The sequence below is a fragment of the Desmodus rotundus genome, chromosome 4 (assembly GCF_022682495.2).
Source record: "Desmodus rotundus isolate HL8 chromosome 4, HLdesRot8A.1, whole genome shotgun sequence".
NCBI classification, from domain to species: domain Eukaryota; kingdom Metazoa; phylum Chordata; class Mammalia; order Chiroptera; family Phyllostomidae; genus Desmodus; species Desmodus rotundus.
In genome coordinates, this window is record NC_071390.1 from 130,219,948 (window position 1) to 130,286,381 (window position 66,434).

A 66,434-nucleotide genomic window follows, 5' to 3' on the forward strand; every position below is an offset into this window, starting at 1 on the left:
TCCTCTGTCTCTGAAAATAAATAAATAAAATCTTTAAAAAATAAAAATTAAAAATTAAACAAAAAAGATTTTTGTAGAAAAAGCTGTATGCACAAAGTTATTAACCACAGTGTTATTTATAATAAAGAGAAACTGGAAACAAAACACATGTTGAACAATTGACAAATGGCTGAATAGATTATAGAGCATCCATTTGAAAAAAACTTATGTATCCTTTAAATGAATAATCTTGAAGACTATGTAAAACATAAGAAAGTATTTATAATTACATGTGGATTTATTTTATAAAGCAGAACAATTAAATTATACAATATTATAGTTATAGTTAGAAAAAGTAAATAGTAAAGAGAATCCATATGTTCGGGTCATGGAATTACATAAATGATTTTCCATAGCTTTCCTTTATCAGTATGACATTTTAAAAACAATAAATAAAAGGCATAAAATGGAAACAATGAGGGGGTTGAATGATCAGTGATTCATCATGGGGTAGACTTCAGAATTAAAACTACTTATACCTGGGTCCCACCTTGTGAAAATTCTGAGATGGGGTTGCACCTATGTATTTAAAAATACACCACACACACACGCACACACACACCTGGCACCCACAAATACACAGGGGATTGTGATGCATATTAGTCAGCAAATCCTCAGCATAAAGTTCCATAAAGCTATGGAGAATAAGGGAGCTGTTGCAGTGAGAAGCTTGGCACCGCTTATGAGGCAATGTGGCTAACAGGAACGAAACTCTTTAGAGTGCTCCTGGCCAGCCGTGCCGCTGTCATCAGTGTTTGGGAACAGCGGGCAGTCTGAGTCACTGCCCTCTAAGCAGGATTGCTCCACAAGGCGGAAGGCCTCCAGGAACTCATTGATGTCGATGTGGCCATCCTTGTTGAAGTCGATGCTCCGGGCAAGGTCACAGATACAGTCATCTGTGATGTCAATCTTCATATGAGAGCTGAACAGCTTCCAAGTCTGCCTGAACTCGTCCAGTGAGATGAACCCTTACCAGAGAGGGGAAGTCGCTTCAGTTAGTCAGTCTACGTTTCAATGGTCATCTCCTCTCACATTCTTACAAGAACACCTGCTCCCTACTATTAAACAGACAAAGACAGCCAAAGCCTAGTATCTCATTTAAACCTCAGGGAAATGGCACAAACTATTAAATCAACAGCGGTTCTCAACTGGGAGCCATTCTGCTCTCCTCCCCCTAGGGACATTTTTGATTGCCATGACTGAGGTGAGAGTGGGTGTCACTGGTATCTAGTAGGTACAGGCTAAGGGTGCTACTAAGCATCCTATAATACATAGGATGCACCCCAAAACAAAGAATTATTCAGACAAAAATGTCAATAGTGCCACTGCTGAGAAACCCTGCATTAAATCACCCCAAATATATATTAATTTATTCTGCTTATAAAAGCCTTTGGCCCATGGTCAGTTGATTTTTTACAAGTGTTCCAAGACTATTCAATGATCCAGCAACTGTATGCCTAGGAATATATCCTAAGAGAATTGAAAACGTGTTCACACAAAAAGTTGAACACGAATGTTCATAGCAACATCATTCATAATAGCTATAGTGGAAACAGTTCAAATGTCTGTCAACCAATGAATGGACAAACAAAATGTGGTATATTTATATAATGGACTATTATCTACTATACAAGTAATAAAGAACTGGTACATACTAAAACATGGATGAACCTTGGAACATTATGATAAGTGAAAGAAAGAAGCCAGGTACCAAAGGCCATATATCATATGGATCCATTTATATAAAATGTTCAAATAGGCAAATCCATAGAAATGGAAATGTGGCCAGAGGCTGGTGGAGAAGGAACGGGGAGTGGGAGTGACCGCTAGTGGGTGTGAGTTTCTTTTTAGGTGATGAAATGTTCTAAAATTAGATAGTGGTGATAGTCACACATACTTGTGAATATACTAAAAACCACTGACCTGAACATTTTTTTAATAAAGACTTTATTTATTTATTTTTAGAGAGAGGGGAAGGGAAGGAGAAACTGAGGGAGAGAAACATCAGTGGGGGGTTGCCTCTCATGCGCCCCCTACTGGAGACCTGGCCGGCAACCCAGGCACGTGCCCTGAATGGGAATTGAGCTGGCAACTCTCTGGTTCTCAGGCCAGCATCAGTCCACTGAGCCACACCAACCAGGGCTGACCTGAACAGTTTAAATGGGTAAATTATATAGTATGTGAATTATACCTTTAAAAAAATACAGGAGAAATAACATTGAAAAGGGCCTTCGGGCCTTTGGAGAAACAGGGTGATAGTATAAGGGACCTCCCTGTACATTTTTTGGTACCTTCCTGTGAACGTATAAGTATTTCAAAGTGAAAAGGTTTTTAGAAATACTTTGGGAGTGAGATTGCGAAGGCCTTTCTGTTCCAGGTGCTCTCCATCACTGTGTGGCTATGTTTGTTAGAACTATAAGGGCTATCACAGCTATTAAGAATCATTCTTGCTAGAAGAAGTCCTTACTCAGTTTGTCTGCACTCTTCTCTGCCCAAACCCTCTTCTACATAAACTGCTGGCATTGTTGAAGTACTTTTCTAGTTTCTGCCATTTATAAGCATTGCCATTCCTCACTTGGCTCCCAAATGCTTGAGCAGAGAGCTAAATAATGAGGGAGGAGGCCGGAGGGTGGGAGGTCAAATACTTGCTATGTGTCAGGACTGATAGGACAATGGGTGCCTTTACCTGAGTGATCGCTGTCTATGATCCTAAAAATGGTCTCCAGGTTGGATCGGTTTCGATACAGTGTTTCCAGCAAACTTGACTGGATGTTCTGCAAGAAAAAACTCATTTTCCTTCTGTACCTTCTTTAGCTTGTCCTAATATATAATCAACACACAATCAGTCCTGACAATAAAACACTCTTGGAAAAACCTGAAGATGTTTTACCATCTCTTCACCCTTGACCCCCTTCAGCCTACCAAATAACCTAATGCTGTAAGCGTATGTAGCCCATGATAAAAATGTTCTAAACCCGACCATGGTGATGGCTGCACATATCTGCAAATATACTTTAAACTGTATACTTTGAACTGTATACTTCAAACAGAAGAACTGTACAGAATGTGAATTATATTGCAATAAAGCTATTTAAAAAAAATACCTGGCCCAAGGCTTCACATACATTACACATTCAATAAGTATTTATTGAATAAATACTTTTTTAATGGAGAAAGCGGCATGAAGCCACAGAAGTCAGACCTGGCTTTGAGTCTCAGTTCTATAACTTAGAAACTCTGTGGCCTGAGGCAGGTGACTCAGCCTCTGGGATCAGTGTCCTCTTGGGTACAATGGGGCTGACAACACTATCTCTTGGGGTGATTTTAAGGATACACTGAAGCAACACATGTAAATCCCTTAACATAAAGTCTGACACATGGAAACTCAACAAAGAGTTGTTTCCCTTTTCTCACCCATTCCTTTTGGGGTTCTCGTTATTTGGTTGTCTCGGATTCAGCGTTCCCCATAAGAGGCTTTGTGGTCCACAATATGCCCTCATCCATCATTGTCTCACCATTACCTTGAAACTTGGTTGTTCTTTGGCCAAGTCTTCCAGCCAGGACTTGTACTCCAGCATGTTGCCTGCTGAGCTGTTCACCAGCTGTGGCCTCAGCACCCGCCATGGCAGTCCCAGGCGCAGCACCGACTCCACGGCTGCTGCCCACTCGCCCAGGGGGATTAAACCTACAGGAAGGAGCACACTTGCTGACTTGTCCCCTAAGTCCAGTCTCCTGCCCAACACTGCATACCTTTTATCCTGACATTCTTCTTACTACCTGGAGGTAATAGAAATAGTGGTCGCTGTCACTATTTTTGTTGGGCATGGCAGATAAAGTACAGTTGGGAAGTAGAGTTGCCAGATAAAATATAGGATGTTCAGATAAATCTGAATTTCAGACAGACTATGAGGTATAAGTATATCCCAAATATTGCATGGGACATGCTTATATTTAAAAATTATTTGTTATTTGTCTATCATTCAACTTTAATTAGGCATCCCCTTTGCTAAATGTGGCAATACTACTGGAAGTCACACAAGACTTACAAATAACAGTATGAACCATTATGCAGATACAGCATTGGTTGTCTATTTGTGCAGGAAAAGATATTGCTACGACTATGTGATGGTTATTGCTGTCTTGTAATATGGGTACATGTAGCCAGTGTTCATTACACATGCCACTGAGATGAGAAAAGACGAAATTTCTAGCTTGATTAATAGAACATGGAACAGATAAATATTGGATTGGCCAAAAGGTCCATTCGCTTTTTTCCATAAGATGGCTCTAGTAGCACTTAGTTGTCTTTAACTTCATTCAAAACAATTTTGTTAGATTGCATTGTGACAGCTGTCATATCAGTGTGCATTTTTAAAAATACATCAAATTGGTGAATTTTTGTGTAGCTATTTAATATTTAAAATGGAAGAAAATGTGCAACATTTTTGGCATATTATGGTTTATTATTTCAAGAAAGGTTAAAAATGCAACTGAAATGCAAAAGAAGATTTGTGCAGTGTATAGAGAAGGTGCTGTGGCTGATCAAATATGTCAGAAGTGGCTTGCGAAGTTTCATGCTGAAGATTTCTCGCTGGATGATGTTCCCCAGTCAGGCAGACCAGTTGAAGTTGATAGGATCAAACCGAGACATTAATTGAGAACAGTCAGTGTTCTACTGCACGGGAGACAGCCGACATACTCAAAATATCATCCAGATCAATAACGTTATTAGTGAAAATGAAAAACGTGTCTTATATTTTATGGAAAAACTAACCAGACTGTTTGGCCAACAAAATACACACTTAACAACAAGAAGCCAAATTATCGATATTTTGCTTGGATACACTCTTATAACCTGCTCCACCTGTTTGTTGGGAACCGCCCTGCCTGGTTTCAGAGGCTGTAACCCCTCATGGTTAAGGCTGAGTCAGAGTTGGGACCATAAGCCACTAAGGAGACAAAGCTTGTCTCCCTGGCAGAAGTGCCACTTCTGCCCACTTCACCCTGCTTGGCCCTGAGCTTGGCCAGTTAGCCAATGACGGGTAAGAATCCTCAAGGGAGGATCAACCTAAGACAGGTTCTGGTCACGAAAGAGGCCTGCAGGGAAGGACTCGGGGGGCTGTGGAAAAAGGGGGTGATGGACCCTCGCCCCTCGGCTTTGAAATAGCCTGAGTCCTCATTCTGTCTGCAAGAAGTCTCCTAATCTCTTGGCTGCCTTACTTCCCTTGCCTGACTTAAGCCTGAAGCAATAACAGAGGGCAGTGCAGTCCTGTGCTGGGAGGGGCGGATTCCCTGGGGAATCAGGCCTAACAAAAATACATACATTCCTGTGAAACCTACTTAATTTGTACCCTCAGTTTAAAAGATAAGGGTCCAGACCTGAGATGAGTCTGGCGCCTAAAGTTTTATGGCCCTCTAACTAATTGGCTGTAACTCAGAATAAGCCCTCAAAGTTCTCTGTAAATCATGTATTGTTTAACCCTTACTGACTGACAATGATTGATGAGCTTTATCCGTATTCCTATGCGAATGAACCTAATAAAAGCCCCTGGAGAGAGAGGCTCTGGGCCCTTCTCCCCTTGAGAGAAGCGGCCACCTTTCCTCCCCAAGCAGATCATGTCTTGGTAGTCTTTTTCTTCGGCCCTGGCGGAACCTGGGGGGCTGCGTTAAAGCCCCCCAGACACCTGTTGGTTTTTTTTTTAAATCCTTACCCAAAGATATGTTTTTATTGATTTAAGAGAAAAAGGGAGGGAGAGAGAGGGCAGGGGGAGGAGAGAGAGAGAAACATCAATGTAAGAGATACATCTACTGGTTTCCTCCTGTATGTGCCCTGACTGGGGATCGAACCCCCACCCTAGGTATGTGCCCTGTCCAGGAACCGAACCTGTAAACATTTTAGTGGGTGACACTCCAGCCAACTCAGCCACCTGGCCTGGGCCACCTGTTGCCTTTGCTTAGTTCCGGCCTTGTCGCCCTTCCCTGGAGTCCATTTCTTTTCACCATCTCCAAGTTCACATTCTGCTAAGAGCGTAGAATTTTAAAATTTAGAAAAGATAAGTGGGACACTAAGTTGAATAAAATGGAGGAAGTCGTCAAAGAGGTCTTTGGGTCATCTGTTCGCTCAACAAATATTTATTTGCTAACTACTATGAAACAAAGATTTTTTTTGGCCAGCTGCCTTCCCTTATTAATATTTTACTTGGTTAGTCTTACCAGTTTTATCTTTATCATGCTTCTTAAATTCATCAAGAAGATCTGAGGAATGACCAAATAACTTGTTTCGCAGAGCTCTTAGAGCTGACTCCTCTACTCGGCTAATCCTGGGACAGAAGAAAAAAAAAACATTAAAAAAAATTACCGTATAAGAAATAATCCTGGTTTTTTTACTCACTTCACCTCTCTCTTAATGTCTCAAATGACCAAGGGCTCAGTTTTTGAGGGAAGAGCTCTACTTCTCATTTCTCCCCACTGCTCCCTGACGTGTCCCTGCTGGGCACAAATAGGATCAGTCTGTGGAATGCTGTCCTTCCCAGGATAGAATAGTGGTTAGAGTGGATGTTCTGGAGAAAGGCCGCCCTTGTGGTAACGTTATGTAACTCTGCTCTACCTCTGTTTGCCCGTCTGCAAAACAGGGACAAAAAATGGTATCTACCTCTTCTTTGGTACCACTAAAAGTGTATGTTAGAGCTTTATATTCTGGGGACATCTCGATGGGAGGCAGTGCTGCATGGTTGTTAGTGTGTAAGTTCTGAAACACAACTGCCTGGGTCAAGGACCACTTTCATTGCTTATTAGCTGTGTGACCATGGGCCAGCTGATTTAACCTCTGCTCCTTAATGATCTCGTCCATACAATTGAACGTTATTAACACGATGTATTTCATAAGTTCATTATGAGACATAAATTCTTTATAATAACATTTAATGTGTGGTATGTTCCAACAAAGATTACAATACAGAATCATTGCAACGGAAGCCATTTAAGTAACATTATATATTGCCTTCCCAGAAGGGAGGGCCATCATTAACAAATGTGCACTCTGAGACCCATCTGCCAAATCCAGACAGTGAAAGAACCTTTGTCGGGGTCTATGGGGTGGCACAAATTCTTCAAGGATGAGAAGGAACAGAAAAGTGACCCTGGAAAGAGTTGGTGGCCTGGTCTATGGACTTTACTCAAGATGCACCCACTGAGAATAATTTTAATAAAGGCAAATTTTCAGGAAGCACATTTGCTCCTTCCATTAATGAGGGGCAGGCAGAGATTTTGGAGTGTATGGAGAAGGAAGAGACCCCTGTCTAAAATGTCTATTATAGGTCGACCTTACTGCTGACAGAGCTAAACTCTGAATTCTCACTTAGAATTTAGCTAAATGTAAGAACATTTGACACTTCAAAGAGTCTCTACACACTATAATTCTGTTTTTCAGAAAATCATTCATTGGAAAGTCTCGCCTTTGCCTCACGGTCAGCCTGTGGGTCGCCTCGTTAGCTTGATACTGCACGATGTGCGGGGTCAGGGCTGGCCCCAGCTTGACGTAGGCCCCTCTGTTACTGCCAACCTCATAGTAGTTGGAGGCAGAAAAGATGGTTAGCACCTAAAACAAGAGAGAAGAGAGACAGACATTCAGGTTCACAGAAGAACTCCTTGCCCTCAGTCCTAGAGGGCCCAACCCAATTTGAGGGATCGCCATTCCTCCTTCCCCTTGCCTACGGGTCTTTTTTTTTTTTTAAGTCATTAAAGCTAGGAGGGCAGGAGTTGTGAGTCAGGTAATAAAAACTTGAATTCTGATAGAACATCCACAACATATTTTCTTCACATTTTTGTCCCAAGTAAAAATAGCAGGGGTCATAGAAAAACTTCGCTGATTCAACTCAGAGGCAAGCCAGGTCCAACAAATGAGGATGGCCATTACAACTAGCAGGCAGATCAGGTATTAGCTGGTGTGAGGCCTCAAAGCAGGTTCCTATAGCACTGTGCCCGCTGAGATGCTCAGTGAGAAAAGTTTCCATTGTCAATACATTAGGAAATGCTAGTCACTGAATCTTTTCTTGGAGATTCACTATGAATATAGGAAATTAAATGTTCTCAGAAGTCCTGCAATAAAGAAACTTATGTAAGCATTTAACCAAACATTTCTTACCCTACTAGATCTCAAACTTTTTTTTTTTTTTCATGGAAGCCTGTTATTTTCCTTTAGAGTTAGTGTTCCTGGGAATATGCTCACTTTAGTAGCATTAGGCTCAGCAAACATTGTAGGATTTAGAGATGTACAAAGATTAGTCAGGACATTAATTAGGCTCCTGAAGGGACAAACTATCCAGAATCCCCACCTGGGGCACAGTGCTGATATCCTGTTACCCTGGAGTGTTTTTTGAGACAAGTGACAGTGAGCAGTGTTACCTAAACAATAGAGATACAGCTGGGAAAACACCAGCCCACATGTCCACCCATGAAATGGGAGCATACTTCCCCTTACTCTCCTCTCAGAGTGTTGGTGAGCAGTGGCCTCGATCAAATTGTGAGTTTTAAAGAGGCTAGCAATTCCACTGCTGGGATTATATCCTAAGAATCCTGAAACATCACTTCAAAAGAATCTATGCCCCCCTGTGTTCATAGAAGTGCTATTTACAATAGCCAAGTGCTGGAAACAGCCTAAGTGCCCATCAGAGATGAGTGGATTAAAAAACTATGGTACATTTACACAATGGAATACTACACAGCAGAAGGAAGGAACTCCTACCTTTTGCAACAGCATGGATGGAACTGGAGAGCATTATGCTAAGTGAAATAAGCCAGACAGTGAAAGACAAATACCATATACCTCTCACTTGTAAGAGGAATCTAATGAACAAAATAAACTAATGAGTAAAACAGAACCAGAGACATGGAAACATGAAATAGACTGACAGCTGCCAGAAGGGAAGGGGTGGGGAATATTGGTGGAAAGAAGGGGAAGGGACTAGTCAAAGAACATATATGAATGACCCATGGACATGGACAACAGTGTGGGGATTGACCGTGGGGGTGGGGTGTGGGCTGGGCACCGGTGGGCAAAGGGGGAAAAATTGGGACAACTGTAATAGAATAAATAATAATAAAAAATAAAAAGGCTATTCCATTCAAGTATAAATGACTGTAAAGGACCTAGTTACTTTGAGTAAATGGATACCAAATACAAGGCACAGTTGATTGGTGGAAAGAAGGAGGACCCATCCAGGCCTGGGAGGAGTGATGGGGAGCACTCTTGTGACACTGCACAAGGTCCACCCACCTTGCGGCCGTGGCAGAACTCATAGCCTTCGGGTTTGCACTCGTGTGAGCGGATCAGGAATTGTAGGTTGTATTTCTGCAGCAACTGTTTTGTCACGTTTGGTCCAAAATAACAGCCGCCTCCTCGAACGGTGTTGGCCTTGCAGCCATCCTGAGCCATGGGATCACTCCACAGTACATCCACGACCTGGAGAGAACAAGACATGGTGTCTTTACTGAAAACTAGACCCGTATTCATTGAGAGTCATTCCTATGGAAGGAGGAAGAAGAAGAGGAGGAAGAGCAGGAGGAGAAGAAGAAAAAATATTTGACTAGAAATAAGTGAATAAATTTTCATGCAATCAATATCTGACACATAGTTTTTGGACCTCTGCGGTTCCCAAATTTTTTACTACAAAATGAGCACATGAGTGTGCATATTGTTTGACAACATATAGCTTCTTTCTTGAAAATAAATCTTATTTGGAAGCTCAATGCACAGATTAAAGCAGGAGCTGCTCTGACAGAAGCTTCAACCTTGGCCAGTAACCCCGTCAGTCAGCACCAGTACTCCAGGCTCCTGGACATTTGCCCCAAAGAGAAGGCAGGCATCCTGGGACCGACAAGGGCATCTCTCATGCAGCATTTGCAGGGCCCGGATGTGGTCCTGGGAAAGTGCAATTGGACATTTTATTTCTTAAAGTAATTTCAGAATTTTTAAAGGAATTTGCAGAGGAACTGAGCAATTTTTCTAGCAATTCAGATTCTTATCTGGTCTATTGTTACTGCTCAGGAAAACACTGACTGCCAGTCTTACCCAACTCCTATGAAATAATTGGGTACATTTTGGTTGATGACACCTAATACTTTCTTAAATGTATTTTAAAGGGGAAAATGATTCGATGTGTAAATATTAGTACATTATTATCGAGTCATGTTTTGCAAAACAAGAGACTAGTGTTTTAAAAAGTCGGTTCTGAGCTGATATTGAAGGCCATGTCGATAACTCAGGGAGAATATAACTTAAATTCACCATCTCTTTCTCTGAGGAGTTACCTGCAGCTCCACATCTTTCTCAACACCCTCCATTCAATCACCCAGCAGTTCTAGTAATGTTAGCCCCTAAATAATTCTGAATTCTTTCCTTTTTGTTATTGGATGAACCACTAAAAACTGACATTTTTATAGGTCAAAACGATTGAATACCAGCATGTTCACATAATTCTGTGAGCACTCCTACACAAGACCACCATCTTCCTCCCCTTTGCATTACAATAGCAGTTGGGTTTTTTTTTAAATTTATTTATTTTTAGAGAGAAGAGAAGGAAGGGAGAAAGAGGGGGAATGAAACATTGACGTGTGAGAGATACATCAATCAGTTGCCTCTTGCACACCCCCAACTAGGGACTCAGCCTGCAACCCAGACACGTGCCCTGACCAGGAATCGAACCAGCAACCTTTCAGTTTGCAGGCCAGCACTCAATCCACTGAGCCACACCAGCCAGGGATGGATTACAATAACAGTTTTTTAAGGGGTCTCCCTGCTACAGTCTTCCCCTAGTGACATGTGCCTTCGTTTGGCTGCCAGAGTCAGCTGCAGGTCCACCTTAGAGATATTGCATGTTAGTTCTAGACCACTGCAATGAAACGAGTTGTAGTCTTTTTCCTCATGAAGGGTTTTGCCTTTGATTGGTTAAAAAAAAAAAAAAAAAGCAACATCCTGGGACACAATAAAGTGCAGTGCAATAAAACGAACTGTGCCTCTGTTTCGGCAGCCACCTTCAATAGCTCCTCAGTATCTCTTCATTTTCCATGCTAACAAAACCCTTGGTGTCTGGGTGGCAATGTGTCAAGCTAAAGACTTGATTTTCCAGTCTTCCTTGCAGCTAGGAGTAGCCATGTGACACAGTTCTGGAGATTTTGGAAAAGCTTTTGATTGCCTGAAACAGAGGACAGAAGCTACTGACACAGCCCTTTCTCCTTTGAGCTACAGCAGCCACCTTTCTGGCACATTAAAAAACAAATGAACAAAAAACAAAACACATACTAGCATCCAAGAAATCGTGACTTATCTTTTACCCCAGTGATGCCAGGTCACTACACCAAGCTTACTTGGGCAACAGAGCCTAACTGCAACATCTTCCCGTCCTTCCTAAAACTCTAAAATATATGTCATTAGGCAAATACTAACATCTTTGGGGATGTTCTAACTCCAGGGATAGAGGAAGAGGGGCAAAAAAAAAATCTTGAATTTACATGGAAATACGAGATTTGATCTGTTTTTTTAAATCCTTGGTCCCTCCTGACCACAGCCAAATTCTAGGGAGCAGCACCTGGCCACACACACCTGCCGCCACTCCTCCTGAGTGGGCTCCAGCAGCTCCCCAGCTTCAGAGTTGGCGTCTTCCCTGCACAGCCAGGGTTCCTCCTTGTCCTTGATCACAGGGAAGCCGGCTTGCAGCCGGCACCTCTCCAGCTCCAGGTCCACGGAGCGCCTCGCCTGCCAGGAGAGCCATCTGGGGTCCAGGGGGCCACTGCAGGGGACGCTGAAGGAGCGTCCAGCTTTGTGGGTTTGGTGGGAGCTGAGATGAAGGGGTGAAGAGGGGAGAGAGTGGCTCTGGGGGAGAAACCACGGGGAGGGTTTCCCTTCAGAGCTCGTCTGCTTGGCTCTTCCCTTCTCCTCCACCTGCTTCTCGTTCTCTTTCCTTGTTTTGCACCTCAAGGTGGAAACAATCTACAAATGCCCAGAAAACACACAGATGGTGAGTGAAACCAGAGGTCCCTTTTGAGTAGCGCTTTGGTGTCATGACAGTGCCCCTCACACTGGGACCACAGAGCAGTGCCTGGTGAGTGGTTGTTCTGGCTGGGACAACACAGTCGCAGAACTTGAGAGAGGGGTCAGGCCACACAGCAGAGCTGTGGCATCAAGCAGCCATTCCTGACGGGTCTGAGTGCCATAGTGAAAACTGAGGGACAGGACTTCCACGAGGATATCAGTGACAGAGGTCTGGCTCACCACGGGATCTCTGTGCAAGCGAATAATCAAAGAACAGGAACCTTCTGCAAACAGACATAAGGGCTGTGATACCAGAAAGCCACGTCCCAGTGTGGACTGGCTTAGGGCAAGAACAAAGAAGGACACTCAGAGAGGGTCAGCAGACCCTGGGTGATGTTTGAAGAGGAATCCAGATCAAAGAGAGTAGGACAGAGGCTTTTCTCTAACATTGGACAAGCGCTAATTGTTTCCTGGGCCGTTCCAGCCCTGGGCCCAGAGAGTGAAAGACCACAAAACGTGAACAGACTCATAACCGCCTCTTGCTCTTCCCATTGCCGACTCACATGGAAGGCCAGACTGTCAGTCCCACCCCTTGGGCCCTCAGGTAACTTCATTTTAAGGATGCAATTATCTGCTCAAAGAGACATCGCTAGGTTTGATACTTAAGGGGAATGTCACTGTTAATATACAGAGAGCCCTTTCCAAATAGGGGCTGTCTGGGGCACTTCACATGAACTAATTGATGAACCCTGAGGCCACCGCTATGAGATAGCATCCTCATTTATAGTTTACATGAATTAATTGGTTAACTCACACACCACTATCAGATAACATCCGTATTTACAGTACAGAGAAGAAGATTGAGGCACAGAGTTACCAAGACTGTAGCAGGAATGAATCCAGATACCTGACCCCAGAGCCCAGTTTTCTCTGTGCTTTCCTCCCTCATGGTCCCAGGACTCTGTGCAGATCACAGCATCACCCTCCCCAGAGCTTTGCCAACCAACTGTTGAGAAGTTGGCTTTTTGCTAAGCTACAGAAAATACCCTGTCCTCTAGCATTGTTTCCCAAAGTTCCCACTTCTATGTTTCCATAATGAAATGTGATTCTTCCCATGAGATCATCTGCTCTATTGTGACTCGCTCTCTTTACCTGGATGCAGCTGAATAGAAATGTCTGAATAGAAAAAAAAAATGAAGTGCCACACAACTTGCAGAATAGGCAAAGGAAATACTAAGAGCTGGTTCCATACCACCTGGAGCCTCCCTCTCAGTGAAGAATGTGAGAGGGTTGAGAGTGTGGAGACATTGAAAGCGGATTGTAGGAGGAGCTTTGGAGGGTGCTATTGAAAATGTGGCAGGCCTCCCCTCTTCCCCCTCGGCTGGAGGGTTAACAAAGGTCTGGTCACAACAGGATCTCTGGGCGAGCAGGTAATCAAAGAACAGGAACCTTCTGCAAATAGACAGAAGGGCTGTGACACCAGAGAGCAGGCATTTATGTTGACAGCGAAACTGGGCGTTTGGCAATATTTGCGCGATGTCATTATTCATCCAGTACCTTGTGCCTGTCTAGTTTAGACAGAAGCTCTAGGTCAGTCATGTCCGACACCCCACCGTGAAGAATCAGGACTTTCTCATCAACCAGAGTGGCCAGGGGAAGCCAACAGAAAACATCTTGCAGCATTTTTAGTATTTTCTTGCCATGCATCTAAAAAATGATGTGAACAAGACACCAAGTTTCAAATAATTCACTCAACTTTTCTGAACTCAGAGAAACGTTCGCTTTTAGAGGCAGCGCACCTTGTATTTATGCATCACTTCCGTGGTGAAGCCATATCTAGATTTAGAAGGAAAAACAGATATTGAATTTAGCGACAACAGTTATGGCACAACCGCATTTTTATAAAGTGTGTATTCTATATACATGTACTTAACTATATAGAAAAGAGACTAATTGCCAACATGTTTACAATTGTAACATTTTCTCTGGGTAGACAAATTACGGTATATTTTAATTTTCTTCCTTTTGCTTATCCATATTTCTTACTTTTTCTATAGTTAACCTTTATTGTTTATATGATAAAGAGTATGTATATGTGAAAAAATTTAATGGTTTTATTAGACTAGTAGGATAATGTGTAAACTTTTAAAAATCTTTAAAAATGTCATATGTCATGTATTTTACTTTATAAAATTGAAAAACTACTTTTAAAAAGCATCTACCAAATAAGCTCTGACAAAGTAACTTTTTACAGTTGCAGCAAGTAAATATCAAACACCCAAGCACGTTCTGGTTTGTACCGTAAATTCACCAGGTAGTCCTCATGGTTTCCTCGGTTAAGATGGAACTCTTTGGGGTAAACCAACATGAAGGCAAAAAGAACCATCAGGATCTCCACTGAATCCTTGCCTCGATCCACAAAGTCACCGTTGAACACATAGGCTCGCTCTGGTGATGGGAGGCCATTCTTCCCAACAAGCAGACACGCCCAAGAAGAGGCAGAGAAAGAAGGGAGTAGGAAATCAGTTTAAGCCACCGTGTATTTGACTTACATCAGATCTAACACCAGTTCTGAGTTTTCTGGCTTTCCTCCAAATGTGAAAGGTCAGTAAAAGAAGGAAATAATTTCTATTGGTTTTGTATTTCATTCCCAGCCAGGCTGAGGTTATGACATGCTCACCAGAATAAGTACTTCCTACAAAGCCAGAGTGTTGTCAGGTGGTGTGTACACGGGGCACTGAACTTGTGATCCAAAGGCCAGTTTTAAGTTCTGGCTGCACAATCTTTAGTTAACAATAACAAGTGCCGCAGATTCCTCAGGATTAAACAAGACAATACATGGCAAAATGCTTTGGAAAATGTAGTGTATATATATAAAGTTATCTTACATTAATAGAATATTCATATATGTTGGTATATGCTCTACATTTTATAACTCAGAGAGACTATGAAAATAGCTTTTGATTGTTTGATATTAAATAATTTTCTTTATTTAAAAAAAATTAATTGCTGAATGATGATTCCTTTTCATTATTAACCTCAGAGTTCGTTCTTAAAACCTTTTTAAACAGTGTACAAATACGTAGTGGAATGTAACGCAATGCTGGCTTTTATAGTATATACTTGTTACTATGTGGCCTAATATTTTATATATGCATAAATACACTGTGTATATTTAATATTTATGAATCCAAGCAATACTTAATAATTTGCTTAATAGATAGTGCATTCAAACTTCCAAATTAAACATCAGAGCAAGACAGGAATTAAGTTGAACATTCATACCTTATAAAATATAAATATTAAGTCGTCCAACTGGCCATGTAAATCTCCTAACACAAGTAAAAAAAGAATATCAGTTTTGTTTGGTTCTTACCATTGTTTCTCATTTTTTACTATAAAAAATGAAAATGCCCAGAAAAAAACTGACAGGATTAAGAAACTTACAGTTACTCATTTTTTCATCCATAAGATAAAGATAAATATTAATTTTCCTTGTTGCAGGGATAGTTAATATTGAAAGCAGAGAGTACAATACCTTTTCCTGTATGATTATCACGAATAGTAAACAGCCTGTATTCTTACTGAAGCAAAGGTGAGATAGAATTGTAAACCCAGATGAGAATGGGAGAGATTTTGCCCCATCTAATACAGGAAGCTGCAACTCACTTATGGGCCAGCCTTATAAGATTTTTCAAGAGAATTTGGAAATCTGGATTTTAACATGAAATCCCCTAATTTTCAAATATTGGAAACTAATTGAAAAAATTTAAGACCATTTTGGGACCTATCCGTAGGTTCTATGTGGCTTAGAAGTGCCAGATTCAGATGTACCTGATGTACCACAGTCTGCCTCCCCTAAGTTAAAGTGGGCGTGTCAATCCATAATGGGTGTTGAAACATCACTGAAAGCGTAAGGAGAAGGAGAAAATTGTCATTAACAGGATTTCTCTCTGGGAGAGTATGTGTGGGTGGCAGGAATAATTCACTAGGCCTCGGGCCTGATCAAGTAATAATAAACTATTCTAACAAGGGAGGGTCTGACTATTTGCAAGGATTTTGTTCTGAAAGGAGAGCATAAGTTTGGGGTCAAGTGTGCTTGGGAAAATAAAGTTGAGGCCGGATCCTGCGGCCCCACAGTCCTTCACTGCACCGCCTCTACTTTAAGTAACTGGGGAGTGAATTTGCGATTGCTCTCAGCATGAAGCAGTGAACTTGGCCCACTGGCCACTGAGTCTCCCCACAGCCCTGCATTTCCTCCTTCCCCGTCCAGGCAGGGGTTTCTTGTTTGGGTCTAGCACAGAAAACCATTTCAGACCAGCTCTTACCACACACTGTGATCTCCTCACTGTAGCAGGTTGAGACCCGGTTGATGTTTGGCAGTGGTACCAGATATTTTCTGGTTTCATGCAAAAGATTCAAGACATAGTGAGCATGTAGCTGCTACTAGGAGGAAGAGGAGGGAGGGAACAAAACAGCACTGATATTCATGAAGGAAGGTGGGCCTTCCCGATCACCCACGGCCCCCAAAGTGGCCCTAGTAAACTGCCCCTGGGACCCTATGCTCAAATCTTTTCTTTCCACCCATCCTCTACCCTTATTTCTGTTTTCCAGTGTCACCCAAATACTGAACCAATTTCCTTGCTCTGCTCTATGAGAGGCTCTGCGTTGTCTCAGCAAAGCATGAGTAAGCGTATGCATGCTGGTTGTACTGCACGATCCCGGCATTACTGGGAAAACCACCCCAACTCCTCCTGCAGCGAATTAATTCATATGAAAGGGGAAGGGTTGGCATCTGGCAAGGAGCCAGAATCTGACCATTTCCCACCCCCTCTGCCTCTACCATCAGCGTTTGAAGCCACTATCATCTTTCTCCTGGACTATCTCAGAGCCTCTTGACTATTCTTCCTGCTTCAGCCCTTGCTCCCTATACTCTGTTAAGCAACAGAATGATTACTTTAAAAAGCAAGCTAGATGGTAGCATTCCTGTGCTCAGTGTCTCCCCACCTCTTTTAGAAGAGTAAAAGTTCACCCCCTTTCCTCTTGGCCTCCATCTCCTAATACTCTTTCCTGGCTCCCTCCTCTCCAGCCACAATGGCCTTCCCACAGTTCCTGAGCGGTCCAGGCAGGTCCTGCCTCAGGGCCTCCCCATTTGCTCCCTCTGCCTGAAATGCTTTTCCCCAGAGGTCCACATGGTACACTCCCTCACCACCTTCGACCTTTGCTCAGAAATTACCTCTTTCTGACGCCTTCCCAGACCACCATTAAAATTGTTCTCTCTCCCACCTAGAACTCAGTTTATTCTTTTGCATAGCTCTTACCATTTTCTATAATATACATAATTTACTTGGGGCCTGGTCAAGTATTAATAAATAAACTATTCTAACAAGGGAGGGTCTGGCTTTTTGCAGGGGTTTTGTTCTGAATGGGGAGAATGAGTACAGGTTTACTCATTTATCGTTATTTATTATCTGTCTGTCTCCCCACTAGAATGTCAGCCCCACAAAGGCAGGCCGTTGTGCCTGTCTTGCTCACTGCCTATCCCAGTGCCCGGAGCAGTGCCAGTAAGCGCCACTACAGGAGCTCAGTAATTATCTGTGGGGTGAATGAGCAAAGGGAGATCATGTGATCAGGAGTTTAGTGCACAGGAACTGATAAGTGATCACAGGCTTTGGTTAAGCAAAGGGGCAGGAGAATTTCGCTAGTGGGTCCGAGACACAAACACCCTAAAGCTAAGGCCATTCCTTCTGCACTGGTCTGCTCTCTGTCTGCTCATGACATGGGGCAGGGCATGACTTAGGTTCCCAGGTGAGCTTACCTGTTTCAGTCTGAAGGCCTCCACCAAGGCAGTTGCGTGGTGGGGAAGGAGTGGGAAGGAGAGGCGCGGCCCCGTGTAATTGTCCGGCACCTCTATGGACTCATAGTCACTGCAGTTCTCCATCTCAGAGTCCTGGGAGGCGCTCTCCTCGGTGAACATGCGGTTCAGGAGGTCCCCTAGTCGGGACAGAAAGGGTGGCTGGCTTAGGATCAGATGTGCGGTTAGCCCACAGGCAACACGGAGTAGTCTCTCCTCGGACTGTACAGTAAGTCCTCACTTAATGTTGTCAACTAATCAGTGGCTTTAAGTAAAACAACATACAACAAAACCAGTTTTTTACCATAGGCTAATTGACATAAGCAAGAGCTAAGTTCCTACAGAATCTCGTCAACCTTATTACAAAAGGACGTTGAATAAAATGACATTATGAGAACCAGCCTGGCATCAGCTCCAGGAAAGGACTAAAGAAGAAAAGGGAAAAGTGACCACAAGTTAGGATGGGCAGGAGGCAAAGTTTCTGTCCTCATGGCAACTCCATTGTACTTTTGTTTTAAAAGATTGAGATTTGTTAGACTTAGAAAGGATGGAAATTTAGGGGCCTACATTTGTTAAGAAGAAAGGGAAGAGCCCCTGTGGGAAAAAGGTCACAGGCATTTATGGTGCACCAAGTGAAGATGGCAGACGCCTGGGATCTTTCAGGCAATTTCTAAGTGCCTGGCCCTGCATCTCTCGCCTCAGGGCTTTTCCCTGCATCCACAGAGAGCCCTGCTTCCAGGCCTGAAATGCTTTGGAATTAACACCCCCTCCTGCCTGACCCTCTCAGCAGCTTCAACCAAGGGCTTTCGGGAGCTGCTGTATAGACGCTCATCTGCTCAGCATTCAAGTGGGATCATTCCGAGGAGCATGTTTTGCACTATTTCCCATGCACATTGAGTTGCTGACTTAGTAGGCCACCCTTTCTTGGCTGCCTTCCCTTCCCTGAATCCCTTCCCACTCCCTCCCCACCCCTGCCCACCCTGACCCGTTTCCTGTGTTTAACAAATGAACTCCTTGCACTCAAATTCTTTTCCCCAGCTGTGCTTCTGGAAGAACCTACATTACAAGTCGACTCTTCCATTTATTTATTGTCCTCCTTGCTCATTGTCCTCCCGTCTGTCACCACATGCACCCTTTTTTCACTCCCTGTGCATCGTCCACCTCACCCCAGATCTTTGACCCTGAGACAGGAGGCCATGCCATGTAGCAGTTTGTACTCACTCTCATTGTGACTGCTGGGGGTGAAGTGATCCACAAGGTAGGTGAAGAAATTGTGGAGCTGCAGAACCAAGGAGACTTGGCTTTAGAGGTGAGTGAGAAGAGAACCCAGGAGTGGTTCAGATTGGCTGCCCCTCCTTGTTGCCCAGGGGCTGGAAGGCAGAGTTGGAGGTGGCCCCTCCCACATCCTACCGCACCTTGACCTGGTCTTGCTGGCCAGCATACTCTATGGACTGGAAGATGCTCCAGGTGCACTGCCGCCTCATCTCCAGGCGTGCCATGCAGCGCCGGTACCACCTCTGGATCAGGGCCGCTGCCTTGAAGGCTGTGACATGGATGGAGAAGCAAGCCTGTGAGCTGGGGTTCCCTGGACGTCGGGGGAGGTGAGGGGCACCTCTCCCAGTGTAACATGGGGACAAGATGGTAGGGAAGGTGCTACTCGTTGCTGCTGGTAGGAAGGACCTGCCTTCCCACTGGCCGGGGTGCTCTTGCCCCATTCATGCTGCCCACACCACCTCCATTCTTACCCCTTGGTTATATTCATATCACTGGAGGGTTATGGACGTACCCACTTTTTAGTGAAAACATTTATATGCGTAAAGATGAAAAGGCTGGACTGTCAGGATTCTGAGAAGGATAAGAAAACTGATGGGCTGCCAGGACGCAGCAATCTCGAAGAGTGGCATAATGCAGCGGCGGGGCGTGGGGGACACCTTGATTTGTAACAATACACTGGCTGTCAGGAGATCCGGGCTCTGGGCTTGAAACTGCCATGACCAGCTGTGTGGCCTCAGGTAAGTCACCTGCATGGGCCTCCGTGTCCTCATCTGGAAAAGGTGATGAACTAGACGATGACCAGGGAAAACTAACAACAAAAAACACACGAATGACCACACACTGTAATGTCAGGCGGTGATGAGTGCTTGCTGGGCTCTGCGCTGGCCCTCCCCGTATCTGACTGCCCTTCAGGCTCGAAGCACCCCCCCAACAATACTTCCATGACTGTGCCGACTGTCAGATGTACAGGCAGCCTTTGGGCTTCCCCCTTTGCCGGGAGCGGTGCTAGGCGACTGTTACCACAGAGTGGCATGAGTTCGTTTAACTCTCCACACGGGCTTTAGGGCCTGTGGTTCAGGGAAGAGGACAGCTGTCCACATCAGTAACTAGATTCTCCTTCGGCTGCAAGACCTGGATGTGCCGCCTGAACGAAGCATTTGTAGGTAAAGCCGGCTTACCAAGGAAGGCCTGCAGGTTCACTCGGTCGTCCTTGTGAACAGTAGACAGGCCAATTTAACACAGTTAGCTTGCATTAGGGAGCTAATGCAGTTCTTGCTGATTTCCCTAAGAAAGATGATGGTGCAGTGGGGAAAAAAGAATCTGGGAGGAAATTAAGCAAAGCTGAATTTGATTTCCTATGAGAGAAAAAAATGCCATACCGTACATACTTCTCAAAGGCACTTACTAAATAATAAGTGATGAGGTTGAAGCTCTACCAATTGGATTCTGTAAATCCACATTCAGAATAATGAAAGAAGTGCCCAGGGTAAGAGTGACAGGCCCTTTAGGAATTTGTGGGAAACACGCAGATAATGTGGACGTTGCCCTAGACTTACAGCATCAGAATCTCCACAGGGAACCCAGAAATTTGCGTAGTGAATAAGCTCCACACGTGATTCTTATTTGTACTAAAGTGCAGACAACACAGGAATATCATGGCCATCAAGATTCCCTGAAATGTGGCTTGCTATCACCTTGCCTCAAGCACGTTAAGGCAAGTGCTGCCAACCAGACCCACGAGGTCTGTCCAGAAACTATCCAGCTACACACTCTGAAAAGGAGAGACATTTATTGAAGAAGATAGAAGATACAAGAAACATTGTATACAGGACAATGATGCCTCAGTCCCCTTCAAAGTAGGCACCTTGAGACCTCACACAGTTCTCCCTGTGTCTTTTCCTCTGTTCAACACACTCTGCAAAATCCTTTGTTGGAATCACCATCAGCTGCCCCCTCGTATATTCCTGAATCTCATCAATAGTCTGAAATCTCTTCCTTTTCAAAGGTGACTTCAGTTTTGGGAAAAGCCTGAAGTCATACGGCACTAAATCTGGACTGTAGGGGAGCTAAGTCACCTGGGTGATTTGATGTTTCACAAAACAACTGTGCTGGAGATGGGATGCATGAGAGGGCACGTTATCAGGATGAAGCTGCCAATCACCAGTTGCCCATAGCTGTGGCTGTTTTCATCATATTGCATCTCTCAACAGATGAAGAACATTGAGGTAGTACTCCCTATTAATTGTTTGGCCTGCAGGGGCATACTTGTGATGCACAATACCTTCCCAGTCAAAAAACACATTTCACATGATGCCAGTTCAATTTCCAGTCAGGGCACATGCCTGGGTTGCAGGCCAGGTTCCCAGTTGGGGGCACATGAGAGGCAACCACACATTGTTTCTCTCCCTCTCTTTCTCCCTTCCTGCCCCTCTCTCTAAAAATAAATTAATAAATAATCTTTAAAAAAAAACCCCAAAACACACAGTTAAGATGGTCTTGATCTTGCTGCAACTTTGCTGCATCTTCTTCAGGTGTGGAGAACCAAGCGACTTCCATTGGGACAACTGGGCCTTTGTTTCCAGATCATAGCCATAGACCCATGATTCGTCTCTGGTTATGACCTTCTTGAGGAAATCTGGTTCATTGGTAGCGGTTTGAATCAACTCATTAGCAACTGCAGCACCATGTTCCTTCTGCTCTGGTAGCAGACGCCGCAGAACGAAATTTGCCACGACATGTTTCATGACAAGATCCTGTGTCAAAATTTCAGACACAGTAGTTTCTGGAATCCCAAGATCAGCTTCTAGTTCTTGCACCATCAGTCACCGATCTTGGTTGATTGCAGCCCGTACACGTTCAACATTCTCAGGTGTTCTGGTTGTCTTAGGCCTTCCAGAATGTGGATCACTTTCAACAGATTCTCAGTCATCTTTGAAGCATTTGTGCCACACTTTTATTTGTGCTGCACTCATTGCATCTTCCCCAAATCCTTCTCAGTCACCCAAGTAGTTTCCGTGGAGGAATGTTCAAGCTTACCATGAAATCTGATGCACATTCATTGCTCTATTCGCTCAGTCATTTTGAATGTGACAGCCACACAGTACCCATGCTCATTCAATGGTGTCTACCTCCCCCACTGACAGTCATCATTGTTCACACATGCATATTACGGTCCACTCTCCTTGGCTGCCAGGTTACATCGATATTGTGCAAACCGTTCTCGTTATATTAAAATGGCTGGACTTTTTCTGGACAGACCTCATACTTATATCCTGTGACCTGCTTTGGCTGCTTAGGGCAGGGGGAGCAGGCAATGCCTCTTTCTCCCTCTTTATTCTCCCTGCCAGTTCTCTCTCTGGGGCCTGGGTTATCTTTGACTGAGATGGGCACTGTGAGGTACGGATAGTTTCAGATCCTTTCCCCACAGCTCAATACAATACACTTGAGCTCCTCTTGCCCTGGCCCTGTATAGTCTAAATTCTGGGGGGCAAGTTACAAATACACCTTGTTGTTAAAACCACACATTAAAAACAAGACAACCACATGGGGAGAGAGAGGCCAAAGGACATCAAGGCATCAGATACGACCTGAAGAGCTGTCTTAGAAGTAGAGCCTCCAGCCCTAGCTGCCCTGAGGGTCAGAGACAAACCACCCAGCTGGGTCCTTTGCAAGTTTCTCACCCACAAAATCATGATCAGAATAAAATGCTTGTCTTAAACCACTAAGTTTTGGGATAGTTTCTTATGCAGCAATAGATAAGTGGAACAGGAATTATACAAATGTTTTACAAAATTATAAAACAAACCTAAATCAATGTGAAAAATATCAGTTTCTAAAAATCAAAGTAAAAGTTAAACAAATGAATGCAACTGTGTATAAGTTGGTGGCATCACTAAACAGAAAGCAGTAATTTCAAATGGCTTGAAAGTTCAGGAGTTTGTACACCTCTAGTAAATAGAGCCAAAGTGCAAAAGCACTACACAGAAATCTTAGTTTTTCAGTAATCATATTGCTTATAAAATAGTGTTGTTATTATTCTGAAACTATTATGTATATATTATGGGATAGATTAAATAATTCTATAGTGATGTCATTAGGGATAAAAAGAAGAGAGATATAAATATAATATCAAGGTTGTTAAGTAAAAATATTGGTATCCTAAATACAAACTGGTCATGATGGCTTCTTTCATTATTTTTTAATAAATAACACATACTTTCTGGATCTGTTCACTAAAATAATGTAGAAACAATACCCAACCTGGAAGCAATGAATATCCTACACCCTATTCCTGGTCTGGGGCCAAAAATGCGAGATGAGCCTGGGACATATTGGCAAACTAGAAAACAAGGAAGCCGCAAGCTTACAGAGATGTGCTAGCCCCATAAACAAGGTACTATCCCATTTCCTTTGCTTCCTCCCACACCTCTGGCTGCCTCTCCTTGGCTTCCTTTGCTGGCCCAACCTCTTCCACCTGATGCTTAAGCACTGGCTTAAGTATGGCTCTGTCCGAGGCCCTGGTCCCTGATCTGGCTTTATTCCCACTCTAGGCTACTTCAGTGACCCTCATGGCTTCAGCAACCACCTGCACTCTGATGCCTTCCAGATGCACATATCTCCAAATGCACATATCAGCCAACGTTCCCCAAATGCAGATCCAAATACACGGCTGCCCACTCAGTACTTCCACCTGCATGTCTCAAGGGCACCTCAAACCCAATGTGTATAAACTCATCATCTTCCCTCTGAAAACACTTGGTTCTTTATCTTTACATCTGTAATTGGTATTATCATCTACCCAGTTTTGTTAGCCAGAAACCCAGAGGTCATTCTTGACCCATCCTTCTGCCTCACCCCAAACATCTAATCAGTTGGACTCTTCAATTCCACCACTTGAATACTGTTGAAATCCAACCTATTCTCTCCATCTCTACTGCCACCAACTCTGGACCAAGACAGGATCATCTCTTGCTCAGACAACTTTGGTAGCTCCTAAATTGTTCTTTCTCCTTCTCCTCTTACCTCCTCTTTTAATAATTTAAAAGATATTAAAATATCTTTTTAAACAGTTGCATAAGGAGAAATATAATGGTTTCTTGCTTCTATCCTGACAAGTCCCTCCCTATGCAACATGAGCTTCGGGGTGCCCAGAGCTAGTTTGGGAGGTGAGAAACACATACCGTTCTCTGCATTCTGGAAAGCAAAATGATGTTGGGTTGAGGCGCCACTTCCCATGGTATAAGAACACTATTTCTTCAGAACACAGGCAGCAGATCCAAGGGAAAGTGAACTGTTTGCTGATAGAAGGAAGGGGGAATCTGCAGTGGGGAGATTCAGACAGTATTAGTTCAGGTCAAGCAAATTGTCTATGAACCTTGTATCCCACATCTTAAAAATTTTGAGACTATCACCTCTCCAATCTCAGTGCATAAAGTGTTCCTCCCTGAAAATCTCCTCCATTTGTCATTGTGTATCTCTCCTATGTTTTCAACCTTTCTACTAGCTTTTCTCTTACATCTAGAAACATACTGAAGTTTCTTCTCTTCTCAAATTAATTTATCATCATCATTATTATCATCACATATCATCATCATCATCAATCACCCTTTGACCTCCCACACCCCTCCAGGTATGATCCAACCTCTCTTTTCTTCTCCTCCAGGAACAGATTACAAATTTTCTCCTTAATTCCTCTCAAGACCACTTTTTACCTCCTCACTGTTGATCAGAACCTTTGATGCTGATGTCTCCAATGCCTTCATCTTTTCAGTTCTTACTTTGCCACAACAGCAAGCCCATCTGCCTCAAGTCACCCCTTGATTATAATTCTACTCCTCCGTCTTGGGCTTCCATGAGGCCAGACTCTCTCTTATTTACTCCTGCCTCTCTGACTATTTACTCTTTCTCCTTATTGAGCTCATTTTTCTCTGTCTATTCCTCAAATATTGATTTTTATTTGTATTCTAGTCTCAAACAACAATTCTCACTCTATACAAACTCCCTGGATGATTTAAATAACTCACATTTTCAACTATCAATTTCCACTTCTCAAATCTATACCTCATTGCAGGCCATCCCTAAACATCAGCCCCATATACCCACCTTCCTGCTAAACTTTCACTGGAGCGCCTTGAATTCCAGGTATTGCAAATAGACCTCATCTTCTCAAAAGCCTACTTTTCCAGCCTCATCTCTCTTCTCAACTTTCTCCAGACTCTGCTCTTTGACCACCAATGACCTTTGTGTTTTTGCTCTTACCTGGAATATTCTTCCTATTCCATTCCTCCTCATTTGGCTAAATCTACCCAGTTCTTAAGGCTCATCTTAGGCATCACCTTTCTTAAGGAAGCCAGTTTGACATAGCAACGCCCCCTCCATGAGCTCCTGAGTATCCTATTCACACCTTCACCACTGCAATACCATATTAAAGTTTTCTTTCGTGTCTTTCTACCATTAGACTGTGAGTTCCTCGACAGCAAAGACCACGTGTAAGCAAATTCACCATTTTTATACCCAGGACTTAGCATGGTGCCTGACACATAATAGGGACTCAATAAATACTAATTGAATTAACTTCATGCCATATGAGTATTTATTTTTACACAAGAAAGATGAATCTTTCTTTAGCTCTTCTTCAGGAAGCAATGTGAGATGTACTGACAATGTCAACAGTGAATTCCATTTCAATATTTTTCCCCCTCCCTCACTTCTTCCTCACTTGCCTTCCTCTATTTGTGGAGGTTATTATATCAGAGATTGTCAACAACTTGCTATCCTTTCCCTTGCAAATCCAAACGAAAGGCTCATCTTACTTTTGTTGATTGACTTTTTTAAAATAGTCAAAGAAAAGACTATAATTTCTTTTCTTTATTAGCAAAATGGCCCCCAAATGTAAGATATGTCATGTAACCAGCATGCGAGCCTGAGGTACAGTGAGGAGCCGTCATGAACAAATCCACCGAATCCCACGCCGTTTTAGAGCTGGAAGGACATCAGCAATGACCGAGTCCACCAATGACTCAGACGTTGCTTTGATAATTATTACACTGCCTATAGAGCCATGCTGGATAAGCAGCATTTGGATTTTGGAAGTGCACAGATGAGGTGGAGAATTCCAGCTGAGCTTCTCCCTAGACCTTGGCCATTTAACCTCTCACAGACTCTGTTTTGTCGTGTATGTATCACTGAGAATAATAAATAATGTATTTAAAGTGCTCTCAGCATACAGTAGAATTTCAACATATGTTGACGGACTGAATCTCATATCACATGTATTTTAAAATAGCAACAATCAAAAACATATCCCTGGCTCAAATTCAGGAGGCAGTAAAAGACGTGCTATCTAATGCAGCATTGTTCCGAACTGAGTGTGTGTGTCCCCTCAACCCACATGTTGATGTCCTAACCTCCAACAGGATGGGATTTGGAGGAGGGGCCTTTGGAGATGATTAGGTTTAGATGAGGTGATGAAGGTGGAGCCCCCATGATGGGATTAGTGAGACACCAGAGCTCTTTCTGTTTGCCATGTGAAGACCTGGCGAGAAGGTGGCTGTCTGCAAGACAGGAAGAGAGCTCTCACCAGGAACCAAACCTACTGGACCAGAACTTGGAGAAATAAATGTCTGTTGTCTAAGCCACCTGGTCTATGGCATCTTGTTATAGCAGCCTGAGCTAAGACAAGCATAAACCAATGGGATGGATACTGATTATTGCTGAGTCAAGGATTGTCATTACCTAAGTTCTCTTTTGCCCTTCAAATATCTTGTTTCTTATGCATTTATAAGTCCAAACACAGTGGTAGGATAAGACAACCTTGTCAAGTCACCTACCCTATACCCAAGAATTTGAAAGTAGAAATATGTATGACATGGCTATAGAGTGAGAAAGTAAAAAATTTAAAGTAACCAATAAAAATTTTAAAACAACTCTAGGAGTGAAAGAAATAAAGTCTCCCATCAGGCAGCATATCCAGTTGTAACTAACTCGGGGTCCCCAGGGACAAGAGTTGTGCTTTTATATGTCATGGGGAAGAGGGGAGGGCACCCAGCTGTCAGTATAGCGGCCCAGATGTGTGACATCCCTGCTGAGGGGCTCTGTGGCCTCATCTGGGTCTCTGCTGTGTACAGATCAGGGTGATTCCATCCTGGGGTGTTATGAGGGCAGCATGAGGTGACATACAAGGAGCACTTTGCACATGTTTGTCATTGTCATGAAAAACATAGAGGAGCTTTCAGAAATTTCTTTAAAATTGTCTTCCCCCCAAATAAAAAGCTCCTTGAGTGTTGGTCATTACAGAGTTGACACATTAAAAACAATGGAATGGCCTGCGGCCATGATCAGCCATGACGAAGAACAAGGCGAGGCTACGTGTAATAGCACAAAATACTTCCGAGATATATTGTCCCATGAAGAAAGGCAGCTGCGGACAGTACTTAATGTGATCTCACCCACATAAAAAATAAGTCAATCAGCGTGTACTCAAAGAGCACGCACCTGTGAACAGTGGTTACCTCTGGAGAATGGGGTTAGGTAAGGAAGTTTCATTTTTAACTTAAACAGTTCTATTACAACTTTTATAATTAAAAATTAGTAAACTATATGTTTCAAAAGTGTTTATATATAAGGGAAAAAATGAGAAAGTGACTGACTAAATAGGTATCGCATTCCGCTGCCTTAAGAAAGAGACATTGTGTACAGACCAGCTGAGGAAGTTTTAGAAGTCATTAAGAAGAAGGAACAGAAAAGAGAAAGAAAATAAGTCTCAAGACAAAGAGTGAAAAAGTTCATAAGATCAAATGTAAACAATTAGCTTGATGTAGCCTCAGATTGCTGAATTGTTCAGCACATTTTGGTAACGACAAGCCGCTTCTCCTGCCGGCGAGTCTCCCGCTGAGCCTGCTTCTCAGGCAGCCAGCCCGTCTACATTGCATGGGTGAGACTCCTTGGCCCTCTAGGACCTGACTTAGCATCATCCATATTAGACATCATCATTAAATAACATAGGTAATTGTTTATCTGCCCACTAAATGAACCCCCCAAAATAGAAGGAAGATTCATCACCCAGGACTCAAAGATCTCGAAACACACACAGCAGAGGCCCTCTCTGGATAAGTCAGTGAGACAGCAAAGGGGCCTTCTCTGACCTCTGTCCCCAAAGCAAGCCTGTGTTTATTTCCTGTGTGAAAATATGTGTGTTGCTTTCATGGTCTCATCCATTTCTGTACTTTAGGCTAGAAAGAAAGCTCTTACCTTCTTCGGTATTTTTCACTATGCAACACGAGGCAGGAACCACTTTAACATACAGGTATGGTCCACATCCTGTTTTCAGAGTTGGCTGAGGGATCCCAGGCTTGATTTAATTTCTTCCAGATCTGGAGTCCAAAAAACGAAGTGCAGGCCTTGTCTGACACACCTTCTCCCGGACAGGCAATGAGGACACCCACTGCCCTGGCCATGCCGCAGGGCTCCCCACCCCACCTCATGGCAGTAGGCACCCCTTGACCTCAGTCAGATCAGGCCTGCAGGAGGATTTGAAAGGGGGTGGGTGATGCATTGCTTGATACCAGCCTCACACTCAGGCCCAATTCCTGAAGACAGTTTCTCCACCGCTCATGCCCGCCCCTCCCGAGTTCCAAGCCTTCTTACGCTCAGGGATTACGAGCCTGTGTTCCTCAAGCCACGTCTGAGAAGCCTGAGCTCCTTAACTCAGAAATAGAAGAGTGCTGACGAGGCAGCTGGGACTGCGGGCTCCAGCAACGGTGCCTGGAGGGGTCCTCGCTGAAGCCCAGCAGGAGAGCAAGGCATTCTTCCTTGGGGCTGGCTTTTTTTTCTGTAAAACTTGATTAAACACCTTGCCTTTCCTCATTTGCTCCTATTAAGAACACTTTTTCCCTAGAATATAACCTAAACCGTTGTAAATCACTATTCCCAGAAAACATAGGGTTTTAGTAAATCTAAGATGCCACCTGGTAGGTACTAAATATTCCATGGGAATGTGCAAAGAAATCTACACTGTTACTTACATATATTCAGTAGGTCAAGCTTGTTAAGTACGTTATTCAAATCCTCTTTATCCTTAGTTATTCTTCCTGATCTGCTCATCTTTGAAAAAAATGTTTTAAAGATTTTTGTAAGTCCAGATTTAGCAATTTACCCTTGTATTTCTGAATCTTTGCAATATGTGTATTGAAGCAATGTAATTAATTAGATTAAATCATATGAAATTGCCATCGGCAATTTTATAATTGAAATACATGAAGGCTTCTGGTTCTTTAATTTTCTTGGTAGAGGGTGGACTGTTAAAAAAAATAAAACCATTAAAAATCCCTTTGGCCTTGAATTGTTTTGTCTGATTTTAATATTTTCATATTTTCTCACTGCTTGTTAGTGGTTGACTGCTAATATTTTTTTCTCCAAATTAACTACAAGCTAAAAGGTTGATACAATGCCGTGTAATTGAGAGTATGAGGAAAAGTGCCCTCTCTAAACAGTGATGGTGGGAATCTAAATTGTTTCACTTTTGGGGAATTAAACTAAATTAACTTTTAATTGTGACTTATTACATTATGTATTTACTTTATTAAACTACAAATTTGTAATATGTAAACCCTTTGGTCCAGAAATATCACTTAGGAGTACCTGATAAAACGATACACCCACACAAAAATGTATGTGAAGATGTTCATTAACATAGTTTGTAATCATGAGATACTAGAAACAACTTAAAAGTCCAAAAATTGTAGAATGCTCAAATAAGTTATTGTACATACATATAGGACAATACTAGTCTTTTTTGTAAAAACAAAAGCAGATTAGTATCCTCTGCCATGAAAAGATGCTCATAGTTTTAACTGAAAAAGAAGCCACTGAAACACAGGGGTGGGAAGAGGTTTACAGTTGTAATGCAAACAAATACAATAATTACTAAATAATAATACAAGAATAAAGTCTGCTTCACATACTCATGACTGTAAACCTACTTTTGCCCCACCCTGTAGTACTGCATTAGCCTAATTATCTATTGACTATATCTCAGTGATGGTAACTTTTTCTTAAAGGCGTAAGATATAAATATTTTCTGTTGGGCACAAGCACAGAAACTGAGCCTCCTGTTAATCGCCTGCTCCTCCAGTCACCTTTAATGGCGATAAAATTAGGATCTTTTCCAAGTCCTCGGGTATGAAATGGTTATTTTGCAATTAGTGCAGCAGTAGCTTTTGGTTTTGAAGTCCTGCTGCTTTGAGATTGACTTTAAGCAGCTGCCTACTTTCTGCAGCAGTAGATTAGATGATTTGTGTTTCTTATGGCATGAAATTTTTGTTTGGTATGCATGTGTGTATGTGTATCTATGTATGTATTAGATCTTCATCTATTCAAGGTCTCCTTGATGACCTGTCTCCACCAGGACTGGCTAGTAGGTTTTGCCTTGTGTGACTGTCACCTGAAAGGGATCGGGCCCAGAGGGGGTCGGTAGTGTGTGGGATCCTGACTTTGTGCAGCAAAGACTTCACAGCACGAGTCCAGTTGATTTTGCGAGGATGTTTATTAGAGCTGGGGACAATGAAACGAGGAAAGTCTTAGGATAGAATAAGCAACTGGAGAGTGCCTAGGTGGGGCTGCTTTGGCTCTCCAGAAACTTACGGGACAGAAGTGAGCCAAGGCGGGTCTGCTGTTAGCTCACTGAAAAGCCACAGGAAAGGGGGTCCCGGGGACAGGTTTAGGTGGTTAGCCTGGGAGGAGCTGCTGCTGCCCATTGCTCCCCTGGTTGCAAGTCTCATGGGGTCCTTTAGAGTTTAGGAGGTGCATGCATGTGGGGGAAGAGGAGGAAGGGAAGGGCATGGGCATGCTCCAAGGAGGGGGAGCACACTGCTGAGATCTTTGGTTTGAGGGTTTTAAAAGGCTGGGAGTCTTAAAGGAGATTTCAATAAAATATTTATCAGCTTATGCAAGTGTACCATATTTAAAAAAAAAGATTTTATTTATTTATTTTTAGAGAGAGGGAAAGGGAGGGAGAGACAGAGAGAGAAACATCGATTGTTTGCCTCTAGTATGTATATCCCCTGACCAGGGACCAAACCCACAAGCCAGGCACATGCCCTGACCTGGAATTGAACCAGCAACATGTCACTTTGCAGAATGATGCCCTGCTAACTGAGCCACACTGGTCAGAGCTCTAGGTGTGCCCTTTCAGGGTCACAGTCTCCACTGATTGGCCAGCACCATGGCAGGGGATCATTTCAGCTGGTTCTGTCATAGCCCATCTGGTTTTCCTGCTTTTCAGGGCCTGGAGCTGAAATACAACTGAAGCCTAGATGTTACCTCTATGGAGGAAAGATCAGGGGTGGTGATTTGCCAGGGAGAAAAGGCCACCCTGAGGACAAGGGCTGGCACCTGTTGCTAACCCCACAGGGCTTTCCACCCAGGTGACCTTCTGCATCTGGCTGTAAATTGCTCAGCCAATTTGTTCATCTATCTGTCTGAGTTTCCACATTCCACCTGCCAAGGAATTTTCCTAGCTTCTTACTCTCCTGCTTCAAAAAGACAATAAAGCGTGCAGAAATGACTAGGAAGTTGGTGGGAGAACTAATGAAAGATCGGGGTAATTTTATAAAGTCTGCTCAAGGCCTCTCAGTGCTCTTCTCCTCCCGGCACAGTGCAGACCACCTCCACCAAGGGAGAGTTACGCCCTGCCTTCAGGCAGGCGAGGGGAAGGCAGAGAGCTCTTTCTATAACTGTTGATTCTCAATTGCCTTCAGCTCAAAATATATATATCTTCATTCCAAAGTGGTATATTTTGGGGTGGCACTTTCTGACCCCCGTCAAATGCTAACCTTTTTCTCACATTAGAAGATTGTATGTAATCATTTCCCCAGATCCTCAACTTTGATTTTGAAAATCTTTTCTCAAAATTGTCCCTGAAAGCCAGCAAATCCATAAAGCAAGTAAGTTCATTTGCATTTCTAAGTTTCCTTTCTTATTCTCTTTTTTCCCCTTTCTCTAAAAATAAAAATAAAAAAGACTCTGAAGGACAGCCCTGGCTGGGTGGCTCAGTTGGCTGGAACATCATCACGTACACCAAAAGTTTGCTGGTGTGATCTTTGGTCAGGCACATACCTAGGTTGGGGTTCAGTTCCCAGTGGGGTTGTGTAGAGGAAGCAACCGATCAATGTTTCTCTCTCACATCGATGTTTCTCTTCTTCCCCCTTCTTCTCTTTAAAAAAAATAGTTTGTTTATTTTTAGAGAGAGGGAGGAGGGAGAAAAACATAATCAACATGCAAGAGAAACATTGATCAGTTGCCTCTCACAGACCCCCAGCTGGGGACCTGGCCTGCAACCCAGGTATGTGCCGTGACTCGGATTGAACTGGCAACCCCTTGGTCTGCATACAGGTGCTCAATCCACTGAGGCACACCAGCCAGGGTTCTTTCTAAACATCAATAAGCAGATCCTTGAGTGAGGATTTTTTTTTAAATGTCTCAGCCCGTGCAGGGGGCAGGGCTCTTTATGAATTGGTAACCTCGGGTCTGCCCTCATACCATATAAATTCAGGCTTCAACTTATACTACCTGAGTGCTCTAAGAAATCATAAGCTGGGAAATTAACAAGCACACATCCTCCCTGGGTGGTGCACCATCAACCCAGGCCTGCAAGATTTCCAGAGAACCAAAAATTCACCATCCAAAACTACAAAACACTGTGGAAGCCTTAATAAGTGAGAGTCAGCAAAAACAAACAGCAAAATCGGATACCTGAGCACTTGATGGAATTTAGAAGCAGAATATAAAATAAGTGTGGGGTAAGAAGCTTAACGAAAGATACCAAAGCAAAAACCAACATGCTATCAAAAAAAAAAAAAAAAAAGATCCTGGCAGGTTTGAAAAGGTACCAAATAATCCATCTAACATAAAAACATTATCCTTGATATTAAAAAAGATCAGTAAATCCATTGAAGAAATATTTGTGACTTACCGGGCGAAGACCCTTAAATAGATACCCAGAATACATCTTTGAGAGAGAGAGACCCACTTCTCTCACTCCCCTGTCCCCCAAAATTCCAGAGGGGCTAAGAGACATGAAGCATATAAAAGGTGTCATATTCATACTCAGAGTTCAGGACAAGACGTAGGAGAATGTAGGAGACTAATTCTTAGGTGATAATCGAGCATTTTCCAAAATTGAATAAAAGAAATAAATATGAAATTTGGAGAGACTAAAAAAAGCCAGACACCTGCATCCAGGCTCACCAGAGTGAAACCACATGGCGCAAAGGACAAAGATCTCAAAAGCAACCAGAGGTTTAGATGACTTCAGCGACTGTCCTGCTTTAAAGCTGTCAAGGGCTTCACTTCACCTGCTTAAACTTAGGGTATTCCCCAAGTTTCCATTCAAAACTCATAGTATATTTTCAAGAAAACAGGAATGGAATGTGACTAATGAGTAGAAAGTTCTGGTCACTGGCAGTGTGGTATGTCCAGCATGAATGAACTACTCTTGATATTTGATTTTAAAAAGGGCATTGGACGATGGACATTTAAATGGTAACCCAACACTGTCTAAAAAGAAGCAGAACGTTCTGGGCGACCAGAGAGGCCTGCAGCACGGTGGGGCAGGGGGATCTGTGCCTGGTTAACACCTCCCTGTCGACGGGCGTTCCCCTTCCTTCCGCTGGAACACTACACAAGGCCATCCAATCATCTCCACTGCTCAGGCTCAGCCTTTTCCGACTTCATCCCCAAAGAAGTTTCTTTCATATGCATGTGAAAAAAGGTCAAATTCTATAAAGGAGCTATGTGCTCCCTTGAATCCAGACACTTACCGTCTACGAGGCCTGCTTCTTCAGGACAGCTCTTCAGAATATAAGGAGAACACACCACTAACTGTCTTGGAAATTTTAATTTTCCTCACCAACATCTTTTCCAGTATTTTATTAACTAGCAATAAGTGATCATCAGAAATTATTTGGTTGCATATTGCTTTCAAAGAGCAGTAAGAAAGTAGCTATTTAGAAAAAGGAGGTACATCGCATTAGAAACATTATAAAAAATGAGAATCTCATCACATAGAAATACATGATTAAAGGTTAGACTAACAAATACTCAAACAGGCTCTATTTCAAAGACAGCTCTCCATTTCTTTGAGAAGAATACTTTTTTCACAGATTCTTCCAGAAACGCTTCATAATGAACGAAGAGCTCATTTCCTTATAAGCTTAGGTATGACAACATAGCTATGTTTTGGTGAGAAGCTGGGATATGGTTTGACTACCGAGACCAATGACCTTTGAGTTAGTCTTTCAAGCCAGGACAGACAAAGCTTGGGGAGGGGCAGGATAAACCCATAAAGGGAAGCGGATGCAAGACGCCTGTTACCCACTTAAACAAAACAAGCTCCAAAGTGATCCTCCTGCACCCCAGTTCACAAGGTTGAAAATTTAATGAGGAAGGAGCCTGTATTGTTCATAAAATTATATAGTCCTTTCACTTTGTTTTAGTTTTTAAAGTGCAGTTCTTCAAGAATTCCGTTTTTTTTAAAAAATCACCTGTAAGGGAAGAAAAAAAACAAATGCACTTAATTCAAACACTGATTTTTAACATTCGCATCATATCTGAATGACTGTCGGGAGCCGCCCAATAGCCGACCCTTGACACAGTAGGGATGGATGAGATGCGTCTGCACAGCAGAGGCAGCTGGGGCTGGACTCCCTGTATATCTCTTCTTGCATGCATGTCTTTGCTATTACTAGGTGGTGGGATCTTTGAGCACTTGTATTTCAGGTTCACTGATCTGCAGAATTCCAATGCAATTGTACAAAATGATTTCTTGGCCATAGAACAAAAGTCCCTTATAACCCCTCCACAGCCTACTTCTCCTACCTGTTGGAAGATTAATATTAGACAATGGGCAGGCTAGCTGCCTAAAAAATAGAGAAAAGTTTTACTAGATGTTCCCCTTAGTACAACCCCCCCATACCTTGGACAGAAATAATAATTGATGGAACTAGATGGGTAAAAGAGCAAGGAAAATAGGTGAACTATTATGATTTAAGCATGAGGGAACAAATACAAAGATCATCCCCTGTAAAGTGCATAAAGAAAGAACCTAGACAGGAAGATAGATGGCTGAGTTAGAAAGCCTAACCACATAGACCCTTTAATAGTTTACATATAACCACTGTCTAGTCTAGCGTATCTTTTTGACCTATGCCAAATTCTGAAAACTTTGTTAGACATCAAATGATCAGTAGCCATTTGAAACTTTGTATATGTAGTTACTTGTAGTTGTCTGATTAATAGCCCTCCTGGTCAAAATAACTTTTGTTTAGTATAAACAAATCTGTAGAACTTCCTGTACATTTCCTTGGTATTTCTGTATAAACTTTTTCTGCTTGAGAACTCATGCCATGCACCTGTTCCTTTGATGTTATATAACAAATCCCTATAAAAATAAAGTTTGATTAAATTCTTTGAGTTCGGTCAGACCCACAAGGGCTGGCCGTTCTCTGGCATCAAACTTGATGTCTGACCCCTCGTTCGTCGCCTGCGCCTTCCATCCTTCGGGGACCCTGAGACCCACCAAGGCTGGACCCAGGCAAATGACCGTGTTTATCAAGCCAGGTTTACAAACTCCAGAAGATCCTTGCACCAGGGAAAGGTGTCCTCTCAGTAGGTGGTTGCCCAGAAGGTTTCTGGGACAGCCAAAAGGATTCCGGCTTTTTCCTCAAGTACTTCCTCTCATCTATAAGCTCACTGATGCCTAAAATAAATTCTGCTGGCACCCTTTGCCCTCAGTATCTGTCTTTTGCTGCAAAGCTGATGGGCCTACCTCACTGTCACTCTGGGGACACGTGAGTCTTAGCAGACATGTTCCTCACTGGGTACGTGAAGAGGTAACCCCTTGCCCTGAGAGCAGGTTTTAATAAGGCGCAGAGGGCTCTGGGTGCCATACAGATGATTTGAAAGAAAAACCTCATATTGACATTCATCTGACACAAATGACAGTCATATGCCAGATGCCTGTCCAAAAATATCACATGTGCATACATGTTAGGTATGTGAGCAGCTTCTGTGAGAAACACCAGCACACACCCACCCTTCCCTCCCAAATAAACTCTAGCAAACCTTTCAAAGCAGATGAATTCACTCTTCTGCTGACTTCCTTTTAACCCAGGCGTCGGATCCGCGTCGTGTACTTCTCTGGGCTGGCTGCGCTCATTACTGTAGTATAAATCGTGTAGCTGAAAACAATGGGAGACGTTTTTACATACACATCATTTCCCTAATATCCCAAAGGGAAAAAAAAATACCAAGCCCTTCCCTAACACTTGGGACCTAGGACAAGAATACAAATAGAGGCCCACATGTATGAGAATATTTAAAATTTAAAATTCAAGCAACCACACATTCAAGGTGTTCTTCCTTCCTGTTTTGACAACACTGTGCAAGGCCAAGTTCAAATTTAAACTTCTGAACTCAGAAGAACTCAGAGTTCCATGCTGTGGCAGTGAGGAAGAGCAGGCCTTGGCCCTCACCTCACCCCTTGCTCTGCCCCACCCCACGGGGGCACACACGTGGACACCTACGCCTTTGCATTTGGGCTTCATGCATGACTCCCAGCAAACATCCCTTGGCCGCCCACCAGGCCCACAGGTTGTCCACAATGGCTGCACACTACCCACAGAAGTGGACCACAAGGGCCCTGGAAGTGGGCTTAGTGCTGTTTAGGCAGAGAAATCCAGGGTCTTGGGTACTTAAGCCAGATTGGGTGGGCAAATGCCCCTGACCCGGAGGAAATCTCATACCAAGGGAGGGTCAGAGGAAGGCCAGCGCAGCGTTTCTAAAGCTCAGGGATCAGACAAGGGATGGAAAGTACAATGTCATTTTTTCAACATTCTGCAAGGCAGGAGACCTGAAGAACACGAGCCAGGTGCGCACACGCACACAAGGGCCCCTTCCCTTCTCTCCCTTCATCTACTGCTTGTGCTGGACACCAGCTGGGATGCATGTTCAAAGCATCTGGAGCTGGGTTACTCAGGAGTAGGCAGATTTAGTGGCCCTACAGCTGAATCGTACACCCAGCTCAAGAAAGCACTATGAGCACCTGCAGAGCTCGTCCAAGCATAATGGATGTTCCCTGAATAAGATTTTGGCTGCTTATTTACCTTAGTCATAATTCTATTCTCCATCACAGTTTTAAATTTTTCTTTTAGTCACAGCAGAAGATGGAGTTCTATTGCAGGTGAGTGTAATTTTGTAGCACAGCACAAGGGGGCAGAATAGAGCTAACTTCTGTTCAGACTCATTTCTATTAACTTCATACACAAAGGGCCTGAGAGTCCCGGACGTGTGCTAATCCTGGCTCAGTGATGATTACCCCTTAAATGCAATTCCTCTTGGGCTTTCAATTATATAATAGAGAAAAATGCTACTCTGTAAACTGCTTATAATTTCTAATAATTCCACTTCGATAAAACATTTCAGATGTCATTGAAACATTCACAGCCTTTAACTCAGCAATCCCAGGCCTAGAAATTCAGGAAAGGGAAATATCAAAAAGTGTGTGTGTGTGGGGGGGGATGCACAAAGATATTTATTTCAGAGCTTTAATAGAGAAAAAACTAAAAATTGGAGAATGCTTAACTCAATTATACTACATTCAATTGGCTATGCAGCTATTTAAAATTACAGGGGTTATTACTCTGGCTGGTGTGGCTCAGTTGGTTGGAGCATCACCCTGTAAACTGAAAGGTCGCAGGTTAGATCCCTGGTCGGGGCCCATAAAAGAGGCAACTTATGGATGTTTCTCCCTCTCTCTCTCCCCCCTTCCTCTCTCTCTAAAATCAATGAATATATCCTCAGGTAAGGATTAAAAAAATTATAGGGGTTATACACAGCATGGAAATGCTTTATTAAAATAAATAAAAGTATTTTATTATAGTACTAATTTTAAAAGATATAGTCATAATTTTTTAACAACTGTAAGAATACAAGACAGGCTTTTAACACCTATTTTTCAGATGAATATTAGAAGGGCATGATTGTGTGTGCCCTACCGGAAGCGGTCCCATCCAGGTGCATTTGGGGCTGGCTCCTCCAGGCTGGTGAGAGCTACTGTTGAACACGCAGGACGTTTAGGAGCCAATTGCAAGCTTTAAATAGGCCAGGTAGGAGTGTGTACACCATGGAAGCTAATAAATGCTACAGATCAGGGGGGTCTTTTGTTTGTTTTTTGCCCTCCAGCAAACAGCTAATTTACTTGCACACCCCTGGGTGCAACTTGCTCCTCAGGTACCTCGTTGGCAGACTGGTAAAATAGTGACTGACTAGGTAGTTTTGTTTTTCTGCATTTGGCTGTTAGAATATTGTTTATGGAATTAACTTTTTAGCATTAATCTTTTTATCAGGCCATTAAAAAAATCTTTCAAAGAGGTATTTTGAAGATATGTTCCTATTACCATACAAAGTAAAAAGAATAACTCCAGCCTTGGAACAGTCATTATACATAAATCTTCAAGCACCCATACACAAAAGTTATTCTAGGGGCCATCAGGAAAACTCCTAGTTTGTGTTTGTGTAAAAGAGGATTGTTTCAAAGAAAAAAAATTAATTGGATATTTGAAACTAAAAATCACAGGTTTTGTCAGCTTTAGGCTATTTCTTGAAGAATACTTTTTTTTTATCCTTGAAACATTCACAGCCTTTAACTCAGCAATCCCAGGCCTAGAAATTCAGGAAAGGGAAATAGCAAAAAGCATGTGTGTGTGTGGGGGGGGGATGCACAAATATATTTACTTGAGGACATTTTTCTTATTGCTTTTAGAGAGAGGGGAAGGGACGGAGGGAAAGGAAGGAAGGGGAGAGAGAGGGAGAGGGAGGGAAGGAAGGAGGAGGGAGGAGAGAGAGAGAGGAGAGAAACATCAATGTGTCGCCTTCTTGTACATGCTCCAACCAGGGACAGACCCCGCAACCTGGGTAGGCGCCCTGACCAAGAATCAAACATGTAAACTTTCGATCTATGGGGTGAAGCTCTGACCAACTGAGCCACACCAGCCAGGGCTGAAGAATACTATTTTGATATTCCTATCTTGGAGAAAGCAGAAGTGAGAATGATGAGTACGTAGGAAAGGCTGGTTTTGGGAATTTACTGATAGGAAGGAGCTAAAACTCTGTATTGACTTGCAGTTGCTTCCTCTTTTAGTTTAGTAAGTTAAGTCCCACCACATTAGCAGAAGGTGTCAGCACTCCTAATGAGCAGGTCTTAGGTGTGAGTAAGGCCATCAGGCAACACCTGGAGGGGGACAGTGACAGGTGGGCTGGTGGGCTCCACAGCCTTGCTGTGATGGTGACAGTGGCCTTCACAGTTTCCTATACAGGTTTCGCGCTGGCTGCCTCTCAGATTAAATGGAGAGCTTCTTGTGGCCGTGGTAGCGATGGCCCAGTGGTTCTTTTCAGAAAAGTAGGTGGATAAAACCCCAGGCTGTAGATTATCAAGGGCACAAGAACTGGCACACTAAAGTCTGTGTGGAATGAGCATGGGGTAGCAGAACCTCCCCAGGAAGACGAAGGAAAGCCAAAGCTGTCTACAGTGTAGTTCTAACAGTGAAATTAAGGAGCCCCCAACCGGTGCAAGCTACCAGTCCCCAGCTATCAGAGTGACGTAGGATGAAAATGTCTCTTTGTTTTTCTTTACCTTTGTTTTCCTTTGTGGACTTCTCACCTGTCTTATGATACACTTGTTTTTCTGCCCCTCCCAGTCAGTGGAATGCTAGTCCCGTGGGAGCAGAGGCTTTGATTTGTTCACTGCTGTCCCTGAAGAGCCTAGAAAGCCTGCTCCACAGGGGCCCTCACATCCATGCCGAGACAAAGAGCCCGTGAGTCTGCTTTCTGGGATGTCGTGGGAACAGATGTGAGCAGATGTTACTTACTTGTTATAAACCGGAAACACGGACAAAACCTGCATAGGAAAAAATCGTATTATAAAAACAAGACAGAGAAGAAATACATGTAGAATATCCATAGGAAGAATAACACCACTTAACACTTCATCTCAGAGAGACAGAGTTTCAAACTTTTGAATCCTTTCTCCTTTGAAACAATGAACACATATTAATTACATCTGTACCGTTTCCTAACATGCAGGAAACCATAGGTGAACATGGATACTTTGACCTACACAGAAACAAGTTCAGAAAATGTCATGACATTTTTTGTAATGCTTTCAACCAGGTAAAACTCTTACTCTAGCATTTGCATCTACCACCTTTACTTGATTTCAGAAGAGAATATTTTCTTAAATCACTTGTAACAAAGACACCAAACACTGTGAGCAAAAACTGGGCATCCCAGTACAAGTTACCTGGAAGAGGGCCTCCAGGGTGATGTTTGCAGGGCCCGTGGCATTAAGGGCTTTGATGGCTGGCGTTCTGTAAGGACAGGGGTCAAAGGTCACTTGGCACTTCAGGAAACCCTGAATCCCACCAGTCCTTATTTTGGGGGTCTCAGCATGAGGCCTAGTCTCATGATCTCCCTTCCCCAAAACAGGTCTGGCCCCCAAGCATGTTTCCTCCCTAGTCCCAGGCCCCCAGGGTGGAATGAATTCAACAGTGGGCCCACGAGCCCCATCTGCCCAAGGAAGCCGGGCTGCTGAAAATGCTGAACTGAAGAGCTGCTGCCAAACCCCGTGCAGGGCGGGGCAGGGGGGCAGCAAAGCCAGGGAGAAATGTCTGCTCTCCGGGGACACGCTGACTTAAAATTATAGAAGTTTCAAAATTAGAAGCGACAATGAAAGCCCCCAATTGGTTTATTTATTTATTTAAGTGTGAAACTGTTTTCCTTACAAAAAAAGTCTTACGTAGAAAACCACGAATCTTGCTCTATCTTCTCCTTTCACAGATGGGTGAACACAGGCCCAAAGGCCATCCAGTGAGCCGTTACCAGAGCTGGTGGTGGAATCTAGGCCTTCTGACCCCAAGGCCAGGGACAACCTTACCCTTCCAAAACCCAACCAATGGCCAAGAGGCGCTCCCCCGTGTCTCCCACCACACACTATACTCTCCCAGCCCGACCCAGCAAGGGGCCCCCGGTGCTGAAGGGGACAGCACCCGTAGTCCTCCTCGGTTCCTGTAATAGGAGGGGCACATTCTCCTGAGCACAAGAAAAGGCTGCAAACCAGACAGAGCCCTACCTTCGGTCATCCTTCTCAGGTGCTGGCTTCCAGTGGTCATAATTTGTCTCAACGCGGAACCACCTACAACAGAGCACATCATCTTATCTTATCAAGGTCATTGGAGACATAACTAAAGAAGGAATATATAAAAATAGAAAACATGTCCAGTTTCACCTATTTAAGAAAAGATTATTAAAATGACCACAGCCTTTAATTCTACTTACGCTCCATTTAAAGGATCCAGAGGCCAAATGTCCACTGGGCCATTTCGGCTCCTTGTGATGACCACTCCTTCCTGGGGGGATGTGCCACCAACAATATAATACACATCAGCAATAAGAGGAGTCCCAGACAACTTGTAAACAGCTGCTTCAAAGTTTTCTGATTCACTCAGGGTCTGAACAGAAAGACAATCCTGCATGAGCATCATCATACATGTGAATATATTAAAATCGATGAGGTTTGATATACTTCAAAAAGATGAATTGTATGGCTTTAATTTATATACTTCAATTAATTATGCATCTACCTGGTGACCCATCCATTTCATTCTTAAGTACGGACCCAAATGAAATGCATACATATGCTCACGAAAAGACTTGTACAGACTTCCAGTCAAGATGGCAGCATAGGCAGACATGTCACCTCTTCGCTCAAACACATCAAAATGAACTAAAATATAGGGTGACCATCACTTGGAACTGTCAGAAATAGAGCTGAATGGAAGTCTGGCAACTACAGATTTAAAGAAACCACATCCAACCAGACTGGTGATAGAGGTACAGATGTGGAATGGACTGATCTCACACCTACCTGTGGTGGATAAAAATTCAGGAAGGATATCTCAGGAGCAAGAAGTCCCAGCCCCACACCAGGCCCCCCAGCCCAGGGTTCCAGTGTCAGGAAGATAAGTCCCCACAACTTCTGGCTGCAAAGACCAGCGGGGATTAAGTTGGTGGAGGAAACCGCTGGAGCCCCAAGTATTTCCTCTTAAAGAACCCCCATATGGACTCACCTACTCAGACTCACTCCCTCTGAGCTCCAGCACTGGGGTAGCAACTTGAAAGGTACCAGTGACATACTGGGAAAACCTGAAGTATCTGGTATGAAGGCAAGCAGAGGCCATTGTCCCTTTTTAAACCCTCCCCCCAACAGAGCCAGGAAGCTGGTGCCATATCTGAGACTCCATCAACACTCTTTGGCCTGCGTTGGAGATCCCCAGAGACAGCCCAACCCAACTTACCAGCCCACCCAAGCTGATTTTCCATATGAATGACTAGTCTTGGCTCCTACTGCACAACTTCCTAAATCCTCTCAAACAAGCAAAGCTGGCCTCAGTGAGCCCCAGACCTGGCACTAGCAGCAGCCAGCCTAGATTCACAGGTTGGCTTTGCCTGGGAATCTCTAAACCCAGCAGAAGTAGTAGCCATCTCACGTTGCTTTATAGCTCAGGCAGGGTGGCCCCAGGTAAAACACAGGTGGGGGCTGACCTTGGCCCACAGGAAACCCCAGGGCCAGCACAACCAGTGGACAGGTACAGACCACATCAGAGCACACCACTCCACCCCTATACAGCTGATCCTCCACAGAGTGTGAAGGTTGGTGGTCAGTGGTCACAGCCAATCCTTGCAGCTGGCCATCCTGGGTAAATCCCTCCCATTTACCTGCCAATAGCAACCAGGGCTCAACTACAAGAGGAGGGTGTACTTAGCCCACACAAAGGGCGCATCTTGAGTATCTAGCTTGGGTGATGGGGGGGCTGTGCCACTGGATTCTACAGGACACCCACTACATTAGGCCATGCTACCAACACACGGAGTCAAAGCAGCTACATAGAAACAAACACAGGGAGGCTGCCAAAATGAGGAGACAAAGAAAGAGCCCAAATGAAAGCACAGATCAAAACTCCAGAAAAAGAACTAAACAAAATGGAGATAAGCAATCTATCAGATGCAGAGTACAAAATACTGGTTATAAGGATGCTCAAGGAACTTAGTGAGGACCTCAACAACATAAAAAAGATCCAGTCAGAAATGAAGGATACACTAATTTAAATAAAGAACAATTTACAGGGAAACAACAGTAGAGTGGATGAAGCTGAGAATCAAACCAATGATTTGGAACATATGGAACCAAAAAGCAATCCAGCAGAACAAGAAGAAGAAAAAAGAACCCCCAAAATGAGGATAGTATAAGCAGTCTCTGGGACAAGTTCAAGAGTCCAACATTCGCACCATAGGGCTGCCAGAAGGAGAAGAGAAGGAGGAAGAAATTGGAAATCTATTTGAAAAAAAAATGAAAGAAAACTTCCCTAATTTGGTGAAGGAAATAGATATTCAAGTCCAGGAAGCACAGAGGGTCCCACACAAGATGGACGCAAAGAAGCCCATTCTAAAACATATCATAATTAAAATGTTAAAGCTTAAAGATAAAGAGAAAATCTTAAAATCAGCAAGAGAAAAACACTTAATTAGCTACAGGGGAGTTCCCATAAGACTGTCAACTGATTTCTCAAAGAAACTTTGCCGGCTAGAAGGGATTGGCAAGAAATATTTGAAGTCATGAAAAGTAGGGACCTCCAACCAAGATTGCTCTACCCAGCAAAGCTATCATTTAGAATCAATGAGCAGATAAAGAGCTTCCCAGACAAGAAAAAACTATAGGAGCTCATCATCACCATAACGTTATATGAAATGTTAAAGAGACTTATTTAAAAAGAAGATGACCAACATTATGAATAAAATGGCAAAATACATATCTATCAACAATTGAATCTAAAAAAACAAACTAAACAAACAAGAAGAACAGAGACAGAATCATGGATACAAAGAGCATTTTGATGGTTGTTAGATGGGAGGGTGTTGTGTGTATGGGTAAAGAGGTGAGGGGACTAAGAAATACAAAGAGGTAGGTACAGAATAGCCATGGGGATGTAAAGTACAGTGTAGGAAATGGAGTAGCCAAAGAACTTATACACATGACCCATGGACATGAACAATGGTGGGGGGATTGCCTGAGGGAGTGGGGGGTGCTGGGTGGAGGGGGGCAAAGGGGAAAATATCAGGACAAGTGTAATAGCATAATCAATAAAATATAATTAAAAAGAAGATTTTTATAACAATTTGTATAGGTTATTCACAATAACCCCAAACTGGAAACAACTCAATGCCTACCAGCAAGAAAATGTATAAACACTGGCATATTCATAGAACTGAGTATTCTTCAATGATAAAGGAATGAGGGAGTGACACAAAACACAGATGAATCTGAAGAACATTACGCTGAGTGAGGGAATAGAGTTCACATATTATGATTTCATTTATAGGAATTCTTGAACAGGCAAAACTTTTCTGTAGTGAGAGAAGTTGAAGAGTGGTTTCCTGGGGGAGGTTGTGTGTCGGAGGAGGGTGGGCATTGACTAGAGAGGACACTAGGGAAATTTCTAGGGACTCAGACATGTTCTGAATCTTGTCTTGTTGGTGGTTACAGGGATGGCTGTACGGGTGTGTACCACTGTCAAAACACGAACTACACTCTTAATATCTGTGCATTTCATTTTACGTAAAGTATATCTAAAACTTTTAAAAATTGTTTTGGTGTTCAAATTCCACTGGATAGATTTAAATTATAGTTTATTTTTAAATATCAATATGTATAATACACTGGATTTTTTGCAGCTTTTTAATCTTCTGATGAAAAAAATTTGGAAGTTATTTTAAGAATATGTGAAGGATGCATAGCCTGCCGACATCTTTAGGGAGCACCCAAGCAAAAAGTTCAGGGGAACTGGAAATGCAGAGGGGCCAGATCACTTAGAGTAACACAAAGAGGGACCAAACAGGCTAAGCCAGGCAGAGCCAGATCCTTGCACCAGCAGTGTGCTGCTGAAGGCAAGCTCTCTGTGGTCCAGTGACAATTTGCATGTGGCCTGGAGTGCGGCTGTGTAATAGGTCCTGTGAAGCAGATGATCCTGTGTGTGTGTGTGTGTGTGTGTACAGCTACCTTCTAAGCATTTGTTTTGCTAAGTCAAGTATTTGCCTGTGGAGAGTCTAAGGCGGGGGGGCACAACTATATCTGTAGAAAAGCACGATATTCTCTCTTATCTCAACCAGCTATTGTGGAAAAGCCTGGCCTACGACAAACATTCTCTCCTTGACCAAATGTTAGCCCGCCTCCTCTGAGCCCTCCTCTTGACCAGGCCTTCACCTTGGCCTAAAAAGACTGGAACAAACACTAACGTAGTTTCTAACAGCTCAAGGCCACACACCTACGATGACCCCAGCCCCCCTTAGAGTGACTGCCTGAGAACTCAAGGCTGCTGTAGGGGAGCAGAATTTGCCACCCCAAAATATGTCTCTTTGGCATAAGGATTATTTTAGGCCGGTTATTTTTAAGAAACAGCAGACAGGGCAGAAGCTCTGACAACCAGGTAGAAGTTACGCTTTTGTAAGAGACATTTCCATTCGTAAGGAAACTCTCCATTTGTCAGGGTGTCTCTGAGGATGAAGGTATCTAAATCTCTAGAAACTGTTATCAGTGGAGAACGCTTGGACTTAAACCTGCATAAAAATCTCACTTTTTTTATTTAAAAATTTTTTCAATCACAATTTACATTCAGCATTATTTTCTATTAGTTTCAGGGGTACAGCATAGTGGTTAGACAACCATATACTCTACAAAGTGTTCCCTGTGATATTTCCAGTACCCACCTGGCACCATACATAGTTATTGCAGTATTATTGACTACATTTCCTATGCCGTACTTTACATTCCCATGACTATTTTGTAACTACCAATCTGTTAAAAATCTTACTCTTGTTTGCTGTGCTTTTCCTGGTTACCTCCCATAACTGAGTCCCCACCCCCGCATATCCTTTTGTCTTTGGTTGAATGTGGTATTTAAGGTAATGGCTTCTACCACCTTGGTGAGAGTTGCTCAGTCTTCCTGGGTGTCTTGGGTGTGTACAGGAGGTATAGAAGTTACTAAACTTTAATTTTTTTCTCCTGCTCATCTGTCTCATGTCAATTTGATTGCTAGAAGAACCTAGAAGAATCGACGAAAGCTTTCCTCCCTGGACAGTGCCAAAAGAAGGTGCTGTTTGTCCCAGCCAACACCTGAAGATCCCGCCCCTATCTCCCAGCCTCTGCTGGAGGGAAGGAGCCTAAGAGTTAGCAAACTCAGACGGGTTTTATAGGAACAACCTCTGTTCTCAGCTTTTTGTAATCTGTCACTTCTCTGACTGTGCTGTGCCCCCCATCACCTCTCCCTACTCCCTCATTCTCCCTTTCAAACACCCAGGCACCTCTGCACAAATCGAAGTTGAGTTCAGTTCACGTGGGACACTTTTCCCCATTGCAGAATCATCCTGTTGACTACAATCTGTCCTTACCACTTCATCTAGTGTCCAGCTTTGTTTATCTTTGATATTATGATCAAAATGACTGATATGCACTTTGCCAACTTTTAGATGCTCTTCCTTTTCAGGAGCTTCTTACATTAAGAACATCGTTAAGTGACACAGAGTATCACAGCAGGAACACGGTTTAGAAGATGAAGTCAGGGTAAGGTGGGCTCAACAGTCAATATACTCACAGTGCGGATAAGCCAGCTGATCGGAGAGTGTCTCTGAAAAAAGGCAGCGATCACATTCTCCCACCACCAGCCTTTATCTGCCAAGTGGAAGGAACAATAAATATATATACAAATTGCTGCCACTTTAAAAAATTCCTTTAAGTCTTTTTTCTTTCCCATAGCATAAGCTGATGGGGGAAAAAGGTTGGTGGATGAAGAGTGATTTTACTTGTGTACCGTTTTCGAAGATGAAGCTAAAAGCATTGTTTCCAGGCACCAAAGGTTCTGTGTTCTGTGTGTGTACATGTACGTGTGTATCACATCTATGCACAGAATTTCTGGTGCCAGGGAACGATGATAATTATGTTAAAGGAAATCACTCTATTAATTACCTCAGGCAAAAAAAAACTATGGAGCTACCATGAGAAGTGGTTCAGTACGTATTAGGAAGACTGTAGAGAATACATATTTTTTCAGAACTTTTAAGTTTGATTCAGGCTCACATTTTTAACAAAATACAAATTTACAATTATTTCCCAAAGTTACTTTTTAACATATTTAAAAATCACTGTAGGGGATTTATTTTGAAAGAATAATTTTCATTCAAGAAGTAAGCATTGAGCACCTACTATGTGGTTGTTCGGATACAGCTGACTCCATCTTGAAAAGCTGACTCCATTTGAAACGAATCCGCCCCGCCCCTTGGCGCGCCCCCCTTTGCCCTGGTGGAACTCTGCAGTGTGTGCAGAGGCTCCAGGCTATTCATAGACTGCTGTTAGCCTTCCTCCACCATTTAGCCCTTTCTCAGGGGCAAAGTGCCCAAGGGCAAGCTGCCCTCGCTGTTATCTGTTAACTCACCCTGGCACCGCAGTGCCCACTATCTGGTCCCTTTCTTTCCCTAGATCAGCCCCACATTCTTTCGGAGTATGTAGGTCCATTTCTTAGAGTGTATAAAACAGGTGGTCTGGGGGATGATCCACCTTTTCTTCTGCTACCCAGGAGAGCATTTCTGTAAGTTCCCAATTAAAACTCTTTAAACTAACAAGCTGGACTTCTCTGCTTCTTTCTCTGGCCTCTCAGCTCCTTTGGCATTTGGGAGCCACTTTGCTTATACATCCTTTTCATGAAACAGTGCCATACCCTGACTTGGTCCAGACCCTTCCGTTCACCAGTAAACAGAAGACAGTAGGTGTACTGAGGAAAGGGTGAAACAATAAAATGGAGTCACTACAGTCAAACTGCTAAATTACTAAAACCAAGCAGGCTGGCGCACAAAGAAACTATTCTATTCCTGCTTTAACTAGCCAGGGAACTTAAACTCTTGATCTTTTTAGTAGTGTATCAATGCCAGGGTAGGTAGGTAGGTAGGTAGATAGATAGACAGACAGACAGACATAGATATGGAATATAGATATGTCCTATAGGTAACTCTGTGGAGAACTTGAAAAGCAATGTCTGCACGTCTGGACAGCCTGACATCCATCATCCAGAGCCCTGACACCTGGAAGGTCGCCATCTCCGACCAACCCAGAGGCTAAGAACACACAACTCATTCTCCTCAAGAATGTACTCTTTACTATAAAAACTTTTTCTTCTTTGGAACACCCTGGGTGTTGTCTATTTGTGTTTCTGGTTTGCACCTTTGAATATGTTTTTGCCATTTATTTCTACAAAAGACTCCTGACTTTGTGCATTAAACAAACAAGATTTGAATAACTCGAACAAAGAAAATAAGACAGAGTAATGTAATCATGAGTGGCAAGGGAAGATTTCTTTCAAGAAGAATGTAGGACAGCCTGTCTGAGTTGCGAACATTTGAGTTAAGATAAGATGAGCATTCCAGGGGGTGTGGGTGTCCGGAGCTGCGGCAGGAGCAAGGCTGACGGATGTCAGGGAAAGAATGAATGCCGGTGGGGTGCGGGTGGAGGGAGGGGGAAGGAGACCAGCATAAAATGAGCTGCAGAGTTCTGAGGTCAGAGTCAGGACTTGGGACTGGTTGTAAGTGAAATGGGCAGTCGCTGTAGGGTTTAAACAGAGGAGCGACCTGATCGTGCTTGCTGCTAGATGAAGAAAGAATTACAGAAGGGTGAGAAGCAGAGCGACCAGAGGAACAGGGACGGCAGCAGTACAGGTGTGACAGCAGCGAGCCTAGCAGTGAAGGTGGACGGAACGGGCAGGGACAGTCTAGTTTTGGTGGCAGAGCTGACAAGACTTGAGTGAAGTGTCAAAGAATTCTCCTGGTACAATCGGGTGATTAGAAGTGCCTTTTCCTAAGACATGAAAACCAAGGGAGGAACAGATTTGTGCAGAGGCAAGAAAAGAAGGAATATGACTGATATCACCGGAGTCCTTCCCGGACCCTCCAGCTGTAGTAACCACCCTACCCCCCACCTCTTCACTCTATCACACTGTCCTGTTTTACTTTTTTGGTAGCGCCTATAGCTACCTGAATTCATCTTCCTTGCTTGTATGCACCCTGCCCGACCAACCCCGCTAGAATGCAAGTCCCTGCCACCCACTCTAGCAGGTGTTCTCCTACGTGTTCTGTTGGGTGAGTGAATGAAGTACTTGCATAAAACTGAACACGGAAATAGCTAAAAATGCTTGGGAAATGCTTGGGAGTTCGTTTTGATTACCTCGTTCGTCGCCAGAAATTGTAAACTTGCGTGGACTCTGACCAGTCCATAATCCCACATAGCCAATAAAAGTCGTTCCTGTGAATGCAATCTGAAATCAAGAAATAAGGTATCACTTTACATTCCAACCAAATATACTTTGAAATTGCCTCATTTTGCCCCACCATTTCATGGATTGTTTTCTTCTTCTAAGGTTCCAATACAATAGAATAAAAACCCTGAAATAGTCTTCTAGAAGGTTAACCTTGGATAAAATTCAGCGGACCTGTGACCTTGGACGGGAAAAAAGGGCACGTGTTTATTTGCCCTGACCTCTAACTGAAATTTCACTTGTTCTGTAATAAACACTTGGAATAAACCATGTCATCATAGCAGTGTCTGTTATTCTGTCAGCAGCAGAAATTGCAGCTGTTTGCACGTATGTAATGGTATCATGTCTGTTTTGCTACGCTCCACATACATTGTCTTGAAATACCAATCACACTTATCACCATCCTCAAACTATCGTAGCTATCAAAGCCCCTGCCAAATTCTACTATTTAATGTGTTAAGAAAAAATATAATATTGAAATGGCTATATTTCAACATAATGTTTTTTTAATAATCCCACGCATTTTATATTGGATTACAAACCATTAATTCTGAGGAGGGATCAATAGGCTTCACCAGAGGGGTTCCCACACGAAGGATAAAAAGCTCCGTCCTAGAAGTAGCAGTATATGGGAAACCCTGTGTTGTTTGAACTATAAAAAAATATATTTTATTTATTTATTTTTAGAGAGAGGGGAAGGGAGGGAGAGAAGCATTAATGTGTGGTTGCCTCTTGCATGCCCCCTACTGGGGACCTGGCCCACAACCCAGGCATGTGCCCTGCCTGGGAATCGAACCAGCAACCCTTTGGTTTGCAGGCCTGTGCTCAATCCACTGAGCTACACCAGCCATGATTGTTGTTTGAATGTTTAATGAGAAAAAGTTTTTTGTTTGTAAAAGCAGATGACCAAATGAGTATTTAGTAAATGAGGTTTTTTATTTTTATGTGTATTGATTTTATTTTCTTTTTAAAAAATATATTTTATTGATTATGCTATTACAGTTGTCCTATTTTTTTTCTACCCTTTATTCTCCTCCACCCTGTAACCCCCTCTCACCACCATTCCCCCACTTTAGTTCAAGTCCATAGATCGTACATATAAGTTCTTTGGCTTCTCCATTTCCTATACTATTCTTAATCTCCCCCTGTCTATTTTCTACCTACCATTTATGCTTCTTATTCCCCGTATCTTTTCCCCCATTGTCCCAGCGCCCCCTCTGCTGATAACACTCCATGTGATCTCCATTTCTGTGATTCTGTTCCTATTCTAGTTGTTTGCTTTGTTTGTTTTTTAGGTTCAGTTGTTGACAGTTGTGAGTTTTTCATTTTACTGTTCTTATTTTTTATCTTCTTCTTTTTCTTGGATAAGTCCCTTTAACATTTCATATAATAAGGGCTTAGTGATGATGAACTCCTTCACCTTGACCTTATCTTGGAAGCACTTTATCTGCCCTTCCATTCTAAATGATAGCTTTGCTGGATAGAGTAATCTAGGTTGTAGGTCCTTGCCTTTCAATACTTTCAATACTTCTTTCCAGCCCCTTCTTGCCTGTAAGGTTTCTTTTGAGAAATCAGCTGATAGTCTTATGGGAACTCTTTTGAAGGTAACTGTCTCCTTTTCTCTTGGTGCATTTAAGATTCACTCCTTATCTTTAATCTTGGGTAATATAATTATGATGTGCCTTGGTGTGTGCTTCCTTGGGTCCAACTTTTTTGGAACTCTGACCTTCCTAGAAGTCTATTTTCTTTGCTAGATTGGAGAAGTTCTCCTTCATTATTTTTTCAAATAAGTTTTCATTTTCTTGCTCTTCCTCCTCTCCTTCTGGCACCCCTATGATTCGGATGTTGGAACATTTAAATTTGTCCTGGAGGTTCCTAAGCCTCTCCTCATTTTTTTTGAATTCTTGTTTCTTCACTGTCCTGGTTGAATGTTTGTTTCTACCTTCTGGTCCAAATTGTTGATTCGAGTCCTGGTTTCCTTCCCATCACTGTTGGCTCCCTGTATGTTTCCCTTTATTTCACTTTTCATAACCTCCACTTTTTCCTCTATTTTGCAATTATACATAACCATTTCTATGAGCATCCTGATTACCACTCTTTTGAACTCTGCATATGATAGGTTGGCTATCTCTTCATCGCTCAGTTCTATTTTTGGAGCTTTGATCTGTTCTTTCATTTGGGCCATATTTTTTTGTCTTGGTGTGCCTGTTACATTGTAAGTGGTGGAGACTTAGGTATTCTCTATGGTGGGGCAACCCACATTGCCTCGTTCTGGTGCAGTATGTGTTCCCTCTTGGAGGGGTCGAAGAGGGAACAATGCCACTTGCTTGGCTCTTGGCTCGAGTTCCGTCACTTCCTCCACTACCCACAAGCAAATTGGGCCCTTCTGGTGCTGATTATCGGGTGGGTGGGTTTGTGTATGTTCTAGAACCCCGTGGGTGTCTCCAACAAACTCTCCTGTAAGGCTAGGAGCTTCTCCCGCTGCCGCAACATCCACAGATTTTTACGGCCAGAGGTTCTGAAGCTTTATTTCCCCCCACTGCAACCCTGGGTTGCGTGGTCTGTCTTGCTCCCCAGTTATTCCTCCCTGTTTAACCTCACACAAATGGGGGACCACTCAGTCCTCCTGCTGCTTTGCTGTGTGCATCCTCTCTGCCCCAGCTGCCCATCTCCACCCCTCCTACTGGTCTGAATGAATGTTTCTTCTTTAACTCCCTGGCTGTCAGATGCCACACAATTCGATTTTCTGGCAGTTCTGGTTATTTTTTGTTTTTAAATTTGTTGTTGTCCTTCTTTTGGTTGTGCAAGGAGGCACAGTGTGTCTGCCTACGCCTCCATCTTGGCCAGAAGTTTCTAAATGAGTTTTTAATATTTGTGACTCGACCTCTAAATGCAAAGAATAAATAAGCCCTGACTGGTGTGGCTCACCGGGTTGGGTGTTCTCTGGCAAACCAAAAGGTTGCCAGTTTGATTCTCAGTCAGGGCACATGCGTGGGTTACAGACCAGGACCCTGGTTGTGGGTGGTGCGTGAGAGGCAACTGATGGATTTTTCTCAGTTTCTCTTCCTCTTTTTCTCTCTCCATTCTACTCTCTCTAAAAATAAATAAGTAAAATCTTAAGTAAAAAAAAAATTTTTAAGGATAAACAGAATATAGTCCCTGTCCTTAAGCAATGTCCCCCAAAGCCAAAATCTGGCTTTGGAGTGCTCCATTCTGTTTCATAGCAATAGCATGCTATGTCTCCTCAATGAACTCAACGCTGTCTCCCTAAAAGTTTACACAGAAATGTGACAACAGTACACATTAGATTATATGTTTAAATAAGTAACACAACTGGACACAACTCACCAGTGTTTGTTTGGTGTTACTAGTCCTTACTATGACAAAAATAAAATGATTTCAGTATAATTTCTTAAAGATCATACATAAGTGTGTGGTAGGGTCAATCACACTTGTTAAAGGACCATTTGTTATTTGGCCACATTTCTCAAGCATCTACCACATGCTTTGCATAGATTTTACTTCACTTAACCTTTATAATTACACTCCATAAAGTAATTATTAACCTCTCTGAGCTGTAGTCTGCAAAATGGGTTTAAGTGACTTTCCAGGTTCACAAAGGAAGTGATAGAAGCAGGATTCAAAGCCAGGACTGTGAGACCCCAAAGTTGGGTATTTCTAGCCATTACACCATACAGCCCCCCACCCCCAACCCCTCTTCCAGGAACAGCCTGAACATGGGAAAGTAGAGGAAAGAGCTGATTAGGCATCATAAGTGGACAACAGATCATACTCTCATACAGATTTCCCTAAGGAATATGGACTGACCTCTCTAACTAGGTGCTTAATAATAATAGTAGGTGACGCTTCTTTCTATAAGCACAATTGATGTAAACCTCTCTTCTGGTTTGTTTTTCCAGGAGTTCGATGTTTTGTATCTTAAACCAATAACATATTTAAGAAGAAGGCCATCCTAATGATCGCTAATTTGGGTTATAAGACTCAGATTTTGAAATCTGACGCTATACAGACTGTACCTGCCCATTTTTTAAGAATTGCACGTCCACAGTCATCTTGCGTAAAAAGTCCCCGAACGGATAATCCAGATTGCGGCCATGGTAAATGCGGCCTTTGGAGTCTTGAGCCACAATACTGGTGCAGAACCTGAGAAAAGGGGAAAGTCCAACAGAAATGAATGAGAAAAATAAGAAAAAGGAAAATGAGTTTTTCATTTTTAAGATAAACCCTCAGAGTAAAACACAATTGCTATTTCTTACAACGAACACATAAGCTATATAATTCTTGCATAAGACTATGTATTCACAATTCAAGATGAAAATACAACTGGACACAGCTCATCAGTGTGCAGTGTTACTAGACCTTCGCCCTTGGCACACACAGCATTGAAAACATACTGAAGGAGAGAATTTCACTCTAAATCTAAATCTGAAATGGACTCATTCTGGGCTCAGCTAGAACTGAGCTTTGCTTCCTCCTCCGTGTGGCAGAGCGTAGTCTGCTTACCACATCGTTCAAACTTGCTCAAGCTCACCTCTCTGTTCCGTGAATTTCTAAAAGCAAGTAGAATGGTCAGCTTTTAGGGGCTTGGCACTTCCCCTGTCCCCTTTAGAGACAAGGATCCTTTTAAAAGCCCCAGCCAGAAAGAAGTAGTTTGGGGAAAAAAGGAAGAGGTGTAGTAAGATATCTAAATGTTTGTATTCTCTGAAGATATATGGGAAAAAACATTTACACACAGCACATCCAGTCATGGGGGGAGGGGGTAGATGTATATCCACACAAACCTGGGAGGAAACACCTTGAAGAACTGATGGTCATTTCTGAGTACTAGGATGTGGTTAATTTCACTTTTCTATGTTTACTAACTTTCTAGAATGATTATATAATACCTTTATAATTAGGAGAAAATAAGTGTCACTTAATTTTTTGTTTGTTTAAAGAAGGAAGCTTGGTCAGGTTTTAATTTTTTTCAAGGTTTCTGATCTTAACTTCAAAGAGTTCATGTCGAGGAGGGGACTGAGAAAACACTGGAAGTAGCTAGAGTGAGGTGTGTGGAATCTCGCTCCAAGATGATTTTTCAAAGCCGGCAAGACCACAGTACTTCCACGTCAGGTCCACATGTCTTTGCATGAGGTGGCCCACGGGCACAGGGGACAATGGGAGCCGGGCCCCGCTCTGGGAGAGGCACTGCAGCACACGGGACACGCCCGCCTTCGCAGCAACCCACTCACCACCCTCCCGACTTGCAGCAAGTCATTCCCTTGAGGCTTGGTTTCCACATCACTGCTGGTAATACCATCTCCAGGGCCTGGCACCCAGCAGGCTCAATATAGGGAAGCTAGTCTTACTCTGATTCAAAAAGCCTTACATCAGAAATGAGAATAAAACATTTCCTTTGTTAATGCTGGTGGAGTCTATATTTTATATTGTCAGGCAATTCAATAAATACCTTAATATCACATTCCAAAGTTAGACTGTTCTTACTAGAACTTTTTCAATCAGTGACTCCAACAAAAGAAGGTGAAAGTGAACATGAAAATTGATTTTTTTTCCACTGAGAAAGCCACATGTCAGAATAGGGAAAAGAGGCGGGTAGGGGACGAAGAATGGCAAAATTAACTTAGTTCAATTGAAAAGCACTTTAATTTAACAAATTTGTGTCCTGTGTCTCAAAAATATTTTCCTAAAAAGAAAGGTAGTCACAGTACATCTGAACTTACTCTGCCCAGTTGTTCTGGGAAGCTGCCAGAGGAGGAGTGTAGTAAAGTTTCATTATTCCAAGAACTTTTTTCATCATCTTTTGGCAGCCAGAAGCCTCTAAGTAACTGCAAGATGTTACTAGATGAGGCTGGTCTGGTTGCAAAACAGTTAAATCCTGAAGGCAGAAACCTAGTCAAAGCTCTTAATTCCAGGACCTGTTAATGCGTCAATGGAGACTTCAGGGTCCCCCTGCACTTGGCCTAGGATCGGCCAGGCACTCCGCATTGCTTCCACGTTTGTGCGCCACATTTTAATCATGCCCACTCCGCGCACCAAATATTGGCTGGTCTTATTCGCCAGAACCATGTTCCCTGTGACCCCAGCCCTGGAGGGAACGGACTGGGGAACAGGAGTCAGGATCACTAGGCATGGCAAACATGGGAGAAGAAATGCGGGGGACAGACCAGTGCTAGGACGACCCCTTGCATTATAAGGCTGGGGCGTCACTGGTTTAGCTCCAGGATCCAGATGAGAGTAGGGTTAGTTCCAAAAACTTCCTGGAAAGTACACGTTGAGCAGGGTTTCAAAAGTGGGATGCTACCTGGATTAGTGGAGGCAGGAAAGGGGGCTTCGGGTAGAGGAAAAAGTTCAGTGTTGAGGTCAGAGAAGCTGCCTGAAGCCCACGCAGCTGCCGCTCAGATTCACCCTGAGAGCCAAAGAGGAAGTGCTGGGGGTTTCTCAGCAGCCCGGTCTCCGCTCTGTTTTTATCACACTGAAAACACGTCTGCTCCCACTCAGATGCGGCAGGCGATCCTGGCAAGCCCACGTTAATCACGCCGCATGGGGCACTCACTCACGCGGTGAACTCGTAGGCCAGGTTAACGAGGAGACAGTCGGCCAGGCTGAAGTTCAGGACGTCACACATGCCGCGGATCTCGTCGGTGTAGGGCTGAGGCAGGGAGCCTTCCAGCTCCTTGACCGCCTTTCGCATTACTGCATGGACCCACTTGGGGACCGTATCCCTAGAAACGAAAAGCCACGAGGGTGTTTGAGCTCAGATGTTGGATGGGTGCGAGTGCGTAGTCTGGGGGGTTGGGAGTATCTAAGGCTCCCATCCTTAGGGGTGAGTGCTCGGTGCCTCCCTCCCCAGAGAGCTGACAGCTCAGGTCCCGCATCACCCGACCCAAAGCCTCCAGGAGAGAAAAAGAAAACTTTTACAGAAGTAGAAAGGGTGAGCGTGCATAGTCCCCAAAGGTGCGCACCTGGAGGGACCGCTTGGCCCACAAAGAGGACGTGGGCTGCGTCCCCTACTCAGTAGCTGAGCAGCCAGGGCAACAGCTCGCGCGCCACCCTGACCTGGAATGTCTCGAGGACGGGCGTGCCACTGGTGACACCAAACCTGAAAGCCGAACTAGCCGCGCCGGATCATCCCCAACCTTGACTCCACCTAGAGCAGCAGCAAATACCAGTTCTGGTCCGGGGTGAGGGGGGTGGGGCGGAGGGCAAGGCTGTCGCAGAGGGAGGGAAGGGGTGACGAGTCTCGGTTCAAGCACAGTGGGCCGCGCGTGTCTGGGCTTTACTGCACGCGGACCCGGGCAGACTGTGCCAACAGACCGTCCGGCGCTCACCCGAGGATGTGCGCCATCGTGGCGCGCAGGAAGTCCAGGTCGAAGTGCTGCAGCACCGGTAGCCAGCGCAGCTCGGGGGCCACGTCCAGGCTCACGTTGAAGAGCGGCGGGTCTCGGGGCACAGAGGCGGCAGACACCCCGGCTCCAGCCAAAAGCAGCAGCAGCAGCGCCAGCGCCGGGCGCGTCCCCGGGCCCGCAGTTTGCATGGCTCCGGCTGGGTGGCCACAATTAGGACCGTAGCGGCCACGGCCCGCGCGGGGTGAAGTGCTGAAGGAGGAGGAGGAGCCGGGGCGGTGCCGGGAGGGCTGGAGGCGGAGCCCGCGTGCGGCACGACCTGCCTAGTCACCCAGGCCCGGGAACGGCCAGATCCGCTGCTCCCGCCGTACTGGTCCCGGGCCTCCACCCCTCCCGCCTGGGCCGCAGCCAGAGTCCCGCCGCGCTCTTCCTCCCTTGGGGGCGCTAAATTTTGCGGCCCAAGACTGCTCACCCCCACTCCCTACCCCATCTCACCCACGTGAGCCAGGAGAGTGTAAACTGTGGCCTCGAGAGGGTTAAGAAAATGATTTTCAGTATCGAGGAGGCAGCAGGAGAGTCCTATAGTGGTAGAAGGGGAACAGTCCCCTCCCTCTCTGCCTCATTTTGCTCATATTTAAATTCTAAAAAGGTTTATCTGGATTTTATAAGACGAAGGAGAGCTTTTTCTGTTGTCGTTCAACAGACTTACCTCCTATATGTTAAAAAAAAAAAAGCTAAAAAGTTACATTCACGTGCCAAGTATTTTTGACGTATCTATCTCATTTATCCATCAAAGAAAGCCCAAACACAGGGTCCACTAATTCATCCCTATTTTTCTGGTGCGGAATATGAAGCTTGGAAAAGTTCAGTTGCCGAAGGTCACACAGCTGGAGAGCCGTCGCGCTGGCCTAGAGCCAGGTGGTCAGAATCCAAACTCCACCTTCAGTCCTTCACCTGAAGGGTCCTCACCAACTTCTGAGTCTCCCGTATCTGGAAGATAGAGCACTTGTCTTGGGAAAGTCACCTGACTTAAGTAAGGATAAGACGTTTTTAATGGTTAGCAGGGTCAGTCGTCTGTGGGTAAAATAGAGTAAATATGCAGAAGAAACTTGGAAAGTTTTTTCCCCCGGGGGTTTTCTCCCTTTGTCAAATGGAACACACCGTCACTATCTTTGATTTCCCCCCCCTGTTTTTATGGTCTGCATGTCACTGGGTTGAAGTTTCACATCTTTGTTCCTCTTTCTTCCTGGTCTTTGCTTAAAATCTAAGTCAAGACCCAGGTCTTGATTTGTTTATTAGTGAAGTCTGAGTAACAACAGTTGCCTGCTTAAGCCATAGGTGCATTGAGACATCACCAAGGGAGCAAACGGGTTAGCTGTGTTCAAAGATTTGTGCTTGCATTAAAAAAAGGTGGGGGGGGACTCCAGTCTCTTAGAGACTGATACTAGCAAGATAAAAATTAAAAACAAATGCAAGGGCTTTAAAGCACCCATGATAAAATTTATGGAGTGAACAAATCTATAGTGTGTTAAAACAGGTGTTATTCACAGTGAGGCTGAACTACATATAATTTTATATAATCTATTCTTCTACTATTAAAAAGTTGTAGGTGTGTTATAGGACAACTTAAAACAAAGATGAAAAGGGAGATCTGAATTTGCAAAACTCTGTGCCTTCCCCGTTCCGCAGTTTCTGCACTGTGCAGACTTCAGAGATGCCATACACTGAGTTCATGGCTTACTGTGGGCCAGAGCCTCCAGTTTCAAAAATGCCTCTGTGGGGAATGAAAGAAGATAGATGATTGTATCAGAGGCTTTTTTTTAAATAGCTGGCATCTCATTTTGTTCAGTTTAAAAACAGTGTGGTAGTTTGAAGAATCTCCCCTCCCCACCCCCACCACTATGGGCTAAACTTAGTGACTTGCTTCTAATGAATACAGCTGAGGTGTATCTGACTTCCAAGACCAGGTAACACAAGACACTGCAGCCTCCTCCTTTCACTCTCCTGGACTGCTCGTGCTGAACACCTGTCACGTCCTGAGCACACTGAAGAAAGCCTATGAAAAGGCCCCTGACTGGAGGAACAGACCTTTACGAAGACTCAGAGAGGAATTGAGTCTTTTTCCTAATATAATGATGCATGGTTTAACACTGGGGACACATTTTGAGAAATGAGTTAGGTGATTTTGTCCAGACAATGGAATACTACTCAGCCCTAAAGAAACAAGTGATCCCACCATGAAAAGACACGGAGGAAACTTAAGTGCATAGTACTAAATGAAAAAAGCCAATCTGCAAAGACCACATATTGTTGTGATTCCAAGTCTATGATATTCTGAAAAGGCAAAACTTTTTAAAAAGTACAAAGATCAGTGGTTGTCAGGGGTAAGAGAAGGAACAGGCAGAGCAAAGAGGGTTTTCAGGGCAGTGAAACTCCTGTGAGATACTGCAGTGGTAGATCCACGTCATTATACGTGTGTCCAAACCCACAGAACGCACGGAACCAAGAGTGAACTCCAACGTTAGCTACGGACTTGTGTTGATAGTGAAGTGTCAGTGTAGGCTCATCAGTTGTTAACACATTTAAAACTCTGGCAGGAGATATCGGTAATGGAGGAAGCTATATCAAGGTGGGTGGAGCAGGGGAAACTGTATATGGGAACTCTCTCTACATTCTGCTGTGAGCCTAAAACTGCTCTAAAAAAGTCTGAATTTTTCAAAGGATCTAGAACTGGTTTTGAAAGTTCCCAGATCCCAAGCATACATGGGAACTTAGCTGATCACAGAGATGGCATTGCCTATCTGTGGAGACACTTGCAACATAAGTAATTGACAAAGAATTGGCATCCCAATATAAAGACTTCTACAAATCAATAAAAAAGAAAAACAAATGGATAGAAAAGCAGCAAGATCAACTGGAGCTTTCCCTCTCTGGAATAAGCCCACACCTTTCTCCCCTCTCAGTGTTCATCTTTACTTTTTGCTCCCAAACTCTAAGAGTCCCGATGAGACGTTCAACCAGGGAGCTATGGCAGCAGCAGCCTGCCCCAGGCTAACCCCTGAACGTGTCTCCAAGGCCCACTTTTCTCTGACTCTTCAGTGAGCCAACAGCAACCCCACCTTGGCTCACTTTTGTCACTGTGACTTTTACTTCCCAGAGAGGTAACAGCAGCCCTGCTTAGGCCCCTCCTGATGCTTCTTCCATCCTAAGTCCTTCCTTGTTTCACTGTCCCCAGCTTTAACAAACTCTCGAAATAAAACGATGACAAAAGCAAATGATAAAAATCCATGTAATACCATTTCGTCAACAGGCCGTCTCGAGTTTTAGAATCTAGTAACACCAGCGTTGACATGCATGAGCAAGAGTAAGAACTCACTGAGTTGTCAGTAGGAATGTGAATGTAGCATTACCTAGCAAAGCTGAAGAGTCATGGACCCTACAACCCAGAATTCCATTTCTAGGCTTCTATGTAAACTTTGGATAAAGAAGACTCTAAGAAATATGCCCAAGGAGACATGTGCAAAAACATTTACTGGGGCAAGATTTTTAAATAGTGAAAGCATGGACACGCTCTGTTCTGCGGCAGGATAAATTGTGGATTTATGGATGAACAATGGGAAACTCTACACCAGTTAAAATGAAAGAATCTTCATTTATTAAGAATCTAATGTTGACTTACTTAGCAAAAAATATACAAGGTGGTACCATTTATGTTAAATTTGAAAAGATACTAAATGATACTGTATACTACATGCATATACATGCACAAATGTTGTAAAAATAACTAAAGGAAAGAGGCACGGGTAGGACAGTGCTTACCCCTGAGAAAGAATGGCTGAGTGGGGCTGTGGCTGTACTCTTGACATTCTAGTTCTTTAAAGTAAAAAAAAAAAAAAAAAGTAAAAATTAAAGATAAATAAATCTGGGAGATTGATATTTCATTATTTTCTATATGTTTCTGTATACTCAAAAATATCACAATTAAAATGGTAAAATATAAAATTTTTCAAAAAGGAAAAATTTAAGTATCCTTAAAATAAGTTGTGAAATAGAACTAATTCATAGTTTAAGTTTCCATGTAATTATTTTCAACTTTCCCTTTTGTAACATTTTCTAGAATTAGGTTCCCATTTTGTCCATAATTTACCTTGCCACTTGGTCAAATTCCCTTTTAAACCATTTCTAAATCTAATGTTAACTTAGGTATTAGGAAAAGCAGATACTCAAAAATTGGATCTTGCTAAGAATGGAGCTAGAAATAATGTTTTAGATTATTTTTAAAAAATGTTTAGTATAAACATTTTACAGCAACATTACAAAATGTTTTGTGATGGTTAATTTTATGTCCAAGTGACTGGGCTAAGAAATGCCCAGCTAAATAGGTCTTATTTCTGTGTGTCTGCAAGGGTCTTTCCGGAAGAGACAGCCCCTGAAACTGTAGACTTAGTGAGGATCACTCTCGCCAATGCAGGTGGGAATCATCCCTTTCTCTGAGGGCCTTAATAGAACAAAAAGGCAGCGGACAGGCAAATTTGCTCTTTTTGCTTCAGATGGGACATCCATCCTCTGTCCTGAGACACCAGCAGTCCTGGTTCTCAGGCTTTCAGGCTCAGACCGAATTACACCACTTCTGCTTCTCCAGCTTGTGCCAGCAGATCATGGGACTTCCTGGCCTCCATAATCTCGTGAGTCAGTTCCCATTCTGTTTGTATGTATGTATTTATGTATGTATTTATCCATCCATCCATCCATCCAACTATATCTCCTACTGGTTCTGTTTCTCTGGAGAAATGTAACATTGTACGTGTTTAATATGTACAGAAAAGGAAAACTCAATTAGCTATAGTCTCAGCACACAGAGCAACTATTTTCATATGTATATTACATTTATAAAATTGTTAAGTTGTAAGAACCATTATTTTATGTATCTCAAAGAAAAACTCACTGCCACTTAAAATATAATTTTCTTACTAGATTTTAAAATGTACATATATCAAAAACTTACTTAATTCTATTATCACAGATATTTAAAAATCAAATATTTATTCTTACACGTTTTAAAAAGTGAAACAAATTAGTTAAGGTATCACATAAATGTCTTTGCATTCAAAATTAGACTCTTCTGAATCATCCTGCTTGACTTGGCATCATAGATACCCATATTTCTCCCCCCATCACTCTAATGTGTGCTGTGCCCTGGCTGGCGTGGCTCAGTGGATTGAGTGCTGGCCTGAAAATCGAAGGGTTGCCGGTTCAATCCCCGGTTGGAGCACATGCCTGGGCTGCAGGCCAGTTTGGATCCCCAGTGGGGGTATGCCAGAGGCAACCACACATTGATGTTTCTCTCCCTCTCTTTCTCCCTCCCTTCCCCTCTAAAATAAATAAATAAAATCTTTAAAAATAAAGAATCTGTGTTGCAGCTTTTCTTGAGTTCTCCACATTTTCAAAAGGGGAGCTTCCAAGGTATTAGTAATGTTCTGTTTCTAGATCTGGGTGCTGATAACAGGGATGTATTTATCTTGTGAGAATTCATTAAGTTTAAGTAAACTTAATGGTACTTGTGCTCTTTTTTAAAATGCATATATTACACATCAATATAAACTTTTTAAATTAAAAAAATTCCACTATTTTTTCCCTAGAATTTTCTTACAAGCTACTGACTCACCCTTCTGCAAATTTTGATGCTGGGCTTTGTCTTATCTTAGGTGTTTTAGACCAAGTTAATCAATGTGCAGGCCATGACAATTATGTCAAGACTACCAATTGCCACTTTACCCAGCAAGGCTACCATTTAAAATTGAAAGAGAAATAAAGAACTTCCCAGCCAAGAAAAAGCTAAAGGAGTTTGTTACCACCAAACCAATATTACAAAAAATGTTAAAAGCCCTTCTAAAAGAGTAAGAATAAAAACAGAGGAACACAGTTAAAAGAATAAAATGGTAATAAATCCACACCTGTCAATAAGCACTTTAAATGTGAATGACTTAAATGCTCCAATCAAAAGACATAGGACAGCTGAATGGACAAAAAACAAGATATATATATATATATGCTGTCTACAAGAGACCCATCTCAGAACCAAAGATACACACACACTAAATGTAAAGGTATGGAAAAAGATATTTCATGCAAATAGAAAAGAAAAAAAAACTAGGGTAGCAACACATATCCAACAAAGCGGACTTTAAAATAAAGGCTATAGTTAAGGGACAAATGAGGACACTACATGATAAAGGGAGCAATCGGACAAGAGTATATAACCCCTATAAACATTTATGCACCCAACATATAATCACCTAAATATGTAAAGTGAATTTTGATGGACATAAAGGGAAAGACCAACAGTAATAAGTCATATTAACACTCTATTGTCATCAATGGATGGGTAGTCCAGACAAAAATCAACAAGGAAACGGCCACCTTAAACGACACCACACATGAGATAGATTTAATCAATACCCTCAGAGCACTTCACTCCAAAGCAGCAGAATATACACAAAACAAGTTTTAATAAATTTAAGATTAAAATCATATCAAACTTCTCAGACTAGAAATCAATCAAGAAAAAAACTGAAAAACACAAAGACATGGAAGCTAAATAACATGTTACTAAACAATAAATGGGTTAACAATGAGCTCAAGGAAGAAATCAAAAAGATACCTTGAAACAAATGAAAATGAGAACACAAGAACCCAAAATCTCTGGGACACATTGAAAGCAGTCCTAAGAGGGAAGTTTATACCACTACAGGCCTATCTCAAGAAACAAGAAAAATCTCAAATAAACAATGTAACCTGACATGAAAAGAACGAGAAAAAGAAAAACAAGCAAAGCTCAAAGTGAGTAGAAGAAAATAATAAAGATCAAAGCAGAAATAAACAAAATAGAGCCTAGAAAAACAATGATAAAAGATCAATGAAAACAAGAGCTGGTTCTTTGAAAAGATAAATGAGACTGACAAACCTTTAACTAGCCTCATGGAGAAGACAGAAGACCAAAATAAACAAAATCAGAAAGAGTAAGTAATAATTGACACCAAAGAATTGTGAGAAAATATTATGAACAACAATTTGTTATGAACAAATTGGACACTCTGGACAAAATGGATACATTCCTAGAAACATACAATTTCCCAAAACTGAATGAGGAAGAACCAGAGAATCTGGATTCAGATTACAACTAGTGAAATTGAGGCAGTAATTAAAAAAACAACTCCCAATAAACAACAGCCCTGGACTGGATGCCTTCACAGGTGAGTTTTACCAAACATTCAAAGAACACCCATCCTCAAACTATCCCAAAAATTTCATGAGGAGGGAAGACCCCCAAGCTCATTTTACAAGGCCAGCATTATCCTAATTCCAAAACTACATAAATACAAGAAAATTACAGGACAATATCCCTAGTGAACATAGATACAAAAACCCTCAACAAATTATTAGAAACCCAGATTCAACAATACATTAAAAAAGGACCACGATCAAGAGGGAGTTATCACAGCGATGCAAAGCTGGTACAATATTTGCAAATCAATAAACGTGACATACCACATCAACAAAATGAAGGATAAAAACCACATGGTCATATCAATAGATGTAGGGAAAGCATTTGATAAAATCCAGCACCCATTTATGACAAAAACTCTCACCAAAGTGGGAATAGAAGGAACACACCTCAACATAACAAAGGCCATATATGACAAATACACAGCCAACATCACACTCAGTGGGCAAAAACTACACACATTTCCCTTAAGATCAGGAGCAAGACAGGGATGTCTGCTCTCACCTCTGGTATTCAACACAGTACTGGAAGTCCTCGCCACAGTAATCAGACAGAAAGAAATAAAAGGCATCCCAATTGGAAAGGAAGAAGTAAAACAGTTTTTATTTGCAGATGGCATGATACTGTGTATAGAGAACCCTAAAAATTCCACCAAAAACTACTAGAACTTATAAATTCAGTAAAGGAACAGAATGCAAAATAAATATTCAGAAATCAGTTGCTATTTATACCCAATAATGAACCATCAGAAAGGAAAACTAAGAAAACAAAACCATTTACAATTACTCAAAAAAAAAAAAAAGCCAAATAAAACCCCTGCGAATAAATTTAACCAAGCAGGTAAAATACCTGTACTCAGAATACTGTAAGACACTGAAGGAAGAAACTGAAGAAGATAGAACTATGTGGAAGCATATACCCTGTTCATGGATAGGAAGAATTAACATCATTAAAATGTCCATACTACCCAAAGCAATCTGCAGATTCAATGCAATTCTTACCAAGATATCAATGGTGTATTTCACAGAACTAGAACAAGTATTTCAAAAACTTATATAGAACCACAAGACCCCGAATAGCCATAGCAATCTTGAGGAAAAAAGAACAAAGTTGGAGGAATCATGCTACCTGATATCAAACTATACCAAGGCCATAGTAATCAAAACGGCCTGGTACTACCATAAAAACACAGGCAGATTAATGGAACAATATTGAGAGCCCAGAAATAAACCCAACTTTCATGGGCAATTAGTATTTGACCAAACCTTTGTCAACTAATATTGACAAAGGAGGCAAAAACATACAATAGTGTACAAAAAAATAAAGACTATCAATTTGGTTGCAAAAATTTTGAGACATCTCAATTTCATCAACTGAAAATATATTAAAAAATGTCTTAAAATTGCTTTATACTTTACTTTTAAAAATAGTGTAACATTTTTTACACATTAGTGTTTACCTTACCTTTGAGTCAGTTTTTTATAAAGACTTTCTTTTTTTTAGAGAGGGGAAGGAGGGAGAAAGAGGAGAAATATCAGTATGTGGTTACCTCTAGTGTGCCCCCTACCATGGATCTGACTGGCAACCCAGGCATGTGTCCTGAGCAGGAATCAAACCAGTAACCCTTTGGTTTGCAGGCTGACACTCAATCCACTAAGCCACACCAGCCAGGGCCCTTTAAGTAACTCTTTATCAGTGATTGTTTAAGAGTTGAATATTCCAATTAGTAACGATATCCCAAATTGCTGAATCCCGTAGTTTAGATATTACCTTGCACCCACTTCTTCCACTATAAATTATGTTCCCACAGATAGCTTGTTACAGACATTGCTCGTTGACTATCCAAAATCCATTTCCCTCTCTTTCTTGCTAACAGAAGCCCAGCTTTGTTCAGATGGTTATGGTGTATCTAAGCTGAGAAGCCAACAATCCTATTTCTTGCTTTCTTGGCTGTGTTCGTAGGGTAGCCATGTAACCCAGTTCTGCCCGAGACCCCAGGGAAGGCTGCTGCAGGGATACTGTGGAAGTTTTTGCTTTCATAGTAGAAGGAATAGTTGGGACAATACCCTTCCTGTTGCCTTAAACACGTAAGAATTATCTATGAACGTAAGGGTATTATCATTATCTCCAC

At 42.8% G+C, this 66,434-nt stretch overlaps 2 protein-coding genes across 4 annotated transcripts; both read right to left on the minus strand.

The window, feature by feature from the left end:
• Positions 1-220: 220 nt before the first annotated feature.
• On the minus strand, positions 221-28,793 carry PPEF2 (protein phosphatase with EF-hand domain 2). 3 transcript variants are annotated; one of them, XM_024577896.3, is made up of 17 exons: positions 28,446-28,793; positions 24,377-24,514; positions 19,337-19,464; positions 19,143-19,200; positions 17,886-18,061; positions 16,396-16,510; positions 15,353-15,399; positions 14,368-14,534; positions 13,867-13,903; positions 13,625-13,774; positions 11,639-12,025; positions 9,314-9,499; positions 7,494-7,636; positions 6,253-6,359; positions 3,561-3,724; positions 2,726-2,813; positions 221-1,007 (listed from the first exon to the last, which is right to left on the minus strand). In XM_024577896.3, exons 2-17 carry the CDS (start codon positions 24,429-24,431, stop codon positions 736-738), a joined length of 2,280 nt encoding a protein of 759 aa, XP_024433664.2. In that variant the 5' UTR covers positions 24,432-24,514; positions 28,446-28,793; the 3' UTR covers positions 221-735. The 3 variants fall into 3 exon arrangements, with proteins under 3 accessions (XP_024433664.2, XP_053779303.1, XP_053779304.1); XM_053923329.2 differs by lacking the exon at positions 221-1,007 and adding an exon at positions 2,046-2,186; XM_053923328.1 differs by lacking the exon at positions 13,625-13,774.
• A 5,277-nt stretch (positions 28,794-34,070) lies between these two features.
• Positions 34,071-57,291, minus strand: NAAA (N-acylethanolamine acid amidase). Its single transcript, XM_024579401.3, has 11 exons — positions 57,004-57,291; positions 56,233-56,397; positions 53,695-53,821; positions 49,567-49,657; positions 46,952-47,028; positions 41,583-41,755; positions 41,377-41,439; positions 40,549-40,615; positions 40,118-40,146; positions 36,315-36,430; positions 34,071-34,735 (listed from the first exon to the last, which is right to left on the minus strand). Exons 1-10 carry the CDS (start codon positions 57,207-57,209, stop codon positions 36,355-36,357), a joined length of 1,074 nt encoding a protein of 357 aa, XP_024435169.2. The 5' UTR covers positions 57,210-57,291; the 3' UTR covers positions 34,071-34,735; positions 36,315-36,354.
• Positions 57,292-66,434: the final 9,143 nt, after the last annotated feature.

Bases quoted from the DNA above. Each gene is read 5' to 3' on its own strand.
- PPEF2 (XM_024577896.3), bottom strand. From the start codon at position 24,431: ATGGGAAGTGGCGCCTCAACCCAACATCATTTTGCTTTCCAGAATGCA. The intron at 14,535-15,352 runs GTATGAATGTTC...CTTGTTGGGAAG, and splicing joins TAATATTTATATTTTATAAG to AATGGCCTCCCATCACCAGA. The intron at 2,814-3,560 runs GTAATGGTGAGA...TTTTTCTTGCAG, and splicing joins AAGAACAACCAAGTTTCAAG to AACATCCAGTCAAGTTTGCT.
- NAAA (XM_024579401.3), bottom strand. From the start codon at position 57,209: ATGCAAACTGCGGGCCCGGGGACGCGCCCGGCGCTGGCGCTGCTGCTG. The intron at 53,822-56,232 runs GTGAGTGAGTGC...CCCTTTTCTCAG, and splicing joins CTGGCCTACGAGTTCACCGC to GTTCTGCACCAGTATTGTGG. The intron at 49,658-53,694 runs GTACAGTCTGTA...TCTTGATTTCAG, and splicing joins AATTCTTAAAAAATGGGCAG to ATTGCATTCACAGGAACGAC.